At 37.9% G+C, this 72,089-nt stretch overlaps 2 protein-coding genes across 2 annotated transcripts; one reads left to right on the top strand and one right to left on the bottom strand.

Annotated features, from left to right (window-relative positions):
- Positions 1 to 1,123: 1,123 nt before the first annotated feature.
- Positions 1,124 to 14,088, bottom strand: LOC119799489 (ras-related protein Rab-7L1-like). Its single transcript, XM_038309406.1, has 5 exons — positions 13,930 to 14,088; positions 9,600 to 9,671; positions 9,287 to 9,468; positions 3,983 to 4,104; positions 1,124 to 1,613 (listed from the first exon to the last, which is right to left on the bottom strand). Exons 1-5 carry the CDS (start codon positions 14,045 to 14,047, stop codon positions 1,487 to 1,489), a joined length of 621 nt encoding a protein of 206 aa, XP_038165334.1. The 5' UTR covers positions 14,048 to 14,088; the 3' UTR covers positions 1,124 to 1,486.
- Positions 14,089 to 18,570: 4,482 nt separating this feature from the next.
- tmem81 (transmembrane protein 81) lies at positions 18,571 to 47,163 on the top strand. Its single transcript, XM_038309186.1, has 5 exons — positions 18,571 to 18,747; positions 19,147 to 19,310; positions 19,521 to 19,636; positions 23,106 to 23,296; positions 47,071 to 47,163. Exons 1-5 carry the CDS (start codon positions 18,571 to 18,573, stop codon positions 47,161 to 47,163), a joined length of 741 nt encoding a protein of 246 aa, XP_038165114.1.
- The last annotated feature ends 24,926 nt before the right edge of the window (positions 47,164 to 72,089 follow it).

The raw sequence follows: 72,089 nt of genomic DNA, 5'->3' as shown, positions 1-72,089 counted from the left end.
ACAGTCTCGGCTCTGTTATTGGTCTGATCCACCATTCATCACAGCTGTTTTCACCTCATATATACCCTCTGCAGATCAGCTGCCAGTGCCAGATTGTCTCTAGCCACCTGCATGAGCATTCCAGCATTTTACCTTGTGATTGCCTGTCTGTTGCCTGACCCATTTCTGTCCTTGGACCTGCCTACCAGCCTGACCCAGTGAAGCCTTTTGTCAATCTGACCCTGCCAGCTTGTGAGTACCGGGTCCCCACCCCCAACCTTTGTGAAGTCTCTCTGCTTCCCCGTTAACAAATCTTGTCCGGACTTGGACCCCCTCTCTTGAAAAAACCCAACCTGTACTGCCGCTGGAAATCTGTCTCTCTGTTTTTGGACCCCTGACCCCTCTGGATTACACCCCTGGAAAAACCCTACCTGTACTTCTGCTGGATATCTGTTCCCTCTGTGCACGGACCCCGGACCTCTCTGGATAACGCCCCTGGATAATCCTGAACGGAGTGCCTGCCTGCCTATTGGCTGCACAACAGTGACCCCCCAAAGCCCCGGACCAAGTCGGTTCCCCAGACTCGGAAGCCCCGCAATCAGGTTAGTGATACAGCTTCTCTCACTCTAGCCCGTGATCAGCTGATCACTAACCTGTTGTCTCTGCCACAGGAGGTTTCCTGCTTTGGAGCGAGCAGCATGCCCTGAACCCCGCTTTGAGTTATTTCTAAATAAAGCTTGTTTCAAACAGCACTGACCCCATCCGTTACAGTTAGTGAGTAACACATTTGTTTCTTATCCAAAAACAATTTTTTTTTTACAGTTGAATCTAATTTCTTAAATTGATGTATTATTAGGGATGAAATAAAAATTCAAGCAGATTGAGACAGATAAGTATTTACTACTTCAGCCAACTCCCTATTAGATACCCAACTCAACGTATAGTTAATATAAATAAATTGTATATATAAAACTTGGTAAATATAATAAAACATACAGGAAAAGGTCTATAATTAATTTGATCATCTTTATTTACAGCAGCCAACAGCTGCATTTTCAAGCAAGTTATATTTATTTGATCAGAAATTATTCATAAGCTAATCCAAAATAAGAAATTTGTAAAAAAAAAAAGACATTCCAAGACATTCATACTGATGTTTTAATTGCTATAAAGTAATAGAAACTTTAAGAGACCCCACACCTGTCACTGTTTTCCTTTGATGAAAAATTTTTATGACTATTTTTACAACAGGTTTATGGATTCAAAGAAGGATCAGTTTTGAATACCTTTGTAGTGAACAGTTTCTAAATAAAGTTAAATTATGTTTCAGTTACACAGCTTATGTATAAAGTGTACATTCAGCATTTATTTATGTGACCTATCATGTCAAAGCGGTGCCAAGACTTAAAAAATAACCTGTAACACTATCATGAAGTGCCCTTAATTACTTGATTCCAACTTTAGGTGTTTTAGATTGTCTGTCTACTAGATAAAAATGTTTGCTGCCTCAGCAGCAGCTTCTTCCTGCACTGCTGCTGAGTTTTGACTCCAATTCTGGTTGAAGACCAACTTCTGTTTTGGCCTGCAGTGGATCCAAACTGGACTCCAATGATAACGCCTCCTCCACCAGCCTCCTGAAAAAACAAGCATATTAACAAATTAAATGTAACCCATGATAGTCTTGGCCCCATACAGTCATTCTACTGTCAGAACTTTAGGTTTTACTTTGGATGGTGCTTTTAACTAGACTACCAGATGAGCGCAATCATGCAGTCCAGTGTTTATTATTCTACAGAATTGTATGTTAGCCTGGGGCAACACTGGCGTCAGGTGTAGGAGTTTTCCCTGAAATCGAAGGGTTGACAGTTCAAACCCCGGCTCCGGCTTTCAGTGTCGTTGTGTCCTTGGGCAAGACACTTCACCTGCATTGCCTACTGATGGTGGTCAGAGGGCCCGGTGGCGCCAGTGTACGGCAGCCTTGCTTCTGTCAGTGAGCCCCAGGGCAGCTGTGGCTACAATGTAGCTTGCCACCATCAGTGTGTGCGTAAATGGGTGAATGACTGAATGTAGTGTACAGTAAAGTGGTTTGAAGTCTCCTGACTTAAAAAGGGGCTATATAAGTACAGGCCATTTACCATTTACTAGGTATAAAATCTTTGCATTGCTTAAAAATGGTCCAAAATGCAGCAGATTGTCTTTAAAAAGGTATTAAAAATGACAGCACGTATTACCGGTTTTGGCTTTTTCTCACTTGCTGCCAGTTTGTTTAAGGGTTAGATTTTAAGATTTTGATGCTTGTCTTTGAAAACTGAAATGGATTGACCACTTCATATCACTAATCAAAAACAGTGCTATGAATGAGCCAAACAGAATCCAAGTAGCTTCTATGATCTCCTGTGATCTTAACATTTACATTCCAGAAAAAGTACTTCGGTCAACTAACCAGTTTCTCTTAGAAAGATCCATGATAAAATTCAGAGGTGATTGGACTTCTATTCCTTGGCGTCTGATCCTAACTGAGTTTGTTTGTCTTATTATCATAGTTAGGGAGTATATTAGTTGTAGTTTTAACTTTGTTTTTTGAATATATATATATGTTCTTATGTTATTTCATTGAGCTGTACTTTGTCAACATTTGTTCATTTTGTATATGCTTTACTGTATAAATAAATGGACATTGACTTTGATATTAACAAACAACAATTAAATAAGTATACAGGTTAATAGAGCAAACTATATTAATGAGGAGGTCAGGATTTATTTAGAGTTTAAAATCATTGTCTTTGACATAAAAGCACTGAATGTAAAAGTATTCATTACCATACAAAATATCGATATTTGCCCACTTAAGCTAAAATAAATAAGTTACAGATAACAATTAATAGAGAGCCTTTTGTGAGCCGGGCCAAAATAGATGAACTTCCCATCGCTAGTCCTTCCCTGAAGCCCCTGTCACATCTTGATAATTTAGACAGCGTATGCCTGAAGTATGAAAAATCTGGCAAAAATGCTAGCATACGTTGTATAAGTTATGAGCACGCTGAAGAACACTAGAACACACAGGCACATCTGTTTCAGTGCACAAGTTGCAGGTAAGTTTTTGATCGTTGACATATGTTAAGTGTAAGTTACTCATAAGTCGTAGTGTCTAGCTTATCTAAAACCTATGAACTTATGCATAACTTATCAATGACTTATCTCCAATGCAAATCAACAAATTTGACGCATTTCAAATGACCGCTGAATAAGTTTCTAACTTACAGCTACTGTATAATGGTGTATTGGCAGCATTTTGGTATGAAAGTGGGTTCACAGGAGGAACCTGTCAGTTCTCCTTCAGACTTCATCCCCATTATAGAGTGAGCGAGAAGGTGAGTGTGATGGTCACATCCATGACCAACACATTTCCTAGCAGACATGATGCTGAATCTGCTGCAACTGCAAACCTTTTTATTTATTTGTTTTTGGTGGGCAGCTAGGTTAATAAAACGATCAAAGAAATCTTTTTATACAGGTTGGGAGTCTCCGGGCACATTGCTGCCCCCCTCAGGACACTGGCTTGTGAAATTTAATGGGCATTACGCTGTTGTGTGCTATGCATAAATTAGACTGTCATTGGATATGATTCTGGACTGGTTATGAATACTCTTTGTATACGCCCAAAATTGAAAATATACATAGAAAGTTCAGCGTATGCCAGCATTGTAGAAGATTCTGGGACGTCAAGCATATACTGGCTAAATCATCAAGGTGTGACACGGACTTAACCACAAATCATGGCAGCTGCTCGGCTCAAATTCTATTAGTGGAGCTTGAATTTTAAGAAGATCAAAACAATATTATGGTACCAGACATTATAAAACTTTAAAAGCAAATGTTAAAATCAACCCAAAGATAGAAGTAAGTGTATAATAAAGAAAATGGAAGTATAAACATTGTTAGTTGTCATGCTGCACCATGTAAGCTTTGGATGTAGTGGTTTTGAGTCAACATGGCAGGTTACCTCATAGCCTCTCCAACATTCTTGTTATCTTTGACAGAAGTTTCCATCCATGTTAAAAAACCATTTGCCTTGCAGAACTTCTCTATACTTTCTGCTTTGACAGCCCATTGAGAAAGATCACACTGTGGGAGAGCAGGACAGAATAGAGGGCACAAAAGAGACAAACTTGTTAGTAGTCATTCAGTTAAAAATACATCCCTTTCCTTTGAATTGTCCATGTTCACTGGTGAAACCAGTATGCCAACTGCCTATGATTCAGAGAAAGCTGAAAGTTGTGTCTTTCATCAGCATCTCGTCTTTGGTCGACCAAAGAGGCCAAAAGAGCTGATATCGGCTACAGCTTATACCTTCACTGGACAAGAATAGATAAATTCCATGTGTTTTAACTGAAGAAAACTCCTAGATCTTAGATGTCAATGATTTTATATCAAAGGGTTCTGAACTGAATGTTGAATTTATGAAGTGTGTGTGTTAATAAGGATGTGTGGGGCTGTATGTGTTGATTTTTCTCTTTTCGTCCCGAGAGTTAATGTGATAAGGTTAAGTGTCCAGCATTATTAACTCCAAGCTACCTTATTTGGCCAGGCAGCCATTTAATGAGATTTATGACCCATTGTTACAGTCTGGCATATTTTGATTGCATCTGCTGGTATTTTAATGGCTACAACAATACTTTAATATGGATTATTAGGCAATCAAGATACAGATATTATAACCAGTGGTGTTGTGTGATTATTTATATGGTGAACGATTTTTCTCTCAGAGCCAGATTAGTCTCCCCTTTGGTTAACACTTGAAGAAACAGGAACATTTTCCTTTGGTTGGTGATTAACACCTCTGCTGATAACCATACTCTAAATTACTAAATTGGTGAAAGAAAACTGGAAGGAAAACTCTAACAGCCGGTCCAGAAGTCCATCCTTGAGAAGAACACTAAAGAACCCTGTTGAGTAACCCAGACTCCAATAATAATTTAACTAATAATCATAATTATGCACTAATGTAGGTTTTAGCGTTGATTTTAATGATCTATTAATTAACTATAACTTCCAGTTCTAGTTACGTACTATATTCATTATCTGTAAAATTTTTAATGGTAACATGGTCTTTTCTTATATGGCACTTTTTCAAGTTGGATCATTTGACTAAAGCCATTTAGACTAAATTCAGTCATTCATCCATTCATGCACACACTGATGGTGGTAAGCTACATTGTAGCCACAGCTGTCCTGAGGCTCACTGATAGAAGCGAGGTCGCAGTACAATGGTGCCAACAGTCCATCCGACCACCATCACCAGACAATGCAGGGGAAGTGTCTTGCTCAAGGACACAATGACACTGAAAGCCAGAGTCGGGCATGGCCCGACAACACTGCAGTTGCAGAGCAAACTCCCACATCCAATGCCACTGTTGCTATAGTTGCACAACTGTTAAATAACTGTTAGACTTTATTCATTTATAATATCAAAGCTTTTATCAGTGATAATTTGCAAGGGTTTATTTATTTATGCTGCTCCCTGTGGGAGTCACCACAGGGAATCTTTTCCATCCATCTAATTATATAATACACAATAACACAGGGGCGTGCACACATAGACACTAGGTGGTGCTAAAGCACTAGGAAGTTTGCCCTCTATCAAAGAAAATGCCCTTTTGAAACTCGTTTTTTTTTTATTATTATTATTAATATTATTAAGATTTTACTGAGGTCGGTTTTGAAAAGATCTTTTGAAAACCTGAGCCATTAAAAACGACTGAAACAATGCCCCGAAATGACCGACCTACTTGCGCACAAACGACCAGCCTCTCTCTCTTCCTTTGTCACGTGAACTCGCTCGGTCGCCCGCAGGGCATGCCAGATGCGCAGCATCATAGCAGTTCTGTAAGTGTCTTCAGATAGCAGGAACGGTCGCTGACAGGCTGCTTCTCCCGTGCCCCATTAGCCAGGTAAGATACAGATCAAGCAAAATCATTTTGTTGTGCATTAAAATGTCTCATTCAGCAGCACCGAATACGCATTTTGCCGACTGGTCACCAGATAAACTAGTTGTCTCCTTGTAAGATGCTATTTTACTTTTTATATTTTGTATCCATATTTTTTATCTTAAGTGTATACATTAGTCTATTTTATTGCATGACGTATACCCACAGTTTTTAGATATTTTTATAATTTTATTTACCTATTCCATATTATATGTTTCATGTTGCACGATTGTACCATAAAAATTTCCTAGTTTGTGAACTCCTTCACTAACAATGGCAATAAACCTGATTCTGAAAGTTTTACACTGTAGCCCAAGTCAATGACAGATAACGTGAGGACGACCACATAGGCTACAAATAATTTTGGTAGAGTTTGCAATTGCAAATACGGAAGAGGATTAGGGCCACTGAAAAAAAAAAATAAGTTAACTGATTTTTTAATTTTATTTCAGTTTAGTATGGGAAAAAAGTCAGAATGCTGACTTTAATCTCATAATTCTAACTTTTTTCTCATAATTCTGACTTTTTGCTGAGAATTCTGACTCTTTGCTCAGTATTCTGACTTTAATCTCAGAATTCTGACAATAAAAAAGTCAGAATTCTGACTTTTTTCTCATGTTAAACTGAAATAAAATTTAAAAATCAGTTAACTTTTCTTTTTTTTCAGTGGCCCTAATCCGCTTCTGTACAAATCTATGTGTTAAGACAAACGTTTTCTGTTGTATAGGTTTTGTTAGGCAACATAAATTAACACATTTTGGTCTCTTTATTGTCTTAATTGTATATTGATTTAGTAATTGCAGCACAATACCAAGAAAGGAGGGTTAATCATATTGAAAAATCTTAAAAGCTGTTCACATTTTATTTTTAAGTGGTTTGTGCAGCAGGTTTTAAAATAGCTATTATTTTGTAGGCTACCATAAGTCATATCCATGTGACAAGACTTCCAGTCATGTTGCCCTAATAGCCCATTATTTAAACTAATGTGGCATATTTGTTAAAGCTATTATTATTATTATTATTATTATTATTATTATTATTATTATTATTATTATTATTATTATTATTATTATTATTATTATTATTATTATTATTATTATTATTATTATCATTATTATTGTCATGATGGTTATTATTAATATATTGTAGCCAGTCACAGCAGGGAAGCTCTATACCATCAACATCTACCAGGACAGGAGATGAGGAAGAGTTCAGGGAAGACACAGAGACAGAAAAAGACCAGGATGAGGGAGAACAGATGGGTGAGGGAAAACAGGGAGATGAGCCAGATGAAAGAAGTACGCTTTAGTCTGTTCTGTTGGTGATGTGACTTTTTTCCATGTCTCACGTTTAGAGAATGTTACAAATAAAAGTCAAATTTCATTCAACATGCGTTTATTTTTTTTTTATAATTAAGTGTTACACGTGCGCTAAAAAGTGCCCCCCCCCCTCCTGAGCACCTGCCCCCAAAATGTCTGTGCACGCCTCTGCAATAACATTAAGGTTTGACTGCAGCTTAATTTACGATACGCTGATGTTTGATTGGCGTATACTTAACCCATCTTAAAAGGCGCATGAATATCTGACCGATGCAAGTTCAACTGTGTTTAAAGGGATCAGCATCACTCGAAAAGTGATCTTTAAATTAAGTCAGCTTTTGGAGTAAATCACAAGGTGTGATGTGCATGCTTAAAAAATCTTCAATCTTGCCCATAAATGTCCCATTCCATTCTTTGCTAATTACCTGTAGTGCAGACCAATGTCTTTTGAAAAATCTATCCATCTCCAAACCACATATTATTGCAGGTTTCACTACTATCAACCTGTCAAGGTGATACAAAATACAAATGAACCCCTGACTATAGACTTGCACATTTACATATTACTATATATCATAATGTAATCTGTAAATCGATATTCTATGTCATTAATCAACACTGTAAACAGCTCAGAATAATGTAGGTTAAAACCATGTTCTACAATGTTGGTTCAAGGTAACATTGACAAATTACACAAGGACGATAGACTATGAGATGCCATGATACTGGCCTGCAGCAAAGCATATAAATTACAGTATGCTGTTTGTGGATGTCATTAAAGACAATGTTTACAGTTAATAATAATAAGAAAAAGAAAACATTCACTATTTTTAATTGTAATTCAGAACATTTTAGAATATTGGAACCTGTTTTTGATTTATGTAGAGATATTTGTTTTAAATGCATTTTTCCCCCTTGGTTTTAGAAAGTATATCATATTTCAGATCAATGACATATAACCCAGAACTGCTGTGTTATCCCAACTTTCATAAGATTGGATAACAGTGGGCTGCACGGTGGTGCAGTTTGTAGCCATGTTGATTTGCAGCAAGAAGGGCCTGGGATTGATTCCCTCTTTCTGGAGTTTGCGTGTTCTCCATGTGCATGTGTGGGTTATTTCGGGGTACTCTGGCATCTTACCACAGTCCAATAACATGACTGTTAGGTTAATTGGCGCCTCTAAATGATCCCTTCCACCAGCCACACTGCGACCCTGACAGATTAAGGGGCAATGAGTGGATTTACCAGTAAATGCAATGCAATTATTTAATATATTAAAATTATTTTTCTAAGTTGTCTTAATGTGTACAAATTTACTCTTCAAATAATGTTCTCTTTAGTTCCAAAAATAAAATACCTAGTTTACATATTTTTGTAAGTGCAACCACTTTACATGCTTTTTTTTAAAATAACGGTAATTAGATTTACAGTGGACCAAAATCCAAGAAACTGTATGTAATCTTCTGAACAAAAAAAATAAAAAATAAATTAACATTTTAAAATTCTGTCTGCAGTATTCAGGGATTTCTTAATCTTTTTTGACCTAAAGCAGGAAAGTAGTGATTAAAAACCAGACCGTGAGCATAAAAAGTCATGTATTTTTTATACAATATGTATACATCTAATGTTAAAGGTACATTTGACTGGTTCTGGCATCTCTACATCTAAATTTCTTAACGTACCGGTAATCATTCTTATTTTGTTAATTCTCTTATAACTTCAATAGTTCAGAATTTCCTGGAACTAACTTCTTTTAGTATTTTGTGTTTAGTACCAATAAACAGTTGGAAGACAACAGGACATAAATATATGTGCAAATTCAAAGAAATCTAAAATTCCAGGGACCAAGAGATTGTTGCAGATTAATGCTTAGTCTACAAACCAAAAGCCTTTAGACGTCATATAGCTCACACAAAAAACATGAGCGAGATATTTATTCATCTGTGCTAAGCCTGCAAGCTCTCCTAATGTATCATGCACTGACTGAATGCACTGAATCACCTTGTTCGCCAGCAGGATGCATGGGATGGGGCGTCCATTTGGGAGCATGGTCTTGTTGTCCAGGTCTTGTTTCCAGTAGTGACAGTTTTGGAAACTAGTTGAGTTTGTGACATCAAACATCACAATACAGCCCATTGCACCTTTATAATACAATCTAGTCATTGATATGAAACGCTCCTGGCCTGGGGGAAAAAAAAAAGAAAAACAACTATTCACAGTTCCTCAGTCTGCAAATATTTCTACTCATGTCATTCTTTGCTAAACCAATATTTGCATTCATGCACAACAGACCTGAAATCAACCCCTTTCTTACCTGCAATATCCCAAAGTTGTACTCTGACTTTTTCTTTGTCAGACCAGTGCAGCAACTTAACAGAGAAATCCACTAGAGAAGAAAATAAATTCCACATCAGTAACACAGATTGAGCTAATATAGAAAATCTCAGATTCATAAAAGATGTTGAAACATATTTTCTGAAACAGACACGCTCATTGTTTTCACACTGGTATGAGCCCTTATCTTTAAATTCTTTAAATTCCCTTTGTTGCCTTCAGGACGCCACTATGTAACGCCTGACTGTAAAACAAACTGCTTTGCTACTGCTATTTTATACCAACAGCCATTTGGCTTTTAAATTCTATGTGGTGTGGCTGTGTTTTTTAATAATTTTATTTTGATTTAAAAGATAGCCGTGTTATCTTTTTTACTATCTTTCTGTGTTTTGTAATCATTATTAACGTTGGTTCTTAAGCTTCCTGTCTTTTCTTTTTTAATCATCTTATTTTTTTATGTCATTACATGCTTGCTTTTGTTTGTTTGTCTCGTGTACTGCTCAAACTAATTGCCCCAGGCTCTGCGCTGGCTGCAAAGCGGAGAGAGCATGTTGCTGTACGGCGTCAATAAAATGGTTTAAACAAATGTAATATGTGAACTTATTTCTAATAATTTGGCTTATGTATATAATGTACAGAGCTTTTTGTCACCAACTGTGTTTGTGTAACGTGTTTCGTGTAATGAGCGATTATAAACGGCAGAGAACAAGTTCGAGGTGAGGCAGGCAGTTCTCTTGCCTCATGGCAGGGGGTGCTCAAGAGACTGAAAACATAAGGCAGGAACAGGACGGATCAAGGAAGGCTTTCTTCCCTGGCAGTGATCTCCATTGAGACAGAGAGACTTTTAAAACTGAAGGAAGATAAGGAGGACTTCTATTCATTTATAAGTAAAGGTAAGACAGTAATAACATTTATTTTGTTTTGTTTTTTAAGGAAATGTGTGTTTTGTGAGCTACAGTTTGTATGTGTAAGGATGCAGAAGTGAAACATAACCTGTAAACTGCTGTCAATCTATGCAGGGATTAATGAAGTGTTCTACTCTCTATGTTAAATGTGGTTGACCAAAAGGCTGACATGCTGTCAGTGAAAACAAAGCTTTACTCCAAGCAGGGCAGAGCCACTGAGTGAGAACTGAGCAGCGAAAAGAAAAGAAAAGTGGTGAGCTCTTGCCCAGCAGGAGCCAGCTCTTCTAAATCAGTACAAAGAGTCTGGCCTCAGGCCAGGGTTAAAAAAAGATCCAATACAAAGGTAATACACACCATTATTTATAGTGCTGAGGAGCATAGAATATTCCAGGCCAGAAGAGACACCTAGTTCTTCTTATAAATAATGGATCTTCTTCATTTGTTTGTACTTTGAAAGCAAAGGGCCACCACCACCTAAATTGACAAATTTCAATGTCAAGGAGTTCTGGCTACACTCTAACCCCATCATGGATGAGACAGAGACTTGATTGATCTGCCTTTTTCTAGAATCATGATCTTTTCATGAAGATCTGGAAATGACTAAAGGTGAAAAGCTCAGAATATAGATGGGTGTTTTTTTTGAAGAGCTTTAATTTTTGATTTTTTTTGTCTTAACTACATATGACCTATAGTCTGACTTATCAAGCTTTTATACGTGCAGAAAAGTGACCTGCTTATTTCACTTTCCATTACCAAAAACAACTTGGCAGTCCCTCTCGTCATCTCAGACCACTGCTTACACACATTTTGGAGGAAATGAGAAAAAGGCCACAAATATAGTGAGGAGAAGAAATGAGATTAAACACCTACAGAGCTAGATTAAGTCTTCTAGGTGTTCATCGTCACTTTTTGTCATCATAACCATCAGATTTAACAGTATAACTCATATTTGCATTGGTCAACCATACAGTAACTATACATGAAGACTAGTCAAACAGATAACAAAAGGCCTATGAGCAAGTCAGATCCATAATCAAAATTCATATTCTTCTCCGCGATGATCAACAGTGTGAGTCATACCACAGATCAGTACATAAATGTAACAAGTTGTGGCATTCACACTGATTGCTGTAATAATTTAATGCCCCTGTGACACCTGTGCATAATGGTGCATGGTGGACACTGCTCTGCAGAACAATGTTGAACATGGGAGAATAATGCGTTTTCAGGACTCATGCTTTCCTGATTTATGATGATGGCCGCTTTATGACTGTCCAGAAAGTTTTAGATGTCTCCTTACTGCCACACACCTGCCTTATATAAGGAATGATTATAGGTTTCTGCAGCACTTCATGGCTGCTGAGGAGCACACGCAATCATTTAAAACAGATCTGGTGCAATAGAAAGATATCAGAAATTTGCAGAGCAATGGTACTTCAGGACCAGGTATGAGAACTGCTGCCCTAGAGCATTGCTCTTGCAATGCTGAACGGGCCAGTAATGGGGAGACTGATCCTGATTCTCCCTGTTCATGACAGAAGAAGAAAGAGAATGATCAGTGTGCACAACCCTAATGTAGAAAAAAAGAAGGGTAGCTTGGTGTATGGTGAAATACAACGAAATATGGATAACCTGCTGTCCATGGTATATTTAAGATTTGATATATATTTAAATATAATTATTTCTTTATTAGATTAGATTAGATTAGATTAGATTCAACTTTATTGTCATTACACAGGTACAGGTACAAGGCAATGAAATGCAGTTTAGGACTAAACAGAAGTGCAATAGCAGCAAGTGCAGGATAAATAATGGTTCCATAAATACAGGACATGGGTTTCTACTGAATAAGTATAGAGATGAATACCATTATAAACAGAATCTTACTAATAGATGAATATAATATATAGATAACTAGTGTTATGATTTAAGTTTACAGCTGGATATGTACCGAATATAATATAAAGGGGGATATTCAGGGAAATCCTATACACTACTGTTTATGCTCTAAAAACATTCTAAATGACTTCGTTTCGAATAAATTCTGGATGCTACCCACTCAGGACACTTGGAATACATTGGACGAGCAGTATGGAGGAATATTGACACGTTTTTTGTGGACTTTTATGGACCTTTCTGTCTCGGTCACCATAGACCTCCATTATTTGAATGTCAGCAGACAGCAAGAAGCCTCCCAGATCTCCAGATGCATTTGAGATATCAAAAAAGTACTCCAGGGTGTTGTTCAGCATGGGGGTGAGTAGAAAATGAAGGCTAATCATGTTTTGGGTGTACTATTCCTTTAAATTAACACTCTGGAGTTCCCGACGGACGTTACACAGGATCAACTATTCATTATCTCTGTGCCTGAAGCCATGTTTGGGACCAAAATAACTCTCTGAATGTATCAATTAAGCTGAGATATTATTGCCTGTCTGGATGGTGTTGTTAGATCAAACACTGAATAAGATACCAGTTACAGTATAATATTTTCTCTTTATTTATGCCACTTTGGCTACCAAACATATGTACCTCACTCAACAGCACATCTTTGGGGGGTTAAAACTGTGCTTCTTTCCCTCTCTCCTCTGTGGATTTAATTTTAATTTAACATTAATCCACTGACTCTTTTTAAACACAATGACATTCATGTGTCGCTTTGCATTGACCATTTATTGTTAATGTGTGCACATAGAGGGCAGGACATGTGGCGTCTTCAATGTAAAGGTTGGATTTACTGTATCAAGGAAATTGCTTGTTTTCTTGCATGCAAATGTTTGATAAATCTGAAATCTTTTAATGGCACACAAACTTTAAGTATAATTCCTATGCAATCTGGTTAAAGCAGAGACTGACTTAGCCTGAAGAAAGCAGGCTGCCATTGAACTGATTGAAAACAGTAGCCTCAGATTTAGAAGAGCGAGTTTCCCTCCCAGTTGTTTCACATTCAGCTATGAACTGTTTCAGTTCACAGTGACGGTCATAGTTATAGTAGATTTAACAGAACTAGATCATCTGAGTTATTAAAAATTATGGAGACACATATCTCCAAAGCATATGTTGACTGGATCACCAAACTATCACGACCTACTGTAATAAGGAACGTATGGTTAGTGGTTTTTACTACCTACTAGAACTTTGCCCTATTTCTTCCTCTCTTCTCTCAGCCTTTTTCTGCTGTTTATGCTGAATAAAAGAAACTAGCAGGACAAAATATTTTAGAAAAACACTGAATTTGTTTTACAGCCAGGAAAAAAGTGCCACTAGGTTTATTTGAACAATATGTGGTTTGTAAAAGTTACAATTCTTCTACATTCAAAGGAGCCAGGAATGTCAGATTTCCATATCAAACATTATACACACTAGTCAGCAAAGATAAAAAGCCAAGAAAAGACACACACATACCTCCCACAGTCATCTTGTACGTTTTGTTGAACTGTCCACTAACATATCGGTGCACAAAGGAAGACTTTCCAACATTTCCATCACCTACAATCAGTATTTTCAGCAAGTACTCTGTCATTTCTCTGCTAAGTGAAAGAACTTGAGAAACAGTTCAGTAGAAATGTGCCAAAGCTCAAAGTTCAAATAGGAAATAGGAAATGTTAAACACAGAAGAGCTTTTACCTTTGTCCGTAGCTATAAACATCAGAATCATATTACCATTTTACAGAAGTTGAATCTAACTTTGCTATTTTACATTTTTTTTTAACACTTAGTATAAATAAAAAATATCTTTGCAGAATTCCTACTTTTATTACAGGTATTTAATCTAATGTAAAAAATGTGTACAATCTCTGCTGTCTTTTGAGTTGCAACTGTGATCTAATGTTTATTCCCCTTTATGCAAGGAAGTTAACTGTCACATAAATAGTTCAGAAGCTTAAACCACGCCTGTATGCAACTGAAAACTGAAGCCCAGCAGACCAAAAAAGTAAACAGCCCTGGTTAGAAGAATTGTTTCTGTATCTATTAATAATAGGGGGCTTTTGCTGCAAACATTTAAAATGATTCTCATTAAATCAATGCAGTTTGCAAGTGTTGAAGAGATTTGTAAAGCCTCAGAAAGATTTTTAGGTTTGTCGTAATTAACAAACTCCAAAGTGCAAAAGAATATTTGCAAATGGAGTACAGGTGTGCACTTTTTAACAATGTTTGGAAACAAAAGAGAATATTCAATATTCAAACAATGTCATTAAATCATCATCAACCATTGCTTCTTTAAAAAAACTTTGGATTACTCTTACATTTTTTTTTTCCAAGTCCAGTGCCTAAATTCATTTGGGAAGCCTTAAAATGTCAGATAAATGGCCCTGAAGTAGGAGAAATATTTATGTACACTGCAAAACGATCTGGAAAGGAGTAAAAATTTCTTAAAATAAGTGTATTTAGCATGATTTAAGCAAGTAAATAAAAAGCTTTGCCAATGGAATTAGTATTTTTACTCTTAAAATGAGATAATTAGATAATATCTACTTGGAATAAGACAACTCAATTGTTTTTTCTTATTTTAGATGTAATTATTCCATTGGCAAAGTGTATCACTTAACTGCTTAATTCAAGAAAGAAATGCTCTTTTTTAAAGAAAAATAAACTTACTTAGATTTCAATTTTTTGCAGTATAAGTCTAGTGCTGGAAATTTCCTTAATTTTTATTTGATTTTAACTTGGTGGAAACACATTTTTTAATACAATACACCACAGATATCTCGGTTGTTATTACTGTCCTCTTACACTACAACAACCATTGCCTGGAATGTGGGCACACACACACTGAGGACTTTAGTGTTCACCACTTTCCGAGTTTTCCCGATCTGCCAAATAGGCCGTTGTTCTTGGCTTCTAATGAGGTTTCAGCACCCCACTTCTGCTGACTCATCCTCCTGACTCACTTTGTGAGAGGTTTTTCCTGTTTATGTTCATTGTCGTGTCTTGGTTCTCTTCCCGACAGCAGATGGAGTCCTTCTCAGAATTTATAAATAACTGTTTTAGGACAAAGCCGAATCCAGACGGTGTCCTAATAGATGATCCATGATGAAAAACAAGAGCTGTGCTTACTGTTTCTCAAAGAAGGTCTATTCATTGATGTTGCTAAGAATTTTTGTGTTAAATATTTAGCATTTTTACATAAGCATGAAGTGATTGTTTTATAGGAAAAAGTGTATTTATCCTTGCGCTTTTGTCAGCATTGTAACAGGATAGCATTAATTAATGAACACAGAAAGACAATTAACAAAGACAAATGACTGCTAAATAAAAAAAAGATAATACATTAAATAATTAAATAAGAATTTTAATACATTGTTTTTAGAGTGATTTAAGTGTCTGGATCTATGTGGTATGCACACATAAATAAATTGTAGGGGATATACTGAACCTGAGAGAATTGAAAAAATATTAACAACTAGGGGGTAAAATTGACAACTTTGCAGGAATGAATAAGAACTGAAAACATGTGGCAGTAAATTATTAGTGATGAAAGAAAGTATATGATGTGTGTCTACAAGTTTTGCCATAGAGGCCACAATGTTTTCCATTTTTATCTGCTTAAAGCAGGAGTAAGTAACACTTGCACAGTAATACACCCCCTATCAAATCCCAGTGATGGTAATCTAAGTGCATGGTTGTTTCTCCACTGTTACTCTGTTTTACACCATAATAAACTGGCAATCAATCCGTGATCCACAAATCCGTGATCCACAAGGACTGGTCAGCTTTCCAAATGGACATTGAAAAAGACTGAAACAAACCCATGGCCAACTCCAACCAACCACCTCAGATGACATACAAATGGATCAATTACCAGTTGACAATGATTTATACTGTCTGTACAATAGCTGAGTCTGATTATATTAAATGAACAATGGTAGAGTTCAAAGTTAGTCCTAAAAGCTCAGACTCAAATGTTTAAGAAAGTAAATGGGAGGTTTGGCCTTTCATGGGAGAATATATTTGTGTGCAAACTTATTAGAAAACCATTAGTGTGCAGAGTTGCTTTGCAGCTATATGAAATACAAATTTATTTTTTTTATATCAATGAGAGATTACAATCAACTTAACATTTGCCAGTATTTCTGAAAACAAATTCAGAAAAGACCCTCCTTCCTAAAGGAGGAAAGAAGGAGGTAGCTAGATCCTTGGAGTATTTGTGAGTTCACACACAGTAGGATCATTGTTTCACTTCTCCAGCTAACATTTTTTGGTGCATTGATGGATGTGATGAAGCATAGCTTTGGTATAAAAATCATAGTCCTTTTAAAGATACCTACTTTTTCCTGCTTGAAAAGTCTTTCTAAGATCTGGCAGTTGATTCTGGAGTTGATTTTGAGTCTTTCAGTCTTCAGCTTGAATTAAACTGACTCAAGAACCCTGGTCCCACCTCGTATTAGGTGGGTACCAGTTCAGGAATTTGACAGTACTGAAGGAGAATGGATTCCAGTAGCTTCATCTTTCATTTTAATATGCATCTTTTTGTACTCAATATGTTTTTCGTGTGGTCCTGATAACTATCTCCAATTATTTTTTTATTGTTCTGAAATAACTAATTTGCTGGCAGCAGAGTACTGCATAATTGCTTATAATCCTTCATCAAGAGACAGTTGAAGCCCCTTTTTGGCCTATTGCACCTTAAAATTGAAGCTACCCAATACATATGCATGGAGCTTGAAATAGAATAGACTGTATGGTCTATTAACATTAACTAGTTTGAATGTGGAGTAATTAAAACCAACACAACAAAAAAATAAAAATAAAATAAAAACCGATTCTGTTATTCAGAGGATTTCAAAGGAAGAAAACAAACACAAACTAAAAATAGGAAATAACCAAAATCTGAGCTCTTGATCCAAATCCATTAATAAAAAGTGAATAAAAAAAACTGGGCACACAGTCTGAAAATTATTCAAGTAAATCAGTTCATGTGTTCATATTCTCTGATTTTTTTTTTTAAATGATCCATACCACTGAATATACTGTAACAAAAGATCATGCTTCACATTTTTATCCAGCATCCTTTCCTGTAATCTTTCCTCTTTGCTGTTTTTGATATGACAGAACTGAGTGGGAAAATTATGGATATCTCTTAGTTTGAGTATTTCATACTTTATTAGTTTACCTCAATGCATCAAATCCAACAGTTCCACTGTGGTTTGTCTTCTTGTGCTTGTGTAACATCTGGTGGCCAAGATGCAAGAAAAACTGCAGATGAAACAATTTAATATTTTTTTATGTTAACAACTATGGAAAAGCAAAGGCTTCAATCTCCCTAATTCATACATACAGAAAAGCAAGACACAATGTAGGAATCATATAGAGAGGATAGGAGGAGAGGATAGGATCACATTCTAGAATTGCTGTTGCCACAACAAAACATCCATATAAAAAAATGCAACTTGAACTCTATGATCTAAGTTTGGTCCTTTTTCTTCATTGTTACGTGCTAAAGGTAAGAGCATTTTGCTACTGTGGCAAGTTACATTTTCCTAAAACATGTATTTTCAGTTAATTTGAAGTTGAAACTGTATATTTCTATAGTCATCCTTAAAAAGACATTTATTTCTTCAGGCTGTCAGTTACTAATGGTTCATATACTATAACTGACAAACTGAATCAGAAATTTTTTTTCCCCTATTTGATCATTTAAAATGTTAAAAATAGATGATTTAACAAGGACTGCATTTTAAGGATAAAAAAAAAAAAACGATTTCCCGTCAAAATTATTAACCTGGGCTTTCTTCAAGTTATTACCTTGATGTTTAGTATAACAGCGGAAACATGATAAGAAGAAGCAAATATTTTGGGGGGTTTTTGGCCTTATAGATAAAATATTAACTATGCCTTTGGTCCTACAGTTTATGTGGCAAAAAGGAGCTGCAGCTGATTTTTATGGTTCCTTTTAATATATTTTTGAATATAAAGTCATTTAAAATGATCGAAATAGAAAAACAAATTTTCATGTTTTTTGTAATATTTAATTGCCTTTTTTTCATCTATTGTTTTTGTAGATACACCATCAAACACACAGAACACAGAATGCATATTAGCACCATGATGCTTCATTTCCTGCTCTTTCTGCATCTTCTCATCCCTGCTGACATGGAGGAGGATAAAATACCACTGGAGGTCATCACTGACAGCTCCCCCTGTAGTGCAACCTGTGGGCTGGGGATTAAAACACAGACTCTGTGTTTGTTAAAAGACAGCAAGACAGCAATGGAAGAGAATGTAAGTTAAAATCGAAGAAAGTGAACAATGGAAGGAATATATAGAAATTTCCCTTTGATTAAGAGCAAAGCATTGATAGACTAATCATGATTTGAACATGAATAATATTAAGAGAGGATGCACTATTTGGCATCACTAAACAGCTGTGATGTAATAACATGCTAACGATATGCTGATAATGAGCGTATATACTCAGAATAAAGGCAAGAACTATCATCAATGCTGTCCAAAGGAAAGTCCTAATTAAAATAGGAGGGAGAGATTTGCTTGTAATTCATAACTGTAGCTACATTTATAAGTAATATGTCCTGCTGTTCAAAGCTCAGAATCCATGCATCATTATGATGATGAATTGATTCATGTAAAAGATAAAACTGCTTTTTACATCACTCATGTCAGGACATCAGTCAGTCAGATGTGTCACAGAAGTGCAGGGTCCAAAAAGAAAAATGTGTGGACTCATGGCAGTGCGGACTGAGGACGATCACTGTCACCTCTGGACAGAGAGTAGAGATTGACTGTTTGGGAGAAGTCATGGAGGCAATGGGAAAGTTCTCCTGGAGGTAGGAGTAAAATGACAACATTGTGTTTTTCCCCCCCATCAAACCTTCATGTTCCATTTAAAAAGTTTTTTGTGATTACATTTTTAAAAGTTTATAACACAGAATTGAATTGTAATTACCGTTTTTTGTTATTCTGGGAATGTTTTAAATGTTTAAAGGAATTCTAATGAGAGCAGATCTCAGCTTAGTCATTTGGCTCCCATCCTTTAGGGTTTCATGGCGCTACGCCCGAGGAATAATCAGCTCAGATGATTCTCTGTTTCATCGTTGGGAGGCCCCTTACTTAGATCGAGTGGTTCTGGACGCGGTCAGAGAAGAGGATGCAGGTAAGGACACATGTACAAATGTTTTCATAAAACTGTATGACGGCTCAAATTGAGGCTCCAGTGCTGCATTTCTCAGAGAAGTTAGGGGTTTGTTACAGGTTATAACATTTAAGATTTTTTTTTATCTGTTTGATTTTTTACAATTCAATTCAATTCAATTCAGTTTATTTATATAGCGCCAAATTCACAACACATGTCATCTCAAGGCACTTTACAGTTCAACCAGATCATACGATCAAATTGATACAAAGTTTTCTATCTAAGGAAAACCAGTTGATTGCATTGACTCATTGACTCAAATACAATCCCTCACACTAAGCATGCTTGTAGCGACAGTGGAGAGGAAAAACTCCCTTTTAACAGGAAGAAACCTCCAGCAGAACCAGGCTCAGTGTGAGCGGCCATCTGCCGAGGCCGACTGGGGTTCAAGGAGACAGAAGCATAGATACAAAAAGCAGCTGTAAAAGGCGGCCCCGTCCAGGAAACACGCAGCCAGGCAGATGAGCTCCAAGGCAGCTCCCATGCCAGAGGACGAAGAGAGCACATCCACTCAGTCACGGTCAGAGAAACAGGACCACACTGGAAAACAGGCCGATCTCCAACATCTATAAACAAGGGTGTTGATGGAAGCAGCACAGCTGATGTTTCTTTCCAGGATGACGTCACAGCCAAACCGGAACAGACGAGGCAAAGCTACTCTGAGGAAAAGCAGAGAGAGCAGAAGGTTAGAGATTGAACTAACAGATTCTGCAGAATAGGAGAACAGAGAGAGAATGAAGCAGAATGATGAAATGGGGGTCCCTATGTACTCCAAAAGTCTAAGCCTATAGCAGCATAACTATAGAGATAGCTCAGGATAACCTGAGCCACTCTAACTATAAGCGTTATCAAAAAGGAAAGTTTTAAGTCTAGCCTTAAAAGTAGACAGGGTGTCTGCCTCACGGACTAAAACTGGTAGTTGGTTCCACAGGAGAGGAGCCTGATAACTAAAAGATCTGCCTCCCATTCTACTTTTAGAAATTCTAGGAACCACTAGTAAACCTGCAGATTGAGAGCGAAGTGCTCTGTTAGGAACATAAGGAACAATCAGATCTCTGATATAAGATGGAGCTTGGCCATTTAAGGCTTTATATGTGAGAAGGAGGATTTAAAATTCTATTCTTGATTTAACAGGAAGCCAATGAAGAGAAGCCAGGATAGGCGAGATATGATCTCTCTTTTTAATTTTCATTAGAACTCTGGCTGCAGCATTTTGGATCAGCTGAAGGCTTTTAACTACAGTTTGTGGACTTCCTGATAGTAAAGAATTACAATAGTCCAGCCTTGAAGTAACAAATGCATGGACTAGTTTCTCAGCATCACCCCTGGACAGGAGATTTCTAATTTTTGCAATGTTCCTCAGATGAAAGAAGGAAATTCTAGAAACCTCTTTGATATGGGATTTAAATGACAGGTCCTGATCAAAAATAACACCAAGATTTTTTACTTTATCATCTGAAATCAGTTTAATCCCATCCAAATGAAGTGACTGGCTAATCAGCTTCTTTTTCAGAGACTCTGGTCCAAAGACTATAACTTCTGTTTTGTCTGCATTCAGAAGCAGAAAGTTAAGAGTCATCCAGGTTTTTATGTCTTCAAGACATGCCTGTAATCTATGTAATGGGTTAGCTTCATCTGGATTTATAGACAGATATAGCTGGGTATCACCAGCATAACAGTGGAAATTAATCCCATGCTGTCTAATAACTCTACCAATTGGGAGAATGTATAAAGTAAAGAGAATTGGTCCTAGCACTGATCCCTGTGGTACTCCACAGGTAACCTGTGAGCGTGTTGAAGATCTATCATTAACATGAACAAACTGAATTCGATCAGATAGATAAGATTTAAACCAGTCTAGTGCTGTTCCTTTAATTCCAACAAAATATTCAAGTCTTTCTAAAAGAATATTATGGTCAACTGTATCAAATGCAGCACTGAGATCTAACAGGACGAGCACAGATACAAGTCCATTATCTGAGGCCATGAGAATATCATTAGTGACTTTCATCAGTGCTGTTTCAGTGCTATGATGAGCTCTAAAGCCAGACTGAAACTCTTCAAAAAGTTCATTATGGTGTAAGTGATCGCAAACTTGTTTGGCAACTACTTTCTCAAGAATTTGGGATAAGAAAGGAAGATTGGATATAGGTCTATAATTGACCAAGTCATCTGGGTCAAGAGACGGTTTCTTAAGCAGAGGTTTAATTACAGCAACCTTAAAAGCTTTAGGTACATATCCCTGTAACAGAGATAGATTAATCACATCTAAAATGGAGGAGGAGATCAAAGGGAATACCTCCTTAAATAACCTGGTTGGAACTGGATCTAACATACAAGTTGAAGGCTTAGATGAAGACAATAATTTTGTTAATTCAGAAAGTTCAACTGGATCAAAGCAGTCTAAACCCGGTTCAGATTCCATGACTACCTCAGGTACAATCGCGGATAGAGGAGTGCTTATGATCTTATTTTTAATAAGATCAATCTTATTTATAAAGAATCCCATAAAATCATTGCTGCTAAGAGCAGGTGGAATGGAGGGTTCAACAGAGCTATGGCTCTGGGTGAGTTTGGCAACTGTATTAAAAAGAAATCTAGGATTATTCTTATTCTCCTCTATTAATGAGGAGAAGTATGCTGCTCTTGCTTTACAAAGGGTCCTCTTATACAGCAGTAAACCATTTTTCCAGACTAGGAAGGACTCCCGCAGGCCTGTGGAGCGATATTTTCTCTCCAGTTTCCTAGCATTTTGCTTCAAAGTACGCAGCTCTGCATTATACCAAGGAGCAAGCTTTCTATTTTTAACGGTTTTCATTTTCAAAGGAGCTGCGTTGTCTAAGGCAATACGCAGAGAACTAGCAACCCCATCAACAAAATCATCAACCTGTGAAGGGGAATAAGCTATGCTTTTGCACTCTGCAGCACTGCTCAGCGACACAGAGGAGAGAGAAAGTGAAGCAGATTCTTTAAAATTTATAACTGCACTATCTTATAAAGATCTACTAAAATTGAACCTTCCTTTGGGGGAGGAGAACTCTGTTAAAGTAATCCTGAAGGTTATTAGAAAGTGGTCAGAGAGGACAGGGTTTTGAGGAAATACTGTTATTTCTTCACATTCTATGCCGTATGTCAGCACAAGATCCAAAGTATGAAGATGAGAATGCGTGGGAACACTCACACTCTGAACAAAGCCAATAGGTGTAATTACATTGCAATGTATGTTGATACACTATTAATGAATTTTGTTTGTTGTCAAGCAGTTGTATTTCCCTAGTAGATGACTAAGATTGACAGAAACCCTCGAAAATAAAAATATTAAAATTCAGTGATTTCATGTGTATAGGAGAAGCCAAGATTAAATTACATCATTTCAAATATTATCAATAAGAAAGCAAATAAACAGCTTAACTGCCCAAATCTTTTTCAGGGACATATCGCTGCGACGTGCAGGACACCAGCTATCGCAGAGTGAAGAGAGCCTATTGGGGTGTCCGAGTTTTACCTGCTGGGGTTGTCAATCTGGACTACCACAGCTCTCTGAACCAGTGGGATAGAAATGAAAACCAGCAAAACCAGGGTGTGCTACACCTTGCCACTAGGAGAGTTCTTCTTTACGCAGTACGGTTTGGTTAAAGATTTATTTGCTCTTCAAACTCTTCAAAACCCAAATCAATGTCACTGACATTGCTTATCAAATTCATACCATATTTGATGAAAGTATAAATCAGTCACAATCCAGTAGTAGCACTATATATTGATAGACTTTATTGATCTCACAGTGGAAAAATTTACTTTATTTCATGACATATGTACTATACGTCTTGTCAGACAATAGCCAAACCCAAAGGACAGTAAATATTAAGAAAACAAAAAATGGAGGGCTGTATGGTGAGAGTCCTTCAGCACAGTCAAGGAAAAGCTGTCACAAGGTACTGAAGGCATGATGGCAGACGTGAAAATTGGTGTCCAAAAACCAGAACAACAGCCTACATTTAGACACAGCACTTTGTCTTTCATTAACGGCATGAAGCACAGGCACGTCACCACAGAGTGAGTTCCCTAAAGGCAACACAAGACTCTCAGGACAAACAGACAGTGTTGTAAAAGGACAAAATCAAAACTGAATAAATTATGTTTCAGTTAGACAATCTTTTAAAATATAATATTACCAGATGACATATGACATAAACATAATATGCCACTGGCTTTGTAGTATTTTACCTTCCCAGACTCCTAACATGTTAGAATCCCCACAACACACACTGGAATTAGATAAACCAACTATCTAAACCAAGAGTTTTCCACCCAGTTTCCAGGATGAAGGGTAATGTTATGGCCAGAGGCTTGACAAGCCTCATTGGTGCAAGAGAGGCATAATTACCTTTGTTCACCTCAAACCCTAAGGACCGTCTGTGATCAATGACCCATCATGTGTCCTGTGTGGCTGTTGGGTAGATAAACAATTTATCTAAACAAGGCAGGAGGTTTAGACAGATATTGCAAGGGGTTTGCATCTGGTGCCGGGAGACTTTATGTTGAAATAAATCTTGCCAGAAAAAAACTAAGAAAAATTCGAATCAACACCGCCGTAACCCATCTGATGGAGAGGGCAACAGTATTCTGGTCATGCCATTAATAATATGCATAATTTTGTTGCCAATCCAGGTAAAGATTGTAATAAATGAATAACTTTTTCTTATGCAAATACATACAGCGATTTACCAAAGGGAACAAAAGAAAAATGCAGCCTTTTAAACAAAGTGAAAAAATTCCAACAGAAACAATTGTGCCAAACCGCATGGTACTGCTTACAACTCTTAGAAACACATTAAGCATTTAAGGAAATTGGATACTTTGTCTTTTGCATTCAACACATCATCATTAGTCATAATCCATGACTATACCTTCCCTTTACGATTAAAAAAATGGGAAGTTTAGCTTTCAAACATGGAAAACAAAGATAAATACTGTCTAGTTCATGTAGATCATTAATGTGATGATTCTTAAGCACTACAATAGAGCTACAAACATTTTTTTAACTCCCCTTGACGGCTGTAAAATTGAGTAAGTCCAATAATGAAAATTTTGAAAAACCCTGAAAAGGTGATAAAAGTTTATGGTCCTACTAGGCATAATACAATTGATTAAAAACAGTACTACTAATAAACTTCATCAGCGGATGAATTGGTTGAAAAACACCTTTTGTGTAACATTTAGTACTATAGAGGGTCTTTGTATCTGTGCCTGTACCTGTTGGGCTGTTTATCTTCCAAAGGTCTTGGAAGGCCATTTTAGACTGAATGGAATGGAAATCCATGGAATGGCAGAGAAAACATGCAAAACTATGAAAATAGAACCTTATTAGAGCCTTTAAAATAGTATGGATCCAAAACACACAGCCATATTAGCAGATACACAAAACCAGACATCCCAATGGTTTGTCATGTTAAAATGACATATTATTATTGTCCAGTGGGGGTCAAGGTTTGACAGGAACCAAATGCAGACACAAAAGCTGAAGTTGTTTCTTGAAGATTTAATTAACCAAAAGTTCAACAGAAGCAAAAATCCAAAACATAAATCCACAAAATCTGAGAACCAGGGATACTCACAAGAAGGGGGGGAAAAACTGATGACAAACCAGCAGAGAGTGACTGAAAAGGAGGAGAATATATGGCAGACAGAAACAAAGAGCAGGCTAATCAGCAGATTGGGAGCAGGTGTGAACAGAGGAATCTAGAAGGGAGCTAGGAGAAAGAAGACTGACACAGGAGGGCAAACAAGAAACATCAAATACAATCAATAATTACAAGAATAGAAATAAGACCAATAAAAACAGAGATAAAACTGGAACAGAACCAAAACCATGATAGTTACAAGTAATACTTAATAATAATATGAAAATATATTTAATGATAATGAAAGAAATATTTTTTTCCAAGCCCTCCTAAGACCCCCTGGTGGCTCCCCACCTTGAAACCACTGGGTTATGGGACAGCATCACTTCCTGCAGCATATTCTAATAACTCATATGTTGTTTGTCATTTAACATTTTTTCGCTGGCCTTAAGTGCTAGTGTACAACTAAAGCACGCTTCAGCATTTGGCTAATATAGTTTCCCTTCAGTCGTCCTCTGGCTCATATCTTCTTGTCGGTAACTACAAGGCTTCTCTGTCTTGCTCTCCTGCACATATCAAGGATGTTTCATCTCGCTGCCCACCTTCTTATCTTAAGCTGCTCTTACTTTGAGTCTGACAACATCCATAAACAGAGAAATAGTCTTGTTGTGATGTCTTTGCAATCGAAAAAACCTCAGCCATCTTACAATAATAGATTTCACTTCAACTTAGATGCTACTCCATGAAATGGGAAATGGATGAAACCAAATTGAACTGACATCCCTACTTGAATGCATTAGATACTAAAAGAAAAGTGGTAGAGAAGATGTGAAAAATACTGGTACTCCACATCTAGAGAGCTTATGCAAAGAGGGACTACCCTCTTTGTGTGTGAAACACTCATTTCTCAACTATTTTTAAACCAGCCGCGACATGGAAAGACAGAGACATACAACCCTGCACACAGTCACGTATAAGGGATATTTACAATTATCAATGAACTTCAAAGTCATGTTGTTGGACTGTGGGAGCACCCAAAGATAACCCATGCATGTTCAGGGACTGAACCAGGACCTGCTAGTTGCAATGAATTGCACCACCATTTAGGCTCTATAATAGACAATTAACTCAAATAATGTGACATTAAATAAATCTATTAAATTCAACTCTAATAATTATTTTCTCTTTTTAGTGTGAGATAGCACTCCTGCTGTAAAAACTTAATTTACATCAAGGCCTTTTTTTACACATCTTACTGTGTTGCCACTAAGTGTGAAGGAGGAAACTAAGTGTCTTTTTCTCAGAAGATGGTGGCACAGAATACTAATAGCGGAGGTCCATTGGTTTGATAAATTGCTCCATTCAACCTTTAAGGAAAAATGTTTCTCATTTACATAAGATTGACTTTCTGAATATATGTCCCTGAATTCTTTTCAGGAAAGATTATATGCACCATCTTTGAAAATGGTTGGCAGACATTTTGTAGGACACTATATGAATATCTGAATGAGCAGAGGCGTAGCCAGAGAATTTTAATAGGGGTGACCACTCAAAAACCAATGTACACCAAGAGTTGGCCGAAAACGGATAGGCACCAGAACCTCAGGGTCAATCTAAGCTGGAACGAGCACAACATCCATATTTTCTAAATATGACTAACTATACTTTCCTACTTTGTTAACAAATAGACACATATATTTAAACATCCATTCTGTCTAAATTAAAGGTTTAGTGGACAAAATTTCTGGGGCAAACATCTTTTCCATTGTCTTTACTTACCTAATATTATCAAAAATTGTCATGATTGGTTACCGAGTAAGCCCAATATGCAGAACACAAACGGAGGCTGATGAAAAGTTTAACAAGGTTTATTGTCACACAAGCACATAAATATTGCAACTGGAACTGGTTCAGGCTTGGGGGGCAGGTTCACTGGAGTCTGCAGGGATGACAGTTCAGTTAGCACAGGGACTGATGAGTTATGAGACTTAGAGTTTGCTGAAGAATACCTTGGAGGAGTCCGGGTTTCTCTTTGAGAGAGGTAACTGTTGGATCCAGAGACTGTTTGTTCAGCAGAGTCCAATAACTGCTTCAGCGTCTTACTTCTGACTTTGAGGGCAGACCTTGATTTGGGTTTCCAGCTCTTAGCCAAGAGCTGCAGGGGAATCCAGAGAAGAGTCTTCAGGTTTGGCTCACGAGGGCAGGCTCGACAGGTTAAGCTCATCCAGAGCTTCAAGGAGAGACAGGATTTCTGTGAGGCAAAAACAAGGAAGAGTTAGAATCTTGTCTCAACAAGAGATAGCAAAGATTCTCAGGTTTACTAGGCTCAGGTTGCTAACCAAACTAGATCAACACTGCGGCGTTGAGGCAAGGTCTGAAGGCAGGTTATATACTGGAGGATCCTCTGATGATGAGATGGGCCACAGGTGGGTTGGAGGCTCAGCTCAGCAGGACCCACGGCGCACTCTGCTGGAGGAAGGTGGTACAGCTCCAGATCCCATCAAAAATTGTTCTGCATAGAATTATATAATACATTAAATTATTATTAAAGTAGTTACTTATCTATGATTTCACTGAAGACTCCTAGATGACTTGCAGAGACATCATTTTCTCTTTACCCCATATAACACAAAATTTAGAGAATGTAATTTCTGAGGAGAGCATGAATTCTGTATATATCAACTTTAATGTTAGTATTTTGATGCGTATAATAAACCACAGTGTTTTAGTTGTCAAGTAATTGCTAATAAATGAAAAATCAAAATGTTTAATAAGTTCGAATATTCTCCTTGTGACTATTACTGCTGCCACCATCTGTATTAGAGGGGAAAAAATGGTGGGGGTGGCCACAGGGTTTGCTGGCCAATGATTCGCTGAGGGTGGCCATGGCCACCTCTGGACCCCCATCTAGCTCCACCCCTGCAGCTGAGCTGCAAACCTGCTGCCCGAAAGACAGTTTAGTCCTTATTTAGACCAGGATCTTGCAAAGATCACCCCTACTGGGAGAGAGAAATATACTAAACATATACATATACAGGCACATGTACCAAAGTGATGGATTGTCAACTTTAGAGCTCAAATGTAGCTAATAGGCCAACAGTCTCATTTAGAGGGAGTGAGGAAAGGAGAAAGATGCTACGAAGACAAGGAATAATTTCTTATGGTAAAGGATATAAGTTTATCTTTCATAAAATATATTCATTTTAAGGAGAATCCACTGTAATTTAGGAAGGATTTAAAAAGATCTTGATTTTTAGATTGTCGCTGTAAATGTCTGCTTTAACTAAACAGTGGTTTCATTTTTATTTTCTATGTTTGAAAACATAGGTGGTGACTTCTTTAATCTCAGCAAGCATCTGGATTGGACTTCTGTGCCTCTACAGGAGAATACGCTGCAGACAAAAAAAATAAAAGACATTTTAAATTTAAACTAAGAGAATTTGAGACAATTTTCACTAAAGATAAGCAGATTGTTTACTGTCATTAAATTGTGTGTATTCAGAAACATCATAGTGTGGAACAAATTTTATAGCGGTTGCTGGAGTGTGAGTGTACGTTCATAAAATGTTGCTACCTTTTGCTCCACTAGATAGCAGTGTTGGCTAATGGGAAAGTAAGACCTGGGCTAAGTATGGCTGCACAGGCCAATTATCACCTCCACAATATAACAATTCTGCACAACGTGACCCAGCTGGTACACAAGAATCAAGTTATTACAGAGGAGAATACAGAGAAGCCTATTCTCTAATCCCACATGATGCTTTACAATGGAGTTATATAACATGACAAAAAAAGACCAGGAAATGGGAAAGACAGGAAGATTCTCTAGCCTGAAAAGACCATCCTAGCTGTGAAGCAAAAAAGTGTGCCATACATTTCTATTCAGATCCCCTGGTCATTGGTTTATGAATTACCTTTTGCAGCCATTACAGCTGCAAATCCTTTAGAAAATCTACAGAATAAGAATCAGAATTAGGTCTATTGCCAAGTAGGTTTGCACTTACAATGAATTTGACTTGGTGTGAGTATTATAATCTAATATGACTTAGGCTTGGTCAGACCGGATAGAGTATTTATGAACATGAATTTCCAGCAGATTCACAGCTGCATAAAGTTCTTGACTTTGACTAGGCCATTCCATCACATGAATATGCTTGTTCTTTACCATTAACTGGCTTGACTCTATCTTTATAGTTAACCTTCTGGAGGGAAAACTTCCACTGAAATCTCAGCTAATTTGCAGCTTTAAAGAGGTTTTCATTCTGTACTCTCCTGTACTGTATTTAGCTCATCCAAACTCACATCCAGTTTGACCAGCAACCAAAAAAATATTCCCATAGCTTGGTCCCATATCTCATATTTCATCATAGGAGTGGGATTGTTTTTTTAGGGGGGTGATATGAAGCCTTAGCTTTCAACCAAAGGCAGCTTTTTACATTTAGACCAAAGGAAAAACATTGTCTCCTCTAACCACAGCTCATTCAGCATACCTGCAGTTTTCCCAACATGACTAATGGCAAACAGGACTTCAAAGAGGAAAATGACTTTCTTCACAACTTAAGAATAATGTGTGTTTGATTGCTCAGAATTACTGGAATTACATTTGTTAACATATTATAAGTAATCAGTGGAGCAGTGGTGCTTCCTGGTTTCTGATAAAGACGTAGTCCTTTATAATGTGATTCCTGATAAATTCTTATCATGAGTAAACAACCTTTCCAAGCTGAAAGCCCTTCCCCTGTAAAATTTTGAACATTACAGTACTAAGCACCCAGATGAAATGGTCTGATTTGGATTTAATTTGGTTCTTTATTTACTGGGAGCTGATCCACATTGAACAGACCCCAGATGGCATTAGTGGTGGCCTAACAAATGGGGGAATAGTGTTACAGATGGTTACCAGATCATCTGATAGTATGTACACGCTGTGTGTGAAGGTCATAAGATAAAGAGGACATCTACTAGACATTAGTACTGCTTGATATTGATTGTATTTTAGTTTTGCGGAAAAAGCCACTGGTATAAAACCAACTGATAGAAAATTTGTGTCATTTGCTTTAAAAGCCAACTGCAAATAATGTCAAATACTTAGATGCCCATGCATAAATTAAAATGAAAAAAGCAAAGGATTGCCTCACCCGGACAATTTGGATGTAATAAGAGTTTATCAGTTATCTCATGTTAATGTCATCCAAGTGGTTCCGGACCTAAATGGGGAGAGAGATTAAGGGGCAGTAATGGCTACATGATCAATGTGTTTGGGGTTATTTTGGGAGGAACTCCCGTAAATGAGGGACTCTGGGGAAATAACAGCAATCTGATTATGATGATATGCTCATTACAATGCATTTATTTTGTTGTGGACGAGGCCATGGTCAGGCCCGAATAACACAATTTCCTTGTGTGTACTTAGTTAAAACATCACTTTATCAGATATAATCACTTCCCAGAGAAATCTAATTAGGGTTCCATGACAGGGATTCAAGCACATAATACTTACACATGCTAATGTTGCTTTTGAATCAATATTTGGCTGATGGAACCACATAAGCCCCTTACAGACCAATTTAGATTATAACAAGGAGCTCATAAGTCAAATACTTAGTTTTTCTATAACGACCTCTTTGGAAATAAGATAATCAATTATTATTTTTGATGTGAACATGAGAAGCAACTTGATACCAGTTTGATAGATCATAGCTCTTAGTGGCTTTCTATTCATACTTATTAAGCATAGTGTATATCCATGTATTTTCCTGTTTATCCTATTAATGTTTAGCCTGAGTTGGTGCCTGACATGAGCCAAACTTTGCATCTTGTATTTTTTTTTTATTATTATTTTTAGCATTCATTTTTACCCAGTATATGTCAAAATCTTGCTTACCTTTATACAATACTTTATCCGTTAATCAGATTTAGCATAACCTTTCAAAGTCAGTAAACTTTAATATTTTTTTTGTTAGAACTTCTTGTTGAATATGTTTAGCATTTTAAATTGCCCATTTGCCTTTATTCCGAGCTTCCTGTGTGACTAACTTATTAGTCACTGCAAAGACATTTACAATTCTGACAGTGGTGACTAAAGCGTCCACATCTCAGGCAAATCATTCAAAAATACTTAAAATGCTATGATTACCAGATGGCAGAAAACTTAAACTGTGTGAGATCAAATATTAAAAACCTTTGATTCTTCCACTCCTTGATCTATGAAGAGCCACCAGGATGATGCAAGTTATGTCGTTAGTGTGTAACACTGTACCTGTGACTAATGGTGTTGACCTGCTTTCCTCACTGCTGCAACACATCCTACAGCAAACACCACCTCATGCACTTCAAAAGGAAAGTTAAATATCTTTGGACAGTTAGAGAAGCACATTATAAAAACAAACAGTTGAAATAATGAAACAGGAAGCTCACAAGCTGCAATAGTTGTTTTCTGACTGAGCAAAAAGCCAAAAGTCTTGTCCAGTTGACACAAATTTAGACAGACAGACAGACAGACAGACAGACAGACAGACAGACAGACAGACAGACAGACAGACAGACAGACAGACAGACAGACAGACAGACAGACATACATACATACATACATACATACATACATACATACATACATACATACATACATACATACATACATACATACATACATACATACATACATACATACATACATCCATCCATCCATCCATCCATCCATCCATCCATCCATCCATCCATCCATCCATCCATCCATCCATCCATCCATCCATCCATCCATCCATCTATTGTTATGGTGGTATGGTCTGTGTTTGTTAATATAAGGTAACGATGATAAATTTATGGTGTGTATTTTTAAAATAACAACTGGTTTAAACTTTTTTGGGAGTAAAATACCCCAAAACAGTTTTAAGTCCAACTCAAGTTGAATTGGACTTTAAACTGTTCACTTGTCTAAAGAAACAGGTATCGGCCAGTATCAAGTATTGCAGGGCAACAAAGACCTCAACGACTCTATAATACTAAGGGGTGGACCTGTTCTTTTGGCCCAATTTGCATGTTTTTGAAATCATAACAAGGCTTTGTTGGGCTACTCTACAAAGCTTGAAACTCAACATGATCTAGACATTTTAAACTGAAATAGCTTCCTGGGTGGGAAGCAAAACGTCTTCAAACTTGCAAAACAAAGTCCAGTTGTTTTTTTTTTTTTAACTTTATTAACTTTTGTGGATTGTCTAAAGACATTTAATTAACAATACAAGTCTGACTGGACTCTAAGTAATGTGACTTTAGTCTTTACCTCTGGGAAAAACAAGACAGTCAACAGTTTATGAGATTAAGTTTAATTTTACTGGGCAGAAAAATCGAAGGTACACCAACATGTTTCCCTCTGAATGGCTAAAAAAAATAAGGTTTTAGAATGACCTAGTCAAGGTTTGAACATAAATCTGATTGAGATTTCATGAGAGGAATGTAAATGGGTCATTCAAGCCATTTTAACCATTCTAACAACCATAAAGTCAGGCACTATTCCTTCGCAGTGATGACAATGCTTGATCAAGTGCTTGGTGTGGACACTGCAAAACTCATTGCAGCTGTAAGCATCAAAAATTAAATTTACAAGTCAATAAACAAGGTTAAACATTATTTTTATAACTATAGACTATGACCATCTATAGTTATAGAAATGTAAGTGGGTCAATAGTATTTAGATAGGATCCTTTGCAAATAGTTTTTTTTTTTTTTCAATAATAATTAAAGACTAAAACACGCCTCCCATATTGAGGATCAGTGGTAAAATGCTTCAGGCTATCTGCCCGTTTATTGCACTGCTTTCTTTTCTATAATACTTTAAGCTTTAAGAAGCCAGCTGCTATCATTAAAGCCATATAGTTTAATGATACTTCATCCTCTATTTTCTTTGCAGGCAGAATTTTAATCATCCACCTCAAATGTAACAGTACTTCTTAGCTGCTCAGGTTGCCTCTTGCAGCACACTAGCACAGATATTGGATTAACTGTACATGATACCCTGATAGATATTTTTTTCTGCCACTTTCTAAAAACATCTTTTGGACGATGACGTTGCATCATATTGTATTTTACAACTACCTCCTCACTCTAGTCCATTCATCACACAGGTCCATTTCATATATTTTCTATATTATCAGATATTTACATAAAATGTGTAAAAGGCAAACCTATTTCTCCATGATCAACATCAATTATACTTAGTGTGAGTTTTAGGTGATCTGAAAAGTTTTAGTGTGATTTCATGGCAGTGAGAAAATGTGTTATGTGTCTTTTATACAGTGTATGCACAGATTTAATTGAATGTTACTGATCATAGTACATCTTTAATTTTATCACAGTTTGAGAAAAAAGTTTAAACAATCCACAAACATGGGTGCTTTAAAAAAACACTAACTACATTGTATTTTATTGTATAAAGCTGGATTGCCTCCTTTTTTTATGTACTCTCTAAATATAGAATGACATACTGAGAGCCAGGAAACCAGGTTTGCTTCAGTTCCTTCTACCACAATCCTAGTCCTCACTTTTGAGCCAGTGGCCTCATTTATTAAAGATTTAGTAGGATCTATCTATGCTTAAAGTATACATATGTCTAAAAGCCAAAATAAGATACACAATAAAATCTTTCAGCATTATCAAACTATGTGCAGGCACAAAAACAAGTGCACAAATTGCTTTGATGAATCACATGTGCGCACAAGTGTGTACACTAAGCTTCCCCTCTTGTTTGAACCATTAATGATCCATGCAAACTCATAAATGTCATTCACTGTGTCTGAACACCCGCCCTAACTTCTATATGGAGCACTATATAGTGTTTATGCCATTTTATGAGTGTCCTAATAGCAAGTGGATGGAAAAAGTAGGGGACTCAAAATTTCCTGCAATGCACATTGAAAAGTAGTGTGCATCCATGGTTAAAAGACAGGCAGTCATATCTCAGAATGCTTTGCAAGAGTTCTCCTCGCAAAGCATCATGGGATTGTTTTAGGGGCCGGAGAGAGCAAAGATGGTGCTAGCACTGTGCGGGGAGCCGGGGTCACATGACCAACTGGGAGGGGAAAGTAGTGATCATCCGTTTTAACTGTCAGTTAACTGAGTTCACTATGAAGTCCCCATTTTATTGAGTGATTGAGGAGTTAGGGCGGACGATTGCAGTCATTATGTATTTAAATGAGTCAGATGATCACTGTTTTTTAATGGTTACCAATAGCAACCACAATGCAGAGAGTGAGGCATGCACAGATTAACTCTGGCGGAAATAGATGTGTTGGTGATTGATGTGGAGAGTCGGATAAACACGTTTAGAGTCATCATTTAGTCTGATGTTAAGACTGATCATATTAACAGTGCGTTCCAGGATGGCTGGCAGTGTAATGTAATATCTCAGCTTTATGGATAAATTCACAGAATTATTCTATTCCTAAAAGTAGCTACAGGCACTTTTTTTTTGGTAATTCATTACCAATTATGTTTAACACCTGTGGGGGATTTGCGCTGATACAAGAAGGTTTCAAAGAACCTCAAAGTGATTAACAACTGTAACAAATTAATATTTAAAACGTTGAAATAAAAAAGAAAATCTGGATGTTAAAGATAGGCTTTGTGTATGCATCTTGATGATCTATCTTTCAGGTTCTTTTTCCTGAAAAGAGATCACTCGGGATAAACTCTTTAAATAACATTTCATAATTTATATGTATCAAATAACCAGGAGAAATTACAACAGATTTTAATAGAAGATGTAATCTTACTCAGATCAGAGAAATGGCTTAGAATATGCAGAAGGCAGCGCTCACCTCCAGGCTCACCTCACAGGAAGTGGCCCCAATTTATAGTTAAAAGGGCTTTCTATACATCTCCAGTCTGCCACATAATCATATTTTACATCATACACGTTAGCAGATGATTAGACATCCATGGCTCCAGCCTTATCACAATATTAGACTTCTTTCTTAGCTAAAGGACACCGCTCTCATTCCATTTCCAATTCTGCAGAATGAGGATTATAACTGCATAGCCAGACAGAGGAACTGTCCTAATTAGAATAAAACATCAATTCTGACGTGCTACAGGCAGCCTATACCAGGGTGCAATAAACTCACACATCTTCAATAATAATTATTCTAACATAACTATAATTTCTTTCCAATGTATATATAATATTGTTTATACAATGGCATGCAGATATTTATTTGTATTCCCACCTCAAAACCCTTTCATTTGTTTGTAGATTGGAGGAGTAAACACTGAGCTCCTGATGAAGAGGGGTGGTGAGGGTTCAGCGGGTCTGTCTGCTCACGACTCAGCACATAGATCCAAGAGCAATGCTCTAGGGAGTCTGATCGGCTGATTTTATTTTTCATTTAACCTTTATTTAACCTGGAAAAAATCCCATTGAGATTAAAACCCTCTTTTTCCTGGCAAAGAGGCAGCAAAGTTACATAATAAACAGAGATAAATTAAATTAAATGACAGGTACATAAAAAAAACATATCAAGTAAAACAATTACCTTTCGTAGAGAGAAAAGGCCATCCCACCTGAGAGTACAGGTCACAGTGATGTGTCATGGCTCTACAGTTTGAGTGAACCTTAATGAAGCATGGGAAACAGAGTCCAACATTTGAAGACATGAAGAAGTAGCATTCTTATAAAAAGGGTCGCCATAATCTAAGACCGATAAAAAAGTGGCAGAGACAAGGCGCCTTTTTTACTCCAAAAAAAACCCCCCATATCTTATTACGAAAGAAGATGCCCAGTTTAACTTTTAATTTCTTAACAAGTTTATCAATAAAAGGTTTGAAGGTGAGGGAGTCATTATTTACAATTCCAAGGTATTTATATTCATGTACCAGATCAATGGACACTACTGGAAGGGGTTGAGGCACCTTCTTATGATTTGAAAACAACATTAACTTTGTTTTGACAGCATTAAGAAATTATTTAAGATTAATAAATGGATACTGTACAGCAACAAAGGCTCTCTAAGGAATAAATAGCCTGCTCAAGGGATGACCCAAAGCAATAAATAATGGTATCATAATGGTATCATCAGCATAAAAATGCATATTAGCATCAGAGAAATTTTGTTCAACATCGTTGATTTACAAAATAAATAAGAGGGGGCCCAAATGATGATGATAAATCAGTCATTATCATGGATCAGAAAATGTTGGTTTGCCTTCTAATTGTCCCATTTCCAGCATTCGTTAACAGAGCAGCATCCATAGGTGTCCCAATGATATTTAGATTTTTGCAGCAATCAACGTGTGGACCTCTCATCCTGTTAAGTTTATGTATTGATCTATGGTATAAGTCAACTTGCTAACCATCTGAGAGAAGAATGTGAACATATGAAAACATTTAAATATTTTGCACACCTTGATTAAGTATTTGAGCTGCTTATAGGCCTTTTTATAATCTAGTTGACTGCTCTTTATGTACACTCACCGGCCACTTTATTAGGTACACCTGTCCAACTGCTCGTTAACACTTAATTTCTAAGTAGCCAATCACATGGCGGCAACTCAGTGCATTTAGGCATGTAGACATGGTCAAGACAATCTCCTGCGGTTCGAACCGAGGATCAGTATGGGGAAGAAAGGTGATTTGAGTGACTTTGAACGTGGCATGATTGTTGGTGCCAGAAGGGCTGGTCTGAGTATTTCAGAAACTGCTGATCTACTGGGATTTTCACGCACAACCATCTCTAGGGTTTACAGAGAATGGTCCGAAAAAGAAAAAACATCCAGTGAGCGGCAGTTCTGTGGGCGGAAATGCCTTGTTGATGCCAGATGTCAGAGGAGAATGGCCAGACTGGTTCGAGCTGATAGAAGGGCAACAGTGACTCAAATAACCACCCGGTACAACCAAGGTGGGCGGAAGAGCATCTCTGAACGCACAGTACGTCAAACTTTGAGGCAGATGGGCTACAGCAGCAGAAGACCACACAGGGTGCCACTCCTTTCAGTTAAGAAGAGGAAACTGAGGCTACAATTTGCTCAAACTCATTGAAATTGGACAATAGAAGATTGGAAAAACGTTGCCTGGTCTGATGAGTCTCGATTTCTGCTGCGACATTCGGATGGTTGGGTCAGAATTTGGCGTCTACAACATGAAAGCATGGATCCATCCTGCCTTGTATCAACGGTTCAGGCTGGTGGTGGTGGTGTCATGGTGTGGGGAATATTTTCTTGGCACTCTTTGGGCCCCTTGGTACCAATTGAGCATCGTTGCAACGCCACAGCCTACCTGAGTATTGTTGCTGACCATGTCCATCCCTTTATGACCACAATGTACCCAACTTCTGATGGCTACTTTCAGAAGCACAATGCGCCATGTCATAAAGCTGGAATAATCTCAGACTGGTTTCTTGAACATGACAATGAGTTCACTGTACTCAAATGGCCTCCACAGTCACCAGATCTCAATCCAATTGAGCATCTTTGGGATGCGGTGGAACGGGAGATTCGCATGGTGGATGTGCATCCGACAAATGTGCGGCAACTGTGTGATGCCATCATGTCAATATGGACCAAACTCCCTGGGAAATGCTTCCAGCACCTTGTTGAATCTATGCCACGAAGAATTGAGGCAGTTCTGAAGGCAAAAGGGGGTCCAACCCATTACTAGCATGGGGTACCTAATAAAGTGGCCGGTGAGTGTATAATTATGATTAATCTGTACAAGCATGAAATATACTGGGATACTGGATGTCTGTGATAACATCAATCTGCGAAGAATGTTTAAATGAAGTGAGATTGAACATTTGAGAGGACTTAGTTTGGCTTCATTTCTTCTCCTTATTGTCAATTTGGGTGTTTCTACCCTTTTCCCAACATGTGCAACATTTGTACGCATGGGTCAGAGTTGTCATGAGATACTACACATTTCCATAGTAAGTTTGTTTTTGATAGATCATAACTTTTGTGGAAAGTGGCGTTTCAACAATTCAACCTATATGTTAGGGTTCCTGTTTGTGGGGGGTTGCTTTGTGTTCTTCTTCTTTTTAGTACCTTCGTCCATCCACTAGATGGTGCCCTAGTTCTCTGTTGGCCTGGAGGCCTTCTTCCTGGTGTCAACCGCCCACACCTGCGGCTTGTTTGGTCATTACCTCCAGAGGAGTATATAAGCAGCGGACTGTCATCACTTCAACGCCAGAGTGTTTGCCTGTATTAGATACTCTAGCCTCTCTGAGATTAGCTGAGTCTAACCTTCTGAGTTTTTTTGTTTCTCCGAGTCTAAGGATTTAACCGTTTGTCTCCTTTGTAATTCTCTGGCAGGATAACTTCCTGATCCACTGGATTCTACCCCTTGGAAGGAAATATTGGTCTTTCTGAGCAAGGGGAAACCTTCACCTGATCAGTTCAAACCCTCCTCAAAAAAATCTGAGACAGTCCGCTCCGCTGCTCCTCTGGGACCACCTAAAGTCTGCCTGTCTGCCCTCCAACTAAGTAACCTCCATATCTGGACATCCTCCCCACAAACTGGACCCAAGGATCAACCAGAGACCATTTTCAGTGAGTCAAATTGAGCTATTCATCTTCTTTGCCCTATTTTCCTGTGGACCATGAACTCACCATTTAAGATCTCCCTCTAGAGTTTCCGGGTTCCGGTTCACCAGACCGCTGGATACTTCCCAGCTGAGAATCTCCTGTATAATCTCTCTCTGAGTTTTTGTCACATTCAATAAATTGTTAACTTTTCCTGTGCCTCTGAGTAGTTTTCTGCATGTGGGCAAGACATTTGAAACCCAACATGACACTATAGGGTTTCAGTGGCTGTTAGACAATTCATTAGTCTTTCAGCTTTTGGAAACATGCACAAACTCATAATGATAAAGAGCATTAATATGTCTACTGAAATGTGGCTGTCAGAGTTTTAATCAGACCTCAACCATAATCCAGGATGAAGTTTGAGATTGTTGGGAAACAACTTTGTAATTTGAGATGTACTTAAATAGCTGCTGCCTCTAATAGTATTTCAAACTTAAAAGGAACTTTATTCATAGATACAGATTCTGCAACTGCAGTGAAAACCATCTACCTGACAGCGTTTACTTCATCACGGAAGTCATCCCTGTTCACTTTTTCAGCATCTTGAGGAATGCCTTTGTCATGTTAGCTTTCAGATAAATGTTCCACCAGTCAGGTGCCTGAAATACCAACAAGTTTGTTTATAATTTTTCACATTTACATACAAGAGATTAATGATGGTCAGAGGATCATTATTATTTTATGACCCGTACCTCATCTGTATTCAGATTGAATGTGGCTGTAAAAGCCTAAGTCATCAAAGCTTTAGATGTGCAAATTTCTGTTTGGAAAACTGCCCACAAACTGATAGCCTCATTAATATTCCATAGCCCCATGTGCTTTAATGTAGTAGTTAGTTTGTCTTTTCTATTTGTTTTTCAAATGAGCTCCATGCTTTTTATAATTTAGCTATATATAACGGGCTAAGCTGTCCCTTACATAAAGGGGAGTTTGCCTGGCAAAGCTATTTTAGAAGCAGATCTGAATTAGGAAACAAAAAGACACATGAAAATATCTGGATTTGTACCTGAAGGATTTACCAATCCGTGCATATTTTCTCTTTTTAAATAGCTTTTAAACAAGCTTCCAAATTTTACCAACTTCTGGCTAATCCTCTACTCATTGGTTTCTGGTGATCTAATGTTATATGAAGTGCACTATGATATGAATGGTGCTATTATGTGCACTATTCTATAAAGTGCAATATTAAGACATTTAACAACAATATTTGTTCTTCCTTCAGATGTTTAAACATCATGCTGGTCTCTTACACAGACAGGTATTCAAAAAAATGTAAAATCCCAGCAGGGCTGTTTCCAGCACGAACTATTTAGCAGGGATGAACTCCTTATAAATACGTTTTCAGCTTATTCCTGTTCTTAGCTCTGCTCAACTCTTGATAAATGAGCCATGGTTTACTGTTTTTGAAGAGAAAAAATAAAATAATCTTGTCTATTGTTTGCACGGCTATGAGAAAAGACATACAGATAATATTGTCTACAGAACTATTTTTTTTACAATGAGGTTTATAATGAAATAAAGAAGGTTCTGGATATCTAAACCTAACTGTATCTGTCTTTTTGAAATCCTCAGATACCCAGCATAATTTGTAGTTGGCCATCTCAGCTGTAAGATGTGTATGAAATGGGGAGGTAGAGGTTTAGGTACTCTAAATAATCTCTATAGGGAAGTTATGATGTATCTAATAATAAGCCTGTTTTCATATGGCATCCAATCAGTAAATTATATCTAATGACATAATTAAGATTCAAATCTCATGTTTTTTTATGTGGTTTAATTACTGTTTTTAATACCACAAAGAGTGCATCAGTCAGCTATGTGTTTGGAGAGTAGGAAGTAATATTAAGTGGAAGGATAAAAATAGCCACTAAATACTATTTTTTATTATTTCTGAATACCATCTATATAGAAAAGGTACATTAGCAGGATGTGTAATTTATTTAAAGCTGTTGAATAATGCTTGTTTGGCCACATGACTTAGTTGTCATGTACGGGAATCGGACCGGAGATAAAATCAAGGCATGTCAGTGACTTTTACAGGCTTTAATTGAGACATGAATGGGGGAAGCATTAAACGTGCAGGATGAGCTGCTGCGCCCCTGTAGGCAGAGACACAGGTAAGAGGCTAGTGGGGGCATGTATGATAAGTGAGGAGCTGGGTCGCTAACCTGACTTGGGAGGTCCAGAGCACAAAGAGCCGGTTTGAAGCAGTGAACTGAGTAATGAGCTGAAGTCACGGGCACGGGCCTGTTGGCAACTGTCAGGTTGACAGTTTCCAGTGGGGCTTTCCAGAGACGAGATCCAGAGGAGTCCAGGTTCAGCAACAGTATGGCAAATCCAGCAGCAGTACAGGCAGGGAGATCCAGGAGGGAAGGTCCAGGTCCAATCCAGGTTCGTAAACAGAGTCCAAAATCCAGAGACAGATCCAATCAGTGTTCCAGGCAGGCAGACAGAGGCAGAACAGGGACAGGCAGGCTCGGTAATAGAAAGCAGATCAGGTTGGGCAACTGACAGGCAGACCGGTTTGCAAAAGGATGGCTGGAAGGTTCTCACCGGTAGGTTCGAGACAATCTGGCACAGGAAGCTGATCTCAATGGGGCTTATAAGCAGGTGGAAACAGGTGAAACCGGTTAAGAACTGATTGCAGGTGAGGTGAAGCTGAGCAGGAGTGCAGAGTGGACAGATAGGCCAGCCCCAGTGCCACAATATTACATAAGTGGAGAAGAATGTTGGCATGAGGTGAAACTGTTGACGACTATAGAGGAAACCAGTTATGACAGTAAGAATAATTAAACCAGTCAGGCAACAAATCCCTAGATGGCTGCATAGTTTGAAGTTCTGCTTAACATCTTGTGTGTTACTGGGAAAGTTAGTGCAGGAAGAAAGTCAATCACTACAGAGATGCAGATGAAAGAAAGTCTGTTGTAAAATATGTTTATGAGATGTATACATGTAAACATAGCAAAAAAGAAATTGGGGAAAAAAATGTGTCTTCATACCTCACAATAAAAAGGCAGATGCGCCCCTGCATGTGGGGGAGAACTGATATAAAAAGAGCTGAAACACTAAATGTTATGACCAACCGAAGCAGCCACTCTGAAGCAGGGAAAAACCTTATACAAGCTTGCTTATAGAGGAGTGATATTAGAATAAAAGTACCCTAGTACATTAAATTGCTCACCAGGAAAAGCTCCCACTGGTGACTGCAGCACCATTAGTGAGAGATTTAAGTAGGACAGTCACTATACTAATATTAGCAATGCTGATCAAATATTATCGTAATTTAAAGTGGGACCGGATCAGTGTTTGTTTATCTTATATGGTCTCTCTTGGTGTTGGGGAGAAATTCCTGATAAGGACAGCTCTATCTGCAGGGTAAACTCCAGATTCTCTTTTAACCTTGAACAGACTAAAGTTATCAAATGGAAGGTAAATCCTAACCTACAGCTAGAAATGCTTCACCACATAAACCAGATAGAGGATGAAGGTAAAAGCAAACATTTTCACAGAACGTTGTAAAACAATTGTCTCTAACACCGGTCTCTAACACTGGAGTAAAAAAAGGTTTTGGATGCTGCTCCAGCTCACCAACGCTAGAAGCAATGTGTATTGCGACATGATCGCATCTAAATCATGCAGGACAGAGGGGCTTGGGGATAAATAAAGGGAAGGAACAACATTGGTAGGGCTCTGAGCATTACAGAGCAGAATAAAAACATCTTTTATCTAGGTATAACTCCAGTGAACCATATGCATTCGTTGGCTGGGTATTGATAGATTTAATGTGACTGAGTGTTACAGTAGTAGAACAATCGTGAGAGCTGTGTAACTATCTCGGGTATTAGCTTGACTTTGAGGTAGATTTAAAAAAAACACTGAAGATTGGTGCTGAAATTGAGGGCAGATAAGAAACACACAAAGATATGCTAACACTCACACATCCACACACACACCCCCACATGCACCCATCACATGATGATTGACCTTTTCTTAAAGACCTGTTCAGGTGCACATAGTCAGTAATTGGAGACAGGCACAGAGGGAAGTCTCCCTGTACCCGTTAGTGTGTGTCCCACAGTCATGGCCGAGCACTTTAAATTAATTTCACTTGAGCTCTGACATTTATATATGGGAGCTACTGCTGAGAGCTGACCGTTTCAATGCGACTGTGTTTGTGCATGCATAGTAAAAATTACATGAGAATGCAGGTAAATATCTCAACTCACATTAAGGATTACACATGCACATTTGCCTTCCTGTAAAAACACGGGCTCTTAACTGGAAAGGTTATTTGTTTTGTCCCTTATTTTTTCTTGTTCAACATTTTTCATTGAAACACTAACCTCTGCACACAAGGGTCTTTTTCAACCACATAATTTGTTCCTCAGCAAATGAGGTAAAATGTTCATTGAAGACAAACTAAATCTGGATAAAAACTAAATTATTTTCTTTCAACCCACATGGCTCCTATGTACTGTATGAATATAATACCCCCTTTTTAAATCATGTATTACATACTGAATAAAAAAGAATCCTCATGGATAAGATTTATAAATCTGAAAAACATGAATGGGTGTTTTTTTTATCTTCACGTCCATCTTCTGACTGTTGTTGTTAGGGAAGTGATGAGCTTCATGTTGGTTCAAACAGACCTCTCACCATTCTCTTTATTGAGATTTAATTTTTACTGTAATAAAACTTTTATAATTTCATAATTTCTTAATTATCTTTTCTGAAATTATTTCAAAAGAAATAAATCTGCATCCCTCTTTAATTACTTAATTAATATAATCAAATTAAATAAAAAACTTTTTCAAAAAACTTGAATTTTAGAAAATCCGAACACAGGCCAGCTTCTTACCTGAACTGTAGATATAGAAAAAAAAAAATAAATTAAACCTTAAATAGGCTCATATAATTTAAAACATTCAGAAACAATAAAAAAAAGCAAATGAATTGGTGTCCATTTTATTTAAGAAGGTAAAAAAGACTTAAGAATTCTTGATGACAAAAAAGATTCAGCAGAGGTGAACCTTTAACACGAGGCCTGTCAACCAAAATCAACCCAAGGGCTCGGTAGTGATTCAACTAGGAGGTGACAAAAACAAACCTAAAGCTCTGAAGTTGGGGTCAGAGCTAATTTTTCAACAGCAAAGTATGCAACGTATTTCGGCTGCTATTGCATAAAGAATTGATAAGTTTTGCTGTGACATCCCGGTTTTTTTCCCCTTAGCAATTCTCTTACGTCCTGGATGAAACTTTTATTGTCAATGCCGTCTTTGAGATCTGCTAGGGGTCATATGTTTGTTGAAAGATTAAACAGGATGTGTCACCACTTCAAGATTTTTGCATGTGACGTTAAGTAAAACCTTATCAGCACTACAGAGTACTTACACAGTATATCAGGCCAATACTAAGACATTTCTTTTGCACTAACTTCAAAACAAAATGAGAATGCACCCAATAGACCCTATCACTAAGCTATGGAACTAATAAAAAGGGACATTTATACATCAAACTTGCTGCAGATAAAATTTGAAATGTTGCAAACATGCAAGAGATGATTACAAAAAATGAATGAGGTTTTCATCAAATAAATCAGAACTTGTCATGTACGTATGTCTTTCTAGTGACATTTTAAGTGGTGACTGTGATTCTCTTCCTCTCTTTGATTTTCTTAAAGGAATAGTACACCCAAAAGCATTCAGCTCGACAAAGAACTCATGCTCTTCCTCAACACTGAAGTCCTCAGACATTTTTCTTTCGTTGTTTCTTTCTTTGCACAGGTAAACAGCACATTTCTTATTCTACGCTTGCATTATCGGCAGAGCAGACGCTGAATGCGCACTTTCATCTGGTTTGGTCTGCCGCGGTTTCCGTAGACTCGTGAACGCGCTTTTAGGAAATCCTATACACTACTGTTTATGCTCTAAAAACATTCTAAATGACTTAGTTTCGAGTAAATTATGGACGCTACCCACTCAGGACACTTGGAATACATTGGACGAGCAGTATGGAGGAATATTGACACGTTTTTTGTGGACTTTTATGGACCTTTCTGCCTCGGGCACCATAGACCTCCATTATCTTAATGTCAGCAGACAGCAAGAAGCCTCCCAGATCTCCAGATGCATTTGAGATATCAAAAAAGTACTCCAGCGTGTTGTTCAGCATGGGGGTGAGTAGAAAATGAAGGCTAATCATGTTTTGGGTGTACTATTCCTTTAAGAAACGTTTTAATTTTTTTTTTTTTATGAATAATAAATTGTTAAATGGGTCAGTCATCTGTGAAGAAAAAACTTTCAAAGTGTTGTTTGTATGTTTTAAGAGCTTTTATGTATTGCTCAAAACTGTCTGAAGTGGCAGCCTCAGAATTTTATTTATAGGGTTGCATTTTGGGGTGACACACTTACATTAAAATCAAAGACCCGTTTAGAAATGATGTGATGTGGTACCGTTGTTATACAGATAATTATTACATGGACAACTGAGCTTCAGTTTGTAATTATGAATAATTAGGTTATGCTGTGCATACTGCTGTAGAATTGCATGGGTTTCCAGCCTGAAATGTGATAATTTATTCATTAAAACAACATGATTAGCCCGAGCAGCTGTGGCTTCAGCTACACCAGAATTTACATCCCTGACCTCCTTTCCCACAGACAAGCAAACTGTCAATCTTTGAAAGATCTGGTGAAGTCTGACAGAAGAATGTTTATCATTACAACCTGGAGAGACTCACGGGCTGAAGAAGAAGCAATTAGACAGATTTTATTGACTTGAATGAAATAAGTTCTTTGGCGCTTGGACCCCGGCAAAAGACTCAATGCTGTAAATCGACACGAGCTTGGATGAAAAACTGAGGAAGAGGTTTAGAGTAGCCTTTTCCAGGACACTAGTGGTATAGTAAGCCGGAGGATGAGAGGGTCTAATGCTACGTTCACACCGGACGCAGCAGGAGCAGCAAAATCGCGTTTGCTGCATCATTTTTTGCTGCTTGTACCAGTTTAGTTCTGACACGCGGCTGAAGCAGCTTTGCTGCTCTGGCTGCGCAGTGCAAAAGTGGGTCTGACGCGCGTTGGGCGGAGCTTCACTATCCTTTCTCTGCCTTGCAGCTATATTTGCTGTGATCAGTGGGAATAAAGTAGTTTTAATATGTTTTTAAGTGAGAAAATCCACCTGAAAACTTAATCAGTGCAGTCAGTTCATTCAGATTACCATCCTGCCTTCCAATATTATTTCTGTCGGAGCCGCTCAGACCCCCATATACAGCGGTGCACTGTCAGTAGGAATCCCATTCAACAGCAGCCTCTGGCTGGGTCGCCTCCTCGCGGTTCACCGCGGCGGCTGGTAGGTGTTTTTCATCTAAATAATCCAAATTGTAGGCACCAGGATAATAAAAGTGAACATATTCTGCCGGCAGATTTCTGCATTTTAAGTTAAATTATGCATCAATAAACTGTTTCAGAGGAGTGATCACAGCGCTCTGTGTCATCAGCGATGTGTCTGTCTAACGGCCAGCTCCCAGATCAGCTTCTCTGATTGGTTGACGCGGCGCGTTGAGCAGCAAAACTTAAATTTTTCCATCTCAAGAAGCAGCGCGTTTGCTGCGCGTCACGTGCGTCAGATGCTTAAACGCTCCCGATGCGCTGCTTCAGTTGCTCAGACGCGCTGCGCCTGCTGCTCAAAACGCGCTGCGGGAGCTTTTGCTGCGCTTTGACGTGCGTCAACCATTGACTTTGCATGTAAACTTGCTGCTTCTGCTGCGCCAGCTGCGTCCGATGTGAACGTAGCATAAGAATGATGAGTGAGGGAGGAGATGGGGCAGAGGTGGGTCAAAGTTCGGCTGAAGGGCTGAATGATGAAGATAGGCTGAATCCCAAACTGCCCCCTCAGCAGTAACCCTTAACTATCAAGTGTCACTCCCAATGAAGTCTCATTGCACCTTGCTTAAAGGTGGGGGGTATGAATGACAATGGGATTCCCTCTTCCCTCCAATGGAAAAGAAAGCAGTCGTTGCTACGACAATACAGTTATGCCCCAAATGCGTGGCTGTAGCTCTGTGGCGCAGGGTGACAAAAAATCAATTATTTTCCCCTTTCTTGAAACAAATGTTCACGGTCAGATAAAACTGTTTCACAGAGGTCCTTCCCTTTTGGAATTAATTATGTTTTTTCATACACCTAACTTGTGATTTTCTGTCAGCATGATGAAGATGCAACAAACAAGCGGTCCAGCATCGATTGGCTGAAGCTTCGGCAAGGCACATCAGCGGGTGTTCCAGGAAAGGATGATTAAGAGTCATATAGGTTGAATTCCTGCCTAAGCTTCATTTCCCTCACACCGTCAGCAAATATGAGATTCTTTCTGGTTTACAAACAGCAATTCTATGACCTTTTCTACAAGCTCAACTTAGGCCATTTCTATTCCACTCAGTCTGCTTTGTGAACGTTTCCATTACTGTTTCTCCTTGAACAGAACATGTCAAACCAAAATGCCCGAAGGAAAAATAAGACAAGTGAAAAGGACACGTCAACTTTTAGAATTACACGCAGGAAGACACTCTGTGCTTTATACCCTAAATCAGCTCAGGTGATGCAGCAGTCTTTTGTTTTCCTTTTTCCTCCTCCCTCACACAGGGCCTCATATCAATTAACAAAGGACTGTTTCTCGTCTTTGCAATCTACAATGATCCGAAATATTTTTGTAAGCTATTAATTGTTGCTCCTAAAGTGTCTTTTGTTAAACAAATTATTCACAGCTTTCTGTGACAAATTTAAAGTATAAAAATAACGTTGTACACTCAGTCTCCTACTGCGACTGCTAGTGGCAGAAGAATATGTTTCTAAACACATAAACAGGCGATGCATAACAGCTCTACCTCAGCTAAGGGACCAAAGCCCCACAAGGGGCTTAGAAAGTAAAGCCCAAAGTCAAGTGAAATTACAAGGGTACATGCATATTGAAACGCTAGCCCGATTTTGATAAGCTCTGCTGAAAAGTGGAGGGCATTTGAAAGGCAATGGCAAGTGGCTGTTGACTGCTGGCACCAGCCCCAATGTTAAGGACAGGCAGGTATAGAACTTGATAAATACCTATGATGGTATGGATATTTTTTGTTTATAGGGTGCACTAAGTTTCTGCCTTTAATCTCTAGAATTAAAAAGAAAATATATTAACTATAATAAAAGGAATGGCCATGGTTTTCGAAAAGGCTTTGAGAAAAATCCCGGGAAAAAAACTGAATCTGAGGCAGAGTCTATGTGGGAGGGAAGAATTCCCACTGCTGTGGACTTCAGGCCTTTGAACCTACATGTGCTTAAAAAGAAGCTATATTGCTCTTACTGATTCTGAAGCAAGCTCACAATTGGGTCACATGGCACACACAGGAGCCGTGTTTTATTCCCATTTCTCACCATTCACAGCAGACTAAGTTTCTTTATTCAATGCTTTCTTCTTACGTCAAACAATGCAGCTGTCAGTGAATCAAGGCTTTACAACAGATACACAAAAGGGGAGCTCACACTGACAGCTCAGAAAAGGCATCAACATCTTCATAACACAACCAGACAACCTTCAGAGGGTCTCAGCACTCAAAGTCAGATATCAAAATAGAAAAAGATTGTTAACATATGCAGCTTTGAAAAATAAATAAATTGCTTTGTGTTGTTCTGAAGCTTCTTCCATACTTAATGTTATACCTAGATATTTCTCTGCTTTATTGTTAAACTTGAGCAATGGGAACAATGCAATACGTTTTAAGGGGCATATGAAGTCAAATAAAATGGGAAATAGCCTTTCATGCTGCTGATGCTTTGAAAAATATTGAATATGTATCTGATTTAGTACCACATTTGAAAGTGCCCTAAAATAGGGTCTCTTTATGTGAATGAGGAGTACAACTTCCTACTCATTTTTCACACTTGTTTTTAATCATCTCCTCTGAGAATTTTTAAGCTCTGCTCACCAGCTGCTTCAGTTTGTTTGTTTGAGAGACAAGGCTGAAGCTTAAAGGTAATTGGCCTTTTGTGGGGCCTGGTTCTAAGTCATGAAATGTGTTTGCCCGGCTTCTCCACTGCCTTCTTTTAAATAAATAAACTGAATTTAATTAACTTTTATTCCCTGTATTAAACACAGCATGGGCTGGTTGTTTGTTTTCTGTTTAATGTGAGAGTGCTTTGCCTAGATTGTTTTGTGTTTGTGTTTATTTTCATACTGTAATTTATTCTCTTGGTGCACTCAAATCCTTAACCATAACTAACACCATTTTACATGAGTGTCCAAATGTCTGAAAAACTCAAAATTTCCCACAATACAGCTTGAAAAGTAGTGTGCATCCATGGCCACTAGCCCAGCGTTTATATTCCAGAATGCTTTGATCAGTCAAAACAGGATTAAGATGACAAGTTAAGAACCAGCTTTGTGATATTGCTGATTGGTTGTTGTTTATTGGTTAAACTGGATAGGGGAGTAATCCCAGCTCGGTTCGTGGTACGGGCCTCAGGTTAGCTCTGGGGAGAATGTTACTATGGTAACAGAAACAGAGTTTGAGCAGGTTTCCTTCATGAAACTGAAACCTCAGATTTCCCTTATTTTAGGTTTATAAAACTTAGAGTTTATAGAAAACTGAAATTAAAACAGCCTCAGGAGTTTGGTTTAACTATTGTTTTTAAATGTACTTCAATGGGATTCAAGTCTAAGAGTCAAAGCAAACAGCTGGTTTTCCTTAGATAGAAACTTTGAACCAGTCTGACTCTATTGTCTCTGTAAAGTGCCTTGAGATTAAATGTGTTGTGAATCGGCACTATACAAATGAGCTATACAAATGTGCTACAAAAACTAATTAAAGTATAAAAGTATAAAGTAACCTTTAAAAAAAAATCAAAAAAACAGCCAGATGCCACTATATGAATTGAAAGCTCAATTTTTCGACTGTTTCGAAAAATTCTTAGAGATAAGGCCAAGGATGAGGGAGGTCTTGTTGATCTCCATCTCCATCTCCCGATACGCTCTCGCCTGTGTCCGACCTTTCAGACATTTCAACATATTTTTCTGAATCGCACATTGTAGCATGGCATAGACGATTCACGTTTGCAGTTTGAAGAACACCTGCGTGCTTCTAATGATTTCCTTTGGATAACCAATGAGTGTTTGCGTTATATGATTCATCCAATGACACTAGTTTTCACTAGATGTGGACGGCGCCAATGATCTGCATTGGATGGCGCACATGACGTGAAATAAATATTTATAAACATTAAACCAGGGGTAACCAATTAAAAATCAGTTGGGTACGAATAAAGAAAATCATCAACCAGTAAAGGTCCGGAGACATTTTTAATTATAATCTGTTACATTAAACAGAATTAAACACTGAAATTAAATTAGGTATTTATGCATTCATGTTATACATTGAATTTTGAAAAGCCGTGCTATCTCAGAGGACTAGACACTTGTATGACTGTATTCCTGTATATCCATCAGTAGTTAAAGGACAAGGGTCAGCAAATGCAAATTCTGCCCTGTAAAACAATTAAAGTGCAATTGTCGCTGATCTGAAGCCTCATTTGAAGCTTTTAAACAGGGTTTGGAAAAACTTTGATAATTTGCTGCTGTAATATTATAGATTTTTTAGACTAAAAAGCTAGCAGATGTACATAATCAAAAAATAAAATAAATACAATTGTAGAGCATTCAGTATTGTAAGAAATAACACACAGTTTTTGAATAAATACATTTTTGCATGAGTTAAATTCTGTTCCGTTTATGCATGTTTCCTTGAAAGTTTGAATGCAACATAGCTCACAAATGCATCACGTGATCGCTGTGTTGCCCGTTTGATTTTTTGCTTCAGATAAAGCTTTGTAGTTTCAAACCTCACGTCAGCTATCACTGTTTATTGTTGTGTGTGAATAACAAGAGACTACAACAAAAAAATCAGTCGTACCTCGGACAAAATCTTTGTATTTAATGTTGTTCATAACACCCATACTGGGGATGCATATCTCGGCAGGGATACACTTTTCAGAATAACACCGCACTGCGGTCTGGTAATGCCTGACCTCTGCATTAAACCGAAGCCAGGAGTAATGAGTAACGTTTGTTTTAAAAATGTAAGGAACGGAAAGTACAGATACTTGTGTGAAAATGTAATAAGTAGAAGTCAGAAGTAGGAAGAAAAATAAGTAGTGGAGTAAAGTATAGATACCTAAAAAAAGTACTTAAGTACAGTAACAAAGTATTTGTACTTCTTTACTTGACACCTCTGGTCATAACTGGACTTTGACCAGTGCTGTACCTGGTGAAATACTCTTTCTTTCAGTGTGTAAGTTCTTGGAAGCAAGTTGCATGCTAATATATGGATTTATTATGACATGAAGTTTTTGAAAACTACTCAAAGAAACCAGCTTTCTGCAACTCCTATAAGTCCTGCTGTCTATCTCCGCATGTTAATGTTTCTTTGCAGCACGTCCATTAGGAAATTCTCCCATTGCTTCTGACAACCTTTTCCTTGCCTCTTTGAAAAATAAATTATATACACTGCTGTTTTCACACAGTCGACTTGCCAGAATGCATCCGTTTTTGTTTTTAAAGATAGGAAGAAAAAAAAAGCAAGAAAGTATCTAAAATGTCATTCACTCTTTTTTTTTTAACCATCATTGTTTTAAATAAGTGCAGGTTTGGTTCCCAGCCTCTCATGTTGCTGTCAGTTTTTGTTTACCTCCTTGTGTGCCAGCCCTTTTAGAAAGTGCTTGACAGATGGCAACAAGTAGAAGAATGCAGAGTTAAAAAATTATTCCAAGTGACCCATATCAAAGCGAAATAAAAACTTCAGTTCATCATCTGAATCTGTGACTCCTAAGATCTGGTCTTGTTGTATTTTCTTTTCTTACAGCTTTTTTTTTTATATCTTCATATGTCTCATTTATGCATAATGATTTAACAGTGTTTGTCTTTTAAACTAAACAGAATATAATACTAACGAAATATTTAGAAATATACATTTTGCCTTTGTCATACCATCCAGTGTACGCCTCTTGCTTTGTTGACATTTAATCTTTAATCTTTGTTTTTCAACATCTCCGTGAATAAAATAAAATATTTCACATCATTAAATATTGCACTTAGCCCATAATTGCCCAATATACCTCAGGGATGTTTTTCTCATGTCCCTATTTTACATAATTTGTAGGGGAGGGTTGTTTTTATTTTTCTAAACACTTTAGAATAAACATTTTAATTTTATTTCAGTGCTTTATTGTTTGACTATTCTACCATTCTGTATTTTTTCTGGCATAAACTTCAAGGACTGTCCTTTGAAAGAACAGTTTCAGGCGTCTCTTGATCTTTTGTGCAGTTTTTTCATGCAGATTTTATCAAAGTGCCTTGCATATTCAATGCTTAAATATCAAGGTTTCCATCAACAAATTAACAAAAAAAAATAAAAACTTTTGAGAAGCATGACAATAACTTGTAGTCTTGCAAATTTTGATATTTTTATACAACTTCCTTTGTTGGTTTTACATTTATGTTACCCCACACTGAAGTCTAAGTGGTATAAAATGGTTTACAAACAATTATTACAGATTTTAAGATGGAAAAATTAAGCGCTTAGTGAAAGGTCAGTGCAATATGTCACCGCATGTTTATTTTTTAATTGCTGATCAAGATTTGTCTCATCTGTTTGATCCAATATTTAATGTTCTTTTTGAATATGATCAATTTAATCAAAAGTTTTTCACTGCAGGATCTGACTGAAACTATGACAGATATTTCTCTTTGAAGAGTCCATTTTCTGTGACGCTAATTCTGCAAACAGTCAGTGAAGATCTGAGTGTATGAAACCAGATAATGAGCTTCACAGAGTATAACTTCTTTTCCAAAATTCCAGCCTATTCAGCTCAATCTTATAATAATAATAATAATACATTTTATTTAAAAAGGCGCCTTTCTGGACACTCAAGGTCACCGTACAAAACATAAAAAGTGTCAGAAAAAATAAAAATTATAATTATAAAAACATTTAAAAACATTTAAAAATACAGAGGCTGTGACAGTGAAATTGATATTTTTAAAGAGAATAAGCAATCTTGAACAGATGGGTTTTGAGTTGTATTTTAAAATGGAGAATTGAGTCCGTATTTCGAAGTTGGGGTGGTAGAGAGTTCCAGAGGCGGGGGGCAGAGCGGCTGAATGCTCTGCTCCCCATGGTGGTGAGACGGGCGGAGGGGACAGACAGGTGCAAAGCAGATGAGGATCTAAGAGCACGGGAGGGGGTGGGAACATGCAGGAGGTCTGACAGATATGGGGGGGCAAGATGGTGAAGTGCCTTGAAAGTCATCATGATAATTTTATATTGAATGCGGAACTGTATGGGGAGCCAGTGGAGCTGTCGGAGGACCGGAGTGATGTGGTGGATAGAGGGAGTTCTTGTTATGATGCGAGCAGCTGAGTTCTGGACCAGTTGTAGTTTGTGGAGTGATTTCTGAGGAAGTCCAAAGAGGAGGGAGTTGCAGTAATCTAGTCGGGAGGTGACAAGGCTGTGCACAAGTATGGCAGTAGTGTGTGGGGTAAGGGAGGGACGGAGGCGGTTGATGTTTCTTAAGTGGAAGTAGGCAGACCGGGTAATGTTATTTATATGGGATTGGAAAGATAGTGTGCTATCGAGGATGACACCCAGACTCTTAACCTGGGGGGAGGGGGAGATGGAGGAGCTATCAATAGTGACTTGGAAACTGTCGGTTTTGGAAAGAGTTGATTTGGTACCAATGAGGAGAACCTCGGTTTTACTACTGTTTAATTGAAGGAAGTTGTTGGTGAACCAGGCCTTTAATTCACAGATGCAATTTCTGAGGGAGGTGGGCGGAAGAGAGGACGATGGCTGCGTGGTGAGGTAGAGCTGGGTGTCATCAGCATAGCAATGGAAGTGGATGTTGAATTTACGGAAGATATTGCCAAGGGGAAGGAGGTAGATGATGAAGAGCAGAGGCCCCAGAACAGAGCCCTGGGGCACACCTGAGGTGACGGGGGAGGGGGTGGATTTGAGGGTCTTCAGTTGAATGAACTGAGTGCGATCAGAAAAATAAGAAATAAACCAGTCCAACGGAGTGCTCGTGATGCCAATGGAAGAAAGCCTACTGAGGAGGGTGGTGTGACAGATGGTGTCGAAGGCTGCACTCAGGTCGAGGAGGATGAGGATGGTGAGTAGTCCAGAATCAGATGCCATGAGGAGGTCATTGGTGATTTTGATGAGTGCTGTTTCAGTGCTATGGAGTGGCCGGAAACCAGACTGAAATTCTTCATACAGGCTGTTGGCACATAGGTGAGAATGGAGTTGGGAGGCAACTGTTTTTTCAAGAATTTTGGAGATGAAGGGTAAATTGGAGATAGGACGGAGGTTGTTGAAGTTGGTGGGGTCGGCACCAGGTTTTTTTACAATCGGGGTGATGGCAGCAGTTTTGAGAGGTGTAGGGACAGTTCCAGTGGTGAGGGAGGAGTGGATGATAGCGGAGATGAGGGGAGCCAGAGAGGGAAGGCAGGTTTTGACAAGTTGTGTTGGGAGGGGGTCCAATTGACAGGTGGATGATTTGGATTTCCGGATGAGCTCTGTGATTTCCGAGACAGTGGGAGGATGGAAGGAGGAGAATAAATGTGTAGGCGGGGGGAGATCTGCTGAGTTGTTGAGATGAGCCGTTGATCCAAGGTTCTGGTGAATGTTCTTGATTTTTTCTGTGAAGTATGACATGATGTCATTGCAGAAGGAGGTTGTGTAAAGGTGCAGGGGGAAAGGGTCCTGGGGTTTGATGGTATTGTTAAGTATAGAGAAAAGTGACTTAGAGCTCTGTTGATTGGCAGTGATTAAGTTGGAGTAGTACTGTGATTTGGTGCTGGCAATGGAGTCCTTATAGTGCATAATGTGATTATTGTACATTTCTTTGTGTATAGTAAGACCAGTTTTTCTGTAAAGTCTTTCAAGTTGCCGTCCTTTGGTTTTCATGTTTCTGAGATTTGGGGTGTACCAGGGGGAGGAGACAGAGAAAGAAACAAATCTATTTTTTAGAGGAGCAAGTGAGTCAAGAATATTATGGAGACCAGTGTTGTAATGAAAAACCAGATCATCAGGGGTTAGTAGATTATTGAAGTCAAGGAGACAGGATGAGTGGATACTTGAAATAAGGGTGGAGGGATCAATTTTCTTTATGTTCCGGAAGGATATGAGGCGGGATGTTTTAGAGACTGAGAGAGTAAGATTAACTGCAAATGAGAGGAGAAAATGGTCACTTATGGGGAGTTCATCAGATGTTATGTTGTGGGGGATGACACCAGAGCAACAGATTAAATCCAGAATATGTCCTTTGGTGTGTGTGGGGGTAGTGGTGTATTGCTGACATCCAAAACTCTCTAGGCAGGAAGTAAAGTCTTTGGTAAGAGGCGAATTGGTGTTGTCCATGTGGATATTGAAATCACCCAGCAGAATTAAGTTTGGTGAGAGAGAGGATAGGTGGGTGAGAAAATCAGCAAACTCAGTTAAAAAGGCACTATTCGGTTTTGGGGGGCGGTAGACAGCAGCAATGATGGTTGGAGTTGGACCAGATAGCTTGCAGACTGTGGATTCAAACGTGCTTGAAACTGGAGCTGATACCGGCGAGACTTTCCAATTCTCGCGATGAATTATCGCGAGACCTCCTCCGCGACCGGAACCACGGGGTTGAGAGATGTAAACAAACCCACTAGGAGTGGAATCGTTGAGCTGAGAGTAATCTTGGGGCTGTTGCCAGGTCTCGGTTAAGCAGAGAAAGTCCAGTTTACAGTCAGTGATGAGATCCTGAATGAGATGTCCCTTGCTTGTCAGTGAACGGATGTTGAGCAGAGCAAAGTTGAGTGCGTTGTTGTCGCAGCTGGTGGTGGTGCTAGCCGACCGAGCTAGGCGGGCTAACACGCTGTGGTCGACAGCCCGGCTGGTGGAGCATGGAGGGCGACGAATCCACCGTCGGGAGCTGGACCAGATGGATTTTATTGCTGTTGAACCGTTGCGGTGGACAATCCGACGGGAACCTCGGTGGATGTATCTCCGACGTGGCTGGAAGGTGATGTCCGGGTGAAGGTGGAGAGCCTCGGGCGCAGGTCCAAGGGAGTGACAGCGGAGCCGGAGCAGGTCAGCGGGTGAATACTGCAGCAAACCCGCCACTTGCAGGTGAGCGGGCAGTAGGAATATCCAGATACAGACAAGCAGGGTGTATGTCCTGCCGGTCCACATTATTAAAAACGCCAGGTGAGGCTGAAAACGAGGCAGGACAGGTGAGCTACTGGTAGTAGCCTAGTTGGGACTCACACAGTCCTGTAGTGCTGACGAATCGTGGTCGTATTCCCAGTAAAAACAATCCCAGTAAAAACAATTAGACTGTCCATTAGAAAGTAAAAAAGTTTAAAAGTTACCGGTGAGCGAAGGCAGTGAGCAACGAATACAAAAATACCGGCGAGCAGCGGCAGCAAGTCGTGCCAGCGTTCACTCCCCCAGCGTATCTTAAGGACCTAAAGTCCTCTGTCTATAGCCTATAGTGTTTTTAAAACTACACACTTAAAACAACAGGAGTTTTTTTATTCTTATCGCTCAGAAATGTTTAGATCTCTGTTTTTAAATGCATAGATTAGAAAGGCCTGGCTCAACATCTGCTTGAAGCAAAACTGTGCAACATTTATCCATTGGGGGTCTATACCTATAACTTCCTTGTTCTTACCTTCTGAAGGCCCCTGGCAAAACTGTACATTTGCAAACAGTCTCTGTCTGTAATTTGAAATCTGAGACCAATTTAGAACAACAGATAGAGGAGTCATGGAGTTACTTGTAAAGACCAGGCCACATTCGCCCCTCTAGAAAAAGTCCTATGTCATAGAACCAAAAGATGTCTGATCCGTTATCGTATCTGTTTTGTAGTCCAATGACAACTTTTAGGTTAACTAGCTGATTTTTTTTTAAGGAGGAGCTCAGGCTGCAATAATATGGCGCTATGGGTCACATTCCACTCATTCAGTGACAGATTCAACCCTCTCAGTTACAAAGGGGAATTTTTGAGAAAAGCAGCTTGCATGGATAATGGATATGCTTCAAGTGCTGTATACTAAAATCATAAATAATTTAATATATCTTAAATTAAGTTTGAATAAAAAAACTTTTCTTTTTGTGCCTAATTGCTTTGCGGCTGAATGCAACAAGAAGTAATTTCCCATATTTTATTTCAAACTACATAATGTTCATTTTGATATTCAATAGCAGATGCATCTCAAAGTCTGCTTTACCAAGCTGGTTTATTCTTGGATGGAAAATATGCTCACTCGTCTCCACAGGAACACTTACTGGGAACAATCTGGTGAGTTGGGCTTCAAAATGATTTCGCTAAAGCCTCCTGATTGCATCCAAGAATTATTCTACCTCATTTTGGACTGAATCTGAAAAACCACGCTAGGAATAAGGGGTTAGAGGATATTGTTCAGGAGCTTGAACCCCTTGTCTCAGCTTTTCTCTGTGCTGCTAGTGCGTATCAAAAGCTCATAACAAGTCAACAATAGTCCTGCCAATACATCTGCCTTTTTTCAAAGAAAACTGCCCAGTCCTATTTTCTTGTGAATGCAGGTTGTTCTGAATGACCGATTGGCAAGCAATCAGGCCTTGAACAGCAGTTTTCCTCCAACAGGATCTTGGTTTGCAGCTGCATAACCACTGCAGCCAAGTGCCAGAGAAGTATTTTTATCTCCTCTGAAGAAGGTTTTATGTTAATATGCTTAGGAACAGAAGACGGTGACAAACTTGTTAGAACTTTTCTCTGAAAGTCTAACTTATGACACACATGGTGCAAGAAATGTCTTTTGTATGCAAAGGAGGTTCCATCAAGTCTCACGATATATTTTTTTTTTTATATTTTTAGGTATCAACCTGATAATACTTCATGCATGGCATGAAAAATTTTAAATTACTATATTTCCTTCATTAACAAAAAGCTGTTACCGACTGGTGATATTTTGCTTTTCTTTCTGTTTGTCTTTAAATTCTGTTACCTTCTCTGAGTGTTTGGCGGCTTGATTTAGAGTGACATTCAGGCAAAGACTGTAAGCAGAAAGTTCTTCCCGAAGCTCTGATTCCATTTCTTATCTTTGTCTGAGCTCTAAATATCCGCCAAACTGTAGAACTATTATTGTCCTTCACTGATTCATCACAGGAATAAGTGATTCATAATCTTTACCTTTCTAAAATGTTGTACGATTTCCCCAGTACGATATAGTTTGCATCCTTTATTGCTTATACACTGTATTTCTGGTCATTCTTAAGTCATGACGACATGTGTACGTCAAGTGCTTCTCAGATATCCATTATTACGGTTATAAATCATGATGCTTTAGGAGCAGGTCAATGTGCAGTCATGCATGTTAATTCAGAAAGTATATCAGTCCATTTAGGTAGAAATTTAAAACACATTTTTCAAAACTTTTTTCTTTTCTTCTTTTTAGAAGACATGTATGAGGAAGGCAGCAAACCGGTAATGCATTTGCTAAATAACGTTTTTTTTTGGCCTTGAGTAAAGAATGTAAAGCTATTTGCTCTCTTACCCTTGTGGCATGGCTTCATCTGCAGGTATTGTGCATCACTGAATGCTTCAGCAGTTTGTGTCACTTCCAGTTAATCAAGCTGATGCTGGGAAGGTTTTTTTCCAGCTCTGTGGACATTGAGTGCAGATAGTTTTAATTTCTCAAATTCAAATATCAAATTCATTTTACTTTCCAAACACCAGCTCCAACTAGCACTGCCAGATGCTTTGTCTTCTCCAATGCAATAAAGTTGATTATTCATTTATATTTTGTTTTTGTATTAATTTCCGAGAAGCACTGTCCATTATTCTTATGCAAGATTTTGTACTGTTTCATTTTCAATCATACCTTAGCTGATGTTTTTTTTTTTTTTTTTTTTTTTTTTTAAAAAAGGCAAAGTAATTTCAAGGATTCGGTTTATAGGAAAAATGTGTTTATATATCCCTAATAAATTTCATTGGTTTGTTTAGGTGTTGTCATTTCTTTAAAATCATTAGCCATATGATAATCATATCTTAACACATTGACAAAACAAATCTCAAGAAAAATAGCATATAAATAGTTTAAAATACACATAAATTTTGAGATTTTAAGCTATTATCTATTTCTATAATCTAATAAATCAAACCCCTATCCTACCAAGGTAAACAGAATGACAAGCAATGGTTTCAGAACATAGGAATAGATGGAGGCAGACAAAATATTGACAAGTGGGTAAGACATGGGAGTATATACTACCTAACCTGTTTAACAATCTGCTCACCCTGTTCCTAAGTCTTACCTCCTCCAACATATTATGTTGCATCATATGAAAACGGAGTCTAGCGGACTGGTAAATGAGGCAGGGGAGGGCTGGGTGTGGTTTTAGCTGTGACTAACAGGTGGATTAACAGCAACACAACCATGGTGTGCGTTCACATAGATTTGACAACCTGCTGAAGCTACCCAACTCCTATTCCAGTCACAGAGACCTAGTGGTGCCTTGAGGGAAGGCGAGAGAGAGGCCACTGGCCCACCAACCCAGTCTCCAAGGAAAATGTACCTCAGGGGTACCTGTAAAGGGGGGCCAGTTGCGATATCCCTTATCGTATTTAGCATAGTTTGGCAAAAATTCATATTTCATACAGCTGATTAACAAGAGATGTATTATGCTGGCGGCTAAATTCACAAATTAAAAACATTCAATAGGACCTGGTCATGAAGCTTCAGCTTTTTCTCCTGCTGGTTCCAGGCCAATAGAGCTGCATATGGAAAGCCCTTTTATCCCATTTCAGATCTTGTCCTAGGGACAAAAACATCTATATATAAAAATAAAAATTATATATATATATATCAACCCATGACAGCATTGTAAATAGTTACCTGCCAGTGTCTCGACCAATGATGGCCAACCAGCAATGATGGCCAACTCATCATTTTGCTTATGCAACAAACTGATGAGTTAGTGATCTGGAATTTATAATGAACCTCAAGGCACTATGATACATGGCATCCAGACAACAACTACTCTGACATGAAGCATACATGTAAGGAACAGCTCCCTAATCTAAAACTGACATAAAGCTAGCGGCACCTAACCATCTATTCTTTAAGAAAATGTTGTATGAACTGGACAATATTACATCTGTCTTTATATTTTTATTTGTTAATTATAATCAGCTACTTTGTTTGGATTTGTATTTTTATAGTTGCTGTTCTCTCTCTGCCAGTTCTCCCACCGGTTTCCTGCTACTCCTGTCTGAGCTCCAGAATGGCATTTCACCTTCTCTCTGTTGTCCAGGGGATTTGTCCCCCAATGCGGGACACCAGGGTCCTGAACTGGGGCAAGAATAGATAGAAGTACAGCTGAAGGTGACCGTCATCCAGACCTACGCTCTGGTGGATATGGCAGCATTGTCCATACTGGTTCTGTCTCTAGGAATCTGGTGAACCCAGGAAAGCCGATAGCTTTGGTGTGAATGCACCTTTGGACATCTATTTTTACAATAACAAATAAGGTTGATTTCGGGAAGAGTTGTTCTTTAATAGACAGAAAGACAACCTACACAGCTGAAAATCTATGGAAAGCAGCATAATACATGACTTCCAAGGAGGCTGTACGGCTAATAGCCAAGATACAATGCAATGAAATATGTAAAAATCTACAAAATATTGTGGATTAACAATGAATACCAGGATAGGTTAGATTGCTCACTAATCTCGATAGTTTATTGTTCAGGGTGCACAGGGCTGCTCTAGAAAGCACTATTACCTCACTCTGCAGGTTACGTCTCCTTTTTCACCATGGGTTACCCCCACCTTCTTCTCACTGTCCAAAATTAGTCTTTGCTTGTTTTGTCATTCTAAATTGCTTATAAGCGTGACTATACGTGCATGGTTGTCATATCCCTGCAGTCACTGGCAGAGCAACTGCTGAAAAGTAAACTGATTTGCTACAGTTCCCCTTAATGCAAACCTGAACAGGATTGAGCTTGTAAATAAAATAATCAGCTTTGTGCATTAAGTTGTTAATTTCACAGTCCACCACTTAAGGACAAAAACTAAGTTTATCCCGTCTTACTTTTCTAATTTCATACTTGAATAAAATCTTTTTATTAATATATATAGTATTTTCTCAACACCCTGGAAGATTTTTTTTTTCTTGTAAAGGTTGTTTATATTTCACAAATGTTATCTCTCTTTTGAAAAAATAATCATGTTATTTTACTGTATTTACATAATGAGGGGCTCATGTCCTCCTGATGTATTCACAGTCATGCTTTGTTCCCCATTGATTGGACTTACGTAATGGTGCTTTTCAAAGCACAAGTAGTTGTTCAACTGAGGACTGTTTAGAGATCTGAACAGTGAGAGTGATGAGACAAATAGGGGCGAGAACTCCTAAATGAAATAAATGAGGAGCAATATTAAAATTAAAATCAAGGGTTTAAACAAGCAGAATCAATTTTATTTCTGTCTCTGTTTTGAGTTCTTTATTAGCATGCACACAAAAATTAAGAAAATAAAAATCTATAAAACAAATTTCTAAATAAAATTACAAAGTATTTCACAAGAGCCAACGCATAAAATCCCCTGGAGAATAAAAAAAATGGTAGATGTAAAGGGAAATATTTTTAACTGGATCGTCAACCGATCTTAAGTCCAAAGCATGGGCTTAGGTTTGCATAGGAACCAAAGGTAACATGTCCCTATCAAAATTGTGGTCTGACCTATTTGTCCCTACCAATAATTCGATGTGAATAACATGTTTATATTGTACAATACAGCGTTGTTGCAAGTCCACTCTTTTTCCAATGAAATTGAAACAGAGATAATCTGAGGAATTCTGACGAATATAGACAGATAAAACCTTCTTTTTAATCTTAAATGCAAAATCTTAATATATTTTTTCACAATTTTGATATAATTCCTGCCCTAAGTGGGTTGCTCTGTCAGCTAAAAGCATGTTTTAGAGTCTCAATACTTCAGTTAACGATTAACCGAATACAAAATTTGTTGACAAATATTTCAATAATCAATTAATTACGAATAATCCGATTAATTGTTTGAGCCTCAAATGGGCTAAACAGATTTACAGCCCAGATGTATGATTTGTATAGTGAAGTCAATATTTTAAATGCTCAGTGTCAGTTCCTCTTCTAGTTCCCGTGCTCATGTAAATACAATAAATTATTTGCTGTCCCGTGATTGTATTATTTTGCTTTGTTTTGTGATACAAAGAGAGCATATAAAAGCTAAAAGTGGGTTTTTACCTCTGTTTACCTTGGCACAATTCTATATCCAAAACAAAATATGGGATAAATCCACATATAACAGACATTTTTGGACTATATTTGGCTAAATAGGCAAGTATTTACCTACTGCTTTAGTTGCTGGTAATTTCAAATGCAAACCTTTTCAAATTTGAAAAAAGTCCTAATTCCACATTCATCAGAGCCGGTGATGCTTCAAACATTGATAAACAGCATCTAGTGTGTAGTGCTTATAAAATTTGTATAAATGAAGTGAGAAAAGCTGCTTTTATCTTCAAACGATATGCGCCCTGATGCTCACTTCCAGCATAAAAAAGAGCATGCATATTTTTGCATAGGACCAATGACATCAGACCAATGGAACTTAAGATATAGTTTCCCTATAAAAGCTGAAATTAAACCTATGCCCTTGGTCCAAAAGAAGAGAGGTTTGAAAAAACAGCAAGAAAATATATTCCAAAATGGAGATTTAACAAAATGGGAGTTTTGGTTTATCTGTCTAGAATAAAAGCAAGAATGAGTTTGATGAGGGGGGGTTAGAGTATTTAAAAGCTGTACGTAAGACACTTCAATTTAATAGCAACTGATTACTGTCTTTATTAGTGGTGATCTTTCTCTGTCTGCCAATGCTCTATTAAGAAAAATACACATCTCTAAGGTGACAATTGTTCCTCTGATGCTGCTGTAACCGAGCAACCAAAGCAGCATTAGTTTGACCTTTACTCCATGTTGCATGCTGACCAGGTTTCTACACACGTCTAGCACTAATGACAAGGTTAAAGTTTACATCAGTACTGACAGGCTGAAGGAGCAATATGTAGGAAAGTCCTGGAATGCCAAGGAAATATATTTAGAAAACAATATCACTTGCTATTGTTTTCTGAGCTTAGATCAAGAGCAATGGAGGTCTGTTTTGCATACATCAACTGCTGCTTGCAGGATTGGAGTTTTTACTAATATATGATAGACCACGAGTATCCCATAACAACCCAGAGAAAAATTGTCAGACTCTGTATTAGAGTGTAATCCTAGAACAAGTGAACAGAAAATGTGCTTGAGAACATCTACACTTGGGAGCTCGCCAGATGCTCAGAGGATGCATTTCATGGAATACATGGAACAAGATGCTTATAAAAAGCAACGACAGAGCTGTAAGTGGTGACCCTCCAAACTGCTAAATTATAGGATTGAAGAAAAGAAACAGAAAAGAAATTAATGTTTTGACACAGAGCCATGACGCATTTCACTCAGAAGGCTGAGATATGATAGTAATTAAAACAGTGAGTCAGTGGATATTAGATATTGTGAGTGTCTGGAAAATATCCCGTTAACAATCAAGAGTCACTAAGAATCATGTCATTATCTTATCATAATGAAATTTCTCAAAAATGACTCAAAATGAGCATCATAGACATGAAAAAGAAAAACTTACAGAAAATGGCAAGCATCCTTAGAAGGTACCTAAAAAATGCAGAAACAAGAAAACTTACGTACATGGAATGTAATATGTAGTATTTGTTACTTACATAAAGTGTAGCTTTTTCTGAAACAGTCAATTACTTGGGGTGGTGGTTTGATTTAAGGCAGGGGTGTTTAGTGTTTCTGTGCAAGTTGACACTAAGCACCTCTTCTTAAAATGTATTTCTATTAAGTCAAACAACAACAACAAAAAATTTAACTGACATTATTTTAGGACTAATGTTCATGAATTTTTTAGATTATAGGTTTTTGCTCTGTTATGTTTTTTTTTTAGTTTGCATCTTTTGGGGGAACAGTGGCATAAGTGGCAATGGGATGGTTGTGGGTCAAAACTCTGACTCCAACCATCAAAGTTGTTGTGGAATTTGGCAAGACAATTCCCCCACATCACTTACTGGTGAATGACTGAATGTAAAGCTCTTTGATGTCCTCTGAGTGTCAGGTTTCTGTTATGTTTTTCTTTAGAGTATCCAGTCTTGCTTTACTCCTTGTTTTCTAGTGTTAGTGTTTAGTTTTCCTTTCTCCTTGTTTTATAGTTCTAGTAGTTTAATTATTATTTTGTTGTTATTTCCAGTCTTCCAGCTCTCTATTTGTTGCCCTCTGCTGCCCTCTTATGTTTTCCTTTTTCCCTAGCTCTTTCCCTCTCTTGTTCTGTGCACACCTGCTCCCAGTTTCATCATTAGCCCTCTCTTTGTCTCTGTCTCCTTCAAAAAGCCCTCTCTCTTCAGTTCCTCTTTGCTGGGTCCTCGTCAAACATGCTCCAACTCCTTCTCTCTGAGCCTTCCTCCTTATGATTGTGATTCCACTGATGTTTCCATGGTTTCTGGTACGTTTTGACTAGGTTTCATGTTTTTGATTTTTGGATTTTTGGACTCCTGGTTTCATGTTTGTTTGGACTTTGTTTTCTTTTTGGATTTTTGGATAACCTGCCTCTGTTTTCTGTAAACTCATTATTAAATCCACAAGAGATTCACCTCCGCCTCCCTGCCTCTGCTTTTGGGTCAACTAACCATAGCCAAATCGTGACACTGAGTTCATAAATTGCTAAATAAGTAGATGCCATTTACATTTTTCAATTTGTATAAATTGCTGTAACCTTGCTTAGGTCATGATGTTGTGTGAATGTTTTGTACATATTTCAATAAAAAGCTGGGTACAAGGTAAGCGTTATGGACCTAGCAATACTACATTAAGATGTTTATATAGGCAAATCATGCCTATGCATTCAATTATGGTGCAATAATTTGAATACCATTGCATGCAGATGGTGTGTATTTTATTTCCCATGTTGGTTTTATGCTATTGAAAGATGCTTTAGCTTATGCTTCACATATTCTGGTGCATTCATGATGACTAACTCAGCTGTGTCTTTAACAAAGTACTGCTGCTCATCTTCTGGAAGGCACAAAGAGAAATAGAGGCATTTCATCTATCCTGGCCTCTCTTCATTGGCTCCCCTTCAGCTTTTTGCTTTCACAAAATGTAGGAAAAAATTCAGAGCCCTGAACATTAATGTTACTAAACATTGAAATGCAGTGCTTTTAAATGTTAAAACAAACAATAGCCTTTTTTTCTCATGTCCCCATTAGACGTTTATAATCATCTAATACATCTTCTCTGTTTTTCACTAGTTTTTCATCCTTAATTTATTCGGTAAGCATTCAAAATTGCATACTACCCTGCCCAACTCCACAGAGCTGCACATTTGTAACTTGTACTTCTAATTGATTTTATGTTTTTTACTTTGTGACATGCCTTATGTCTTTGTTTGCATTGCATCCTGTGAAAATGCCCTTGGTGAGATACGGATTAAGTGCTTATGGTGATACATGCATTCAAACTATCTTAAACTGGGAAAATACTTTCTGTACACAAGGGATCGTAAGTAATTACATCTCATCTTAAAAATATGATAATCAGGCTTGTTTATAAACATAATGAGTACTGGTTATATGCAGCCACCTTTTCACTGCCTTGGGTCCCAAGAGACTACAAAATCAGCTCTGCTTAGACAGTGAGCTGCTTAAAATATTTAAAACCATTGCAGCCTGCCTTTATTCTTGAAAAACAAACAAACAAAAATACCCAAATAACTGTAGTTCAGAATTGTGAAACAGCAATCCAGTCAAGATATGTCTTTCCTCTTTAAGGCTGATGCTTGTTGCAAAATGCAGACAGTTGAATCCTTTGAGTCTTCTTTGAAGTCTGCTAGCATGCTCAGCATTTTTCAAAGCCGTTTGTACTACACTACCATGTCCAGAAAGGTTGCCAAGACACTCATCACTGACTTCATACACACATCTCTGTAAAGCTATTTTGCATTTGGTGCTGGCGTGTCCCTTAACTCATGAATTTAAATGAGACCTGAACAAATGACATCCATACTGAGGGTGCTTTAAATGTGTTTATTTATTTGTAAAGCACAAGTTGTGAAATAAACTTTTTTAATCAAAGGAATGTGATGCATTTCTGATGCTAACTCATACATGAAATGAACCAAGAATAGAGCTGCTAATTTAAGCATGTAAAACTATCGGGGCTTCTCGGGAGGGGAGAATCTGGGCAAAAAATCAGCACAATTATCTCGCTGTGTGAATCTCCTTTTAAGTTGATAGATTGGGCTCTAACGCTCCCTCTCTGTGTAATATATGAATATATAAGGTAAAACTTACTTTAGCAAAGACTGGACGGTGAGAACTGTGGATTTTTGATGCCGAGGTTCAGGACCTACTTACTTATAAAAGATGTATACACGCTTTTTTTTTTAACTTACTCACTCATCCTCACATCCAACATGTTTTTTGTAGATTAAAGCATTCCTCTATAATATTTTTCAGGTAATTAATGTATTAATCAGCATTTTTAGTATTGTTGGTACTTTAATTATTTAGTCATTAGAAAATTCCCTGTCACTTATCTTATCCTGATCACGTCCATACTTAACCAACTCTGCACATTTCCACACTTGGTGGTGTCCCTTAAACAAAGTACATTTTGATGGCATATTTCCATATTTATTTGGGGCCACAGTTATGCTTTTACATCAGGTTTATGTCAATTTTACATAGAGAGGGAATTGTGTGAGATGTTAGTAGAATCCAATGAGTTGATCAGAGGATAATGATGAGCAGACCAGGCAGAAGGTAACCCAGGAGACTGAGGAAGAGATATCAATTAACATAGAACTGTTAAGAACCTTCTCTCTAAAAAAAAATCTTAGACAGACATTTGATGCCTCACCTGCCGACCTTGCAGGAAGAGCGCAGTGGGATCAAATCCACCCTCTGATGTTTGTGCTTTGTCTCTTCTTAGCTACTCTGACTTCCCCCCACTGTTCAAAAATATGAATAATAGGTTGACTATAAAATGAGCTTAGATATACAAATTTGCTTGGATTTTATTTTTTAACAGTAACCTTCCAAGTTCTTAGATCTGTCAATTATTATCCCAGGAATCAACATCAATGGGTAATAACAGAAACAGAATATAACCTGATGGCTCTCTGGCACAGAACGAAAACATAACAGGATTGGAGCTGAGGCTTAGGAAGGAGCACTGAGTAAATGCTTGGCCAACTGATCTGAATTTTAGCTGCTGAGCAAAATCAATTAAGTAAGATGTTCAGGAACAATTCTGCAATCACTGAGGTGGAAGTCGGTCATAAACTAAATATGATGCAGCACCAGAGTTATTGCCTAGTTGACCATATTCCTGCTCATTAATAATAAAAAAAAAAAAAAAAAAAACTGAATGTTGATAGGTGAGATGTTCAATTGACACACAAGATAAAGAAGAAGCTATTTGAGCACCCTCAGCATAGTTCTGTTTGGAGGAGTTGATATAGAGAACTGTGTTAAATCTGAAGCATGGTGGTGGTACCATTATGCTGTGGAGTTGCTACCTTTCCAGTGATATTTGTACAAAACATAAAACCTTGAATCACCAGAAAGACGACTTAAACAAAGATACAATTAGATTATTTGCAGGAAGAGTTCAATGCAGAGGGCGGCCTAGTGGTTAAGGCATAGAGCTTTGAATCCTGAGGTTCTGAGTTCGAGCCCCACTCCCAAAGACTGCCACTCTAGCTCTCTGAGCAAACCTTAACCTCACACTGCTCCCTGGGCGCCCCATGATGGCAGCCCACTGCTCTCCAAGGGGATGGGTTAAATGCAAAGGTAGATTTCTCCAATGTAAGATCAGTAAAGTTCAATTATTAATATTATATTAATAAACATTTACATCATATTATATCTAAATTGGTTTGATTCATGCCTCATCATTACACCCTGGAAAACGAATGTTAAAAAGAAACTAAAGAAAGAAACTAAGATGATACTCACACCCAACATAAGTGCATGTAAAATGCAGTCCAGAACCAATATCATTAAAACTACTGCAATGAGTTAATGCTGTTTTTCTGTCTAGACTAAGAATTTTTTGCGTTAGTAATAATCTCTCATGGTTTTTCCTTCACTGAATCGATGTGATCTTTCTTCCTGACAGATTTATTAAGCATATTTCCAGATTTATTTAGAAGAAGGCCTATATTCTGTTATTTTCAACTCTTTTGTATTCAGTTCATACATGCACTTGCCACTTTGCAAGAAAGCTCAATTTGCACAGATGCTTCCCAACAAATCACTCTCAGATGGAGGAGGAAAAAATAGCTACTTTTACTGTTCTCTTGTCAGAGTCTCAACCGTTAAACACTAGATGTCGCTGAGACAGGAAGACTCCAAACACTAATTAAGCTTTCATTCAGTGAGAGATTAGAGAGTTTTGAGAAGGTTTAGAGAAGGTTTGTGATGGAGCTGGAGTTAAATTTAGTCAATTGTTGTTGTGCTGTTACCAACCACCAAACCACCTGGACCATTGCCATTGTCACTGCTAATGTTTGTTCTGCTTTGTGTTGTATACTCCAAGGTTAACAGCTCTTTGGGGACAACTGTATGTTAGTTGCAGCTTATAAATTCTGCATTTTAAAGGATATCTGTGTTCAGAAAACGGCAATTTTTAGCTAGTTTTATTGCATAATAGAAAATCCTGCTGATGCCTTTTCTTCTGAGCTCCAAGTCTGTCTGCCTGACTCCATCCTCCATTGTACTCCTGCAATCTCCCACAGTTGGCCTAGAGGCTAGCTCCATCAAGCCATAGCCATTCCTAGCTTTGTCTCCCTGGCAGACTTCTCCGATGTACTGCTGTGCTACTCCCAGACATTTTTAAGGGCTAGATTTATATCCCCTACCCCTTGTTGTGTCCACTAGCCTTACATGCAAAGAGGAATTGGGACACCACTTCCCTCACGTGGAGAATTTTGGGGTAGGGACAAAAGTAGAGCTAGGGGTTAAATTGGGATTGAGCATACTGCAAAAATGTGAAAATACTGCTAATTTTTGTGCCCAGAGTGCTTGGATTTATGATTATTCAATCTGATCTTTAGTGAGCACTGAAAATTATATGGTTCTTACCCAGATAAAAACTTAAGGATTAAGGAGTCTTTTACAAAAATCTTGTTTTAAGAGATATTTTTATGCCAACTTTAAATTATAATCTGAATTGAAAAAACAGTGTCAAGAAATTGTAATGGTGCATTGTTAGAAAATAATGGCTGGTTTTTGGTAACTTTTTCCTCCAGATTTTGTGTTTTTATAATTTTTTTTGACACCCCTTTTTGTAGTAAATTACTTACTGGATTTAGTCCTTAAAATACAATTGGCAACATGCATTTAAACAACTGCATTTGACAGAGAATAGGTGCAAGGGAAGGAGTGCAGTTACATTTCTAGAGCTTATTTGACGTGGATGTTATGGTCTTTTAAACTTGTTTTAATTTTCCCTTTTTTTTAATGTAGCACTTTGAGATTTGAAGTCAAATGTAAAGTGCGTTATAAATAAAATTCATTATTATTATTATTATTATTATTATTATTATTATTATTATTATTATTATTATTATTATGTGTCTAAACTGTCTTCATTTAATGGGTAATTTCAAAAGGAGAAGGCTCCTAACAAGGACAAAGAACTACTTTTTGGCCAATCAAAGTTTAAAGCAACTTCAGAGAGAGACAGTTGACAGACACTAGTTTTGCGTTATATATATATATATATATATATATATATATATATATATATATATATATATATATATATATATATATATATATATATATATATATATGTATATAGTGTGTGTGTGTGTGTGTGTGTGTGTGCGTGTGTGTGTTTGCAACCTTGTAGCATAATGCTATATGATAAAGCCACAGTGCCCTCTTGATACTACACTCATTATATTTAAAATGCTTGGATAGAATGATAATGAAGGGCAAAGATCAGGAAGCCACAATATTGATGCTTTCAGGGGCTCAGCAGGCTTCCTTCTCATGCTGACTCTCCCTCTCTGCTCATGATGCCTTCAATAGCACTTTCTACCACAACACTGAGACCCATGCCTTACATTACAATTCCATGTAGAACTGACACAATATGCCATTTTACCAGAAGAAAAAGTAAAGCTATTTTAACATTTCATTGATAAGCAGACATCAATACAGCTGTCTCAAACAAATCAACATCAGTGAAATGGACTGATTCCAGACTGTATCTACATGGGATGTGATAATCGTCATAGCAGCATGGGGCCTCTGGTTGAGCTACATTTTCATATTGACCAGTTTGATGGTTTGATGGGTATCCTGTGTTTATTAGCTTTGTGGGGGCATGTCACAATACACTGCAAAAGACAAAGTTCAATCAAATTGTATTCTGCTGGAGATATTTATCTAATCCATTATCGATGTTATATTTTGGTGGCCAGATGGAATATTCTTGCAAATCTAATAACCGCCTGAGAGCCTGAAGTTGATGATCACTGCCAAAAATCAATCTAAATGTTTCTTGCTGTAAAGCAGCATTTTGCTAAGCACTATGAGGCTGAGTTATTGTAATTATTTTTCCCTCTGTTCTGCATCAACTTTCTCTATGCATGGTCTTTAGAATTGTAACCATAATTTCAATCCTTCATCATCGCTTTTATAACCAACCATAACCTGCCTAGATAAACTCTTTCCTTATGATTAACTCATAATTTCTTGTTGTTTTTCCTAACTTAAAGAAACCCTTCTAAATTCCAAAAGACCTTGTCAGTGAATCCATCCATCCGTTGGTCTAGCCATCCAAAGAGACATTCTTCCACATCTATCCATTAAAAACTGTTTAGCCCACAGTGTCACACTCAGAAAGATTAGACCAAGTATTTGAGGCAGACAGACAGTTAGATTTCTCAAAACATTTATTTAGAAACAGATCTTTAATGAAGAGTGTAGGTGTCGAAGGCAGGAAGCTCTGCAGGGGGAGAACGCAGGTTACTGACCACATCTATCTGATGGAGGATGATAAAGAATGTGTGAGTCACTGACCAGGTCTTAAAGTTTAGTCCGTTCCCAGAGGATGAGGTTGGTTCCAGCCATTTGGCTGCCAACAAGACGTGGCAGGTGCCACCCAGAGAGTCCCGGTGGTTGAAGTCCCAAGGGTCGGCGAAAATACAGGAGATCAGAACCAAGCAAACAAAGTACGGCAGGATAATCCAGAGGGTGTGCTCAAGATTCAGATCAAGGAGATCAGAAGTCTGAATAGGTGCCGAAGGGAAACCTAGGTTTGGAACCAGGGAAACCTAGTTCCAAGTTTGGTACACAGCCAGAAATCCAGCAGGAGTCCGAGGACAGGTCAGGCAAACAGATCAGAACGGGGACAGGCAGGCTCAGATGTCCAAAGGCAGAACGGGTCAGGAACCGGCAATCAAAAACACAGGTACACTAGATAACTCTCACCAATGCCTTGAATAATCGGGCACTGTTGACTGATTTCAAGGCTGGTTAAATAGAGTCTGAAGCAGGTGGATCAGATGAGTGATAATGAAAATTGGGCAGAGATAAACAAGTGAGTAAAATGAGTATTTAGAACAGGCATCAGCGCAGAGATCATGGCACTGATTCAGTTGCTCTACTATTACGTACACTGAAACTAGAAAGTATCTTAATTAATGACACATTGTATATTTGGTGTAAGCAATGAAAATAACTTGTTATCCACAGCTCAAGAAATGAGGATTTGTTAAATTTGCTTGATATAATTTAGACAACACACGATTCCTTCATTTTGCTTTAGAAAAGGAAGAAACCTTTACATTCACAAGGAAAATGTGTTCTCTTTTCCTCCTAATCTTGTCCTTCCAGGCATTTCCAAGCATTTTAGTGATAAAGCTACAGAGGCTTAGCATAGGAGCTCTTATTAAACAAGAATTACAATTATAAAGCATTACATTTTTGGTAATATAATTGTAACGTTCTATTGATGAAGCAGCTTAGTTTTAAACAAGAAGTACAGCATGTTTTTATATTTAAAGCCCTTGTT

The sequence above is a fragment of the Cyprinodon tularosa genome, unplaced genomic scaffold (genome assembly GCF_016077235.1).
Source record: "Cyprinodon tularosa strain WSP-4 unplaced genomic scaffold, ASM1607723v1 ctg66, whole genome shotgun sequence".
In the NCBI taxonomy this organism is placed as follows: Eukaryota; Metazoa; Chordata; class Actinopteri; order Cyprinodontiformes; family Cyprinodontidae; genus Cyprinodon; species Cyprinodon tularosa.
The sequence above is the reverse complement of the archived record's forward strand: the minus strand, read 5'-3'. Positions and strand labels throughout refer to the sequence as shown.

What these genes read in the sequence shown, in the direction of transcription:
- LOC119799489 (XM_038309406.1), bottom strand. Translation starts at nt 14,047, where the DNA reads ATGACAGAGTACTTGCTGAAAATACTGATTGTAGGTGATGGAAATGTT. An exon ending in GTACAAGATGACTGTGGGAG is followed by an intron (nt 9,672 to 13,929) that starts GTATGTGTGTGT and finishes TTTCTTCTCTAG; the next exon opens with TGGATTTCTCTGTTAAGTTG. An exon ending in ACAACTTTGGGATATTGCAG is followed by an intron (nt 9,469 to 9,599) that starts GTAAGAAAGGGG and finishes TTTTTCCCCCAG; the next exon opens with GCCAGGAGCGTTTCATATCA.
- tmem81 (XM_038309186.1), top strand. Translation starts at nt 18,571, where the DNA reads ATGATGCTTCATTTCCTGCTCTTTCTGCATCTTCTCATCCCTGCTGAC. An exon ending in ATGGGAAAGTTCTCCTGGAG is followed by an intron (nt 19,311 to 19,520) that starts GTAGGAGTAAAA and finishes CCCATCCTTTAG; the next exon opens with GGTTTCATGGCGCTACGCCC. An exon ending in GGTCAGAGAAGAGGATGCAG is followed by an intron (nt 19,637 to 23,105) that starts GTAAGGACACAT and finishes AATCTTTTTCAG; the next exon opens with GGACATATCGCTGCGACGTG.